The sequence below is a fragment of the Diadema setosum genome, unplaced genomic scaffold (genome assembly GCF_964275005.1).
Source record: "Diadema setosum unplaced genomic scaffold, eeDiaSeto1 scaffold_37, whole genome shotgun sequence".
Taxonomy (NCBI): domain Eukaryota; kingdom Metazoa; phylum Echinodermata; class Echinoidea; order Diadematoida; family Diadematidae; genus Diadema; species Diadema setosum.
The window spans coordinates 233,722-305,810 of record NW_027307663.1 but is presented as its reverse complement, the minus strand read 5'-3'; the positions used below and the strand labels follow the sequence as shown (position 1 = coordinate 305,810).

Below are 72,089 nucleotides of genomic sequence, written 5' to 3'. Positions count from 1 at the left end.
TACTAGTATACAACGGTGCACCTTTAGATAGTACATACATACAAATGTAGAGGAAACAAAAAAAATCACAAGTTTTCCTCAACCTTTTTCTTTACACTTTTTTCTCCGTTTATATATCCATGTGACTTCGAATGGCACGAGTCATATTCCCGGACAAGCCCCCAGAAAATGTCACATGGGCGGACTTAAATAATACTCAATCACACTCGTGCCATTCACTTTAATGTACAATTTAATATAAGCATTTGTGGAATATTTACAGGACTGAAATCGAGGAGTTGTGACCAACAAAAAATGCAAAATCAAAATTCTGAGTGAGATAAATTAAATTACAATACTCTTATATTCGACAACCATGTAAACGGGACCCTGCCTTGGTCCGGTTCCACTTGTAATTTTGGCTTGACCCTTGTCCAGAATACTTATAACAGCTTCACTATCAATTCGTTGTCCCTGACAATACCACTATCTGCTATCAAGCGCAACACTATTTGGTTCACACCACCGTAGTGCTGATCCTGAGATGACCAGCCTGCACGCACGACGGTTTACCGCGGTTAGAACACTTGTCTTCAATTACACTGCTTCCGTTTATATCCGGGTTCTGTGCTAACCCGCAATTATCATGAAGTGTATAAATACCAATATTCAAATTATGTGCACATTATATTCATCTTTTTACCAATTTAACATGACCTTCATCTCTCTACTTCAGCGACACTTCCACGTCATAACCAATCATATCTACAGGGTGTCGTGCACCCGCCAGGTTCATCGCTCACCTGCGTTGTCCACAGAGTCACCTTAATTGTCAAGCTATTCGCTTCCAGAACATAACTGATTCGTGGGTGGAGCGTCCTTGTATGCGAGGTTGCTAGTTTAGCTCCCAAGTGTCGCGAGGACCCCGCGTTCCGTATTCACTGGCGTCCAAGTTTCTCCCTAGCGAGGGGCGGACACAGTCACTCGGCTGGGAATGCGTCTGCCTGGGAGTAAACTTGACCTCGGCCTTGGCGCCATCTACAAAATTATTTAAATGCAACATATACCAATGGGGTGTGTTCTAACCACACACACACAAAGATTATCAGCTTAAAATCCTGACATCACAGTGAAAATTTGAGGACTGCATACAAAATTCACATAATGAAATGTTTCAGACATTGGGAATATAACAGTGCATAGCTTATCAAACATCACCGCATCGTTTTCAAAAACTGTACACCATTATAATATACTTTATCACTTATTCACGGGGTTCTCCGGGGCTATATGTGGTGCCCTGAAACACATTCACATCCTTGTACACGACAAAGCAGGAATCAAATCGCAATTTAACTTACCAATGACCGGTGTAATATAACCAAAATGCCTCTTCTTCTTGTCTACTGGAAGGCTGCAAAGGCAGTTGGAATACGCCTTCTGGCAGCAAACAAAATCTGAACTCTACTCAGCCAGTACACAGGCTGACGGTAAGGTGGACGGACGGCTCCTGGCCGCAAACGAAATTGGGCTTAGACACGAAATTATCTTGCCAACTGGCGCCTGGGTGTGGCAGGTTTGTTTCCTGCCATCACGGAGCTAACTCAATGTTCTCTTGGTGAAATCAAAATGGTGTCTGCCCCGAAAAGATCCAACTCTTCTGTTAAATTGCTACTCGACTACGACACTCCTTTTCGAGGCATTTGGAGTATTTGATACAACTAAAAGGACTTGAACGAAAACACCTATACCGCACTCTCCCGGAACTGGAGCTATTTCCTGTCTTTTCTTTCTACATTAATTGACATGCAAAAATAAATGAACTCCTCTCGGTCATCGATGGCGCGACTTGTAAAACATTTACATCTGTCCTAGCACTTTCTCTCTCTCACTCTCGCTTTCTCTCTCGCTCACTCACTCGCACTCTTTGTCTCGTCATCCCTACGCGTAAACATGATTGTCTAGTTGAATGACCGATAGGTGATGTACATGAAACAACCTGGAAATGCATTTTCAATGTGACACGCGGCCATTTTGGCGGCCATCTTGAATATCTCAAAAACTTCATGGATACATGAGTTGCATCATCCATATTCGGATTCAGCACCTCCCAAATAGGATTGAATTATCAATTATTTTCAATTTCACACCATTTAGAAGGAAATACGTGGGAATGTTCGATTTTGGCGGCCATTTTGGCGGCCATCTTGAATATCTCAAAACCGTCAAGGATGCAAGAGTTGCATCATCCAGATTCGGATTCAGCACCCCCGAAATAGGGTAAAACCATCAAAAAACATTGGGTGGACGGTAAAACAAGGTGAGGCCCAAAAAGTGGCTTTGGCACCCAGACTATAGGTCAGTGCTATTAAACACAAATTTCAGATTATATAATACGGTGTGAAGACAGGTGTCATTGTTGTTTTCTACGTGGGTTGACGACAACAAGAGCTAAATAGCACGCCGTCTGTAAAAAGAAAGTCAACAAGAATAACATTTCAAAGGGCTGCAGGATTGCGAAACTATTCGCTGGGATGGGATACGTGATTCTACACCTGCTCGATAAAACCTAAACCTGTTCTTACATATGCGTTCAAAGCGCATACGTAATATTGTGGCAAACAAAATAAGATTAAATCTTTGTATTCTATGTAAGACCGTACAGTTCAGAAAAATATTGGAAAAAGGCATTGATATTCGTTCACTTGGTTACCCCTTTTGATACGTCCCAGGTGAGTATCGGGGGTCTATTAAGACTCAATATATACATGCAAATTCGTTTACAACCAAATTAAGTATAAAGAGAGAGAGAGAGAGAGAGAGAGGAAAAAGGAAACAGTGGTATAGCCTCCGTACATCTTGCTGTCCCGTTGATGGTGCACTTTTAGCAAGTATCAGAGATGGGTGAAGACTCAACAAAGGAAATTGACTCGTTTATAAGGATACTATGTTTGAACAAAAGGGAAAATGAATACTATGTCATGTTAATTGTTTCAAAGCTATCAACATTACTGAAGAGTACAGCTGTCAACGGTACTAAAAAGTAGATATGTTGTAAGAATGGGGTTGGCACACTCATACGCATTAAAATAACTGCATGTATGGCGGTTGCGAGATTTCATACCACATAGAAAGTGACATAGAAAGTGACAATGCGGTACAGAGAGTGAATCTAGTAACACTAAGTATAGTAGGTGTGAGATAAGATTGTCTCGTATTATACTGTGCTAGAACAAAAGGAAAAAATGAAACTGTATAGGCCCTAGTGTTAATTTTTTTTTTCAAAGCTATATGTCAACATTACTGTGCAGTAATCAGAACCGTTCTAAAAAATAGATATATTGTCAGGATAAATATGGTTGGCACACTCTCTCACACAAGTATAACTGCCTGTATAGCGGTTTGGGATTTGTTACCACATAAAAATGGCAATGCAGTATACAGTGAATCTGATGCACCAACTCGTAAAATTACACCTGCCCTTATAATTTCTTACGAATGAAAATTGATTATTAACTGTTATTTCATTTCTGTATGATGTCAGTACACAAAACCAGAAAAGAGAGAGAGAGAAAAAAAAATCCACTTTATCTGGATTATACAGGAACGCAAGTCAGCTCATATCAGCATGTAGGCCTATTCAAAAGTAGACATTTTGTATATAGTCATTGCTTTGCCTAATCAATTTCTTACTTGTAAGTAGTCTACTGTGGTGTTTCCTGCCAGGCGTTCCATGCCGACGGTGGGCCGTTGGGGCTGCTGATGTTTCTGGTCTGCAAAATAACTCGCGTGCCACTAACTATTATCCTGGTTGCCAAGTTGCCGCGCTCTTTCCTTAGGTTGTAGGCAATGCTAGCAAGCCTGCCACGTTCCCGCTTCATGGCTGGCGGGAGGTCAGTACGGATAGTGATGGTGGGGTCCGTGGCGCGCGAAGTGGAAGCTGCTTGGCGTGGACGTTGTTGGAAAGCGCGTAGAATCCTGTCGCGATCCTGCATACGGCCAAAACGAACAATAATGGGGTCGGACTTGTTGTCAGCTCCGGTGTTCCCAGCAGGGGCCCTCCTGGGAAGCCTGTGGGCATTGATGAGGGGTATGGTGCGCATAGCTTCTTCCACCGGAATTTTTAGTAGCGTAGCAAAAGTAGAGAAGCACTCACCGTAGACATCCTCCCGTGTGGAATTGGGTTTCCCGTAGATTAGGAGATTCAGTTTACGTTCGTGAATTTCAAAAAGTGTGAGCTTCTCATCCAGTTCGTCTTTAACTTTCTCCAGTTTTTTTTTTTATCACGTCAGGGATTCGGTTGCTTTCAATGTCTCCAATCCGATTTGAGGCATCAGTAGCAAAGTTTTCCAGCTCGTTAACAGTTTTTTTGATACCAGACATTTCGGATTTCAGAGAGTAAACGTCAGATAGGAGAGTGTCCAACTTCGAGATGGCGCCGCGGGCGTGTCCGAGACTGAAGACGCATGGTCGAGTTCCGGGTATGGGGCGGCTTCGCTGTCACTGAATGTGTCAACTGAAGTGTCACTCAAGAGGGCATTTCGCCCTACAGATTTACCCGTTTTATTTCCAATTTTTGCGCGAGTATTCATGCTGATAACTGGTCCTTTTCTGAATGATGATATTTGCAGGTTAATTATAATACAGTTCGTTGATACAGCACCTCATGAAATGGTAGCGAAAAAAGGTAGTTTGGAGAAAGTTCCGGGAGCTCACATTGGCTGCGTCCGTCTAGTCCGACATGCTGTCTTCGTACTTTTAAGAGCTGATTTTCAGCCGAAAGTCGGCTGACAAGCAAAAAACAAACAAAAACAAGATCAAAAGGACTTCAAATTTTTGCTGCCACTTCCCTCCCACTTTATATTTCATGCAAAAGAGTTGGACATTCGATCCACGTAAAAAAAAAAAAAAAAAAAAAAAAGCTGCGCCGGTGCGGTTATGGGCTTGTAATCGTGGTAATGGTGACTATCGCCGATCAACCCCCCCCCCATTACGGATTTACGACGTTGATGTTAGCTGCAGATTTTGACAAAAAAAAAAAAAAACTTTTATGAAACTTAAATTACCCATTACCCATTATATGACTTCGAAATGAGATTTCGTGATAACTATCACCCCATCTAAGTTACGGGCTGTTTTTGATGAAGTATACAAGTGCTACAGACCGGACCGATATGGACATAACATCAGTAATGATCGACCTTACTTAACATATAATGCTTTAAACCAATATATACATATATAAAAAAAAAACAACTCAGTATTTATCATCATTCAGTTTAAGGCCACTGGATGTAAGCCAGATTCTTCAGGTCTTTAATACCAAGTTTTGCAATGGCCGATGACAGTGAAGACAAAGCAGGTTTGAAAGAAAATGAAGTTGTGTATCATAATGAATAACACTGATAACCAATACAATGTTTGCGCAATACTTTACCGATTAATATATTAGATAAACAGACCCCCCCCAAAAAAAAAAAACAACAACAAACAAACAAACAAACAAACAAACAAACAAAAACAAACAAAAAACGGGCCTCCAACAGAACCCTGAGGTAACCAATAACAAACAACCAATAACCAATAACCAATCCTGACATAATTCTTCTCTGCAGCAACTCAATAATCATCATTTTCAGTGCGTGAAACACACGTAAGTGCGTACGTATAGGACCTAGACACAATGTAGATGTAGGCTTACATAAAAGTAGGATTCATTACAGATGTATACAATAATGATATACTAGTACATGAATGTCTTATATCGCATGAAATGCACACAAAATGTCGGGGAACATGGCTACAGCTGCTAACGTCTTTCACGGCGAGGGAGGTATTTAACCACGGGATATAGGCCCTAGTTATCCAGGATTTTTTTTTTTCCGGCGGGGGGGGGGGGGGGTAGATGTCCAGGGGGTAGTTTTCCGGGTGGTAGTTATCCGGGTGGTAGTTATCCGGGTAGTAGTTATCCGGGGGCTAGTTTTCCGGGTGGTAGTTATCCGGGGGTAGTTAACCGGTGGGTAGTTATCCGATGGGTAGTTGTCCTATCAAGGGGGTATTGCCCTGGGGGTGATTGCCCTAAGAGGGTAGTTGTCCAGGTGGTAGTTGCCCTAGGGGGGAATATCCTTGGGGGTAATTATCCTTGTGGTAGTTATCCGGAGGGTAGTTGCCCAGGGGGTAAGAGCCCGGATACGGTTTCTGAGGTACAAGTGGAAGAGACTGTTATGAATATCAAAAGCAGTATGTGCTTGACTGGAATGACGGCCTACGTGCATCTATTCATATATTTTTATTCTGAAGTTTGAAGTTGAAGTTTGAAGTTTGAATATATTTTTATTCTATTTCATTATGTTTATTTTCACAGGGTAGCCCTTTCAGTTAAGAAAAAAAAATGATTAACAAAGGGGTCCTGCAGAGAAACAATGCACGTTGATAGTTGTTTATAACAATAATCTATTTTAATGAGCAGAAACTGTTGGAAATGTTCATGGTAAAGTCACTAAATGTTACTTGTTCACCATCTTGGGATTAACCATTTCCTCTAAGATTTCATAATGCGGATGAGTCGCTTGGTGAGTTGCGTGCATAGGCAAGGTCAGGGCCATACAGTATACACTGATGAGCCAGTTTCACTTTGCCATTAGATTTTAGTTTGGCGAAAAGCGCTCTCAAACTGTTCTATATATGTTATGTTATTTTATCTAACTATGTATGTATAGTGGAAGACGAATGTTTTATGCTAGACAGAGGGTAAAAATTCATCTTTTGAAAAAAGAATAACCATTTGAAATTTCATTTGTACTTGCAATCCCTTTTTAAATTCGTTACTTGTTAACTTGCGACTTGCTATGCTTGGTATACACGCAGATTCATCCGGGCCTATGAGTCCACTTACTCTTACTGGTGTTATGCTTCTCGGAGCAACTCTCACAGTAATAGCTGTTTGCATTCTTGTAAAGTGTGCTATGGCTTTTACAAAGCAGCATAGAGGTTAGTGGCCTGTAAAAGCTTTCTTGCCTTCTCACATCATACCTTAACTCATACCATAACTAACCATGTTTACACTTCTTCAGACGTGTCAGGACGACAAATGGCAGTGAATGAATGAAAATGAAAGTGAAAAAAAAATAATGGTAAACTAAATGAGTTGCGAAAGACCAATATCACTTTAGGTTTTCTAAATATAGCATTATTAGTACTTTAAATGATAGTATGAAAATAATTAATATCAATTGTTATTATTATTACTATTATATGACGTTCGTGTTGTATTTTCTGTGAGACTGCAAATATCCAGCACCATTTTATTTCGTTTTTTCCTTACAATCTCCAAAATAGAATCTTAGTATTTCTAACCCATCTTTTTTTCCTGTCTCCTTTGCAAAATCGTTATTGGTTGAGATTACGATTCAGTTTCTACCTTTTTTGTGTGAAATACTTAGAATCCATTTAATGAAATGTTAAAGAACACACAATAGGGCTACTAAGAGGAATTCAAAGTTTATTTGATAAAAATCGGTTAGAAAGGGCTGAGATATCTAAAAACAAAGTGACACCAGGTGATCCCAATAAAAGGGTTGTCCCACATTTTTGTTTTGAATATCTCTGCCATTTTAAAACCAATTTTCATCAAATGAACTTTGAGTTATTCTAGGAACTATATGCTCTTTCATTTCAGAAGATGTTCTCATAAAAAAAAAAACTCACCGTGAAAAAAAAAAATTATGTCAGAAACCTGACGCCCGATCTCAACCGAAACTATACCAACCCTTTTAAACGGGCCGTCTGTGTAATTTTTGACCGTCCATTATTATATTTCGGTCAATTGCAGTGAAACCGGGTATTGTTATTGAAGAACAAAAGACACATGAGAAGAATCAACAAAAACTATTTGACAGAGATACGTTTTCACTTTTTTATTTTCTGACAAGTTATCAAAACAAAGACTTCAGTCTCTCTCTCTCTCTCTCTCTATCTCTTTGTAACAAAGGAAGAATATAGACGAATCATTACGACAAAGTATTACTATTAACAAATTAAAATGGGAGTACCCTCTCCACCTACACAGGTATTTTCAACCTCTGAGAGACGAAAACCACTGAAAGCTTTGTTGAAATTTTATTAAAGTTGTTTTATTAATAAATGTCATGTCAAATAGCATGTAACTAATCTCCTCAGTAGTAAATATAGTGGATAACCAAAATATTGTTTATTTATTATGAATGCAAATTCCCAATTAAGGTCTGGAGCAAAGAATTCATATCTCTGCCACAGCCACATCCATAGGGAGGGCTTTACCACCTATTCCGATATCTAGGGGAGATCTCATGTCAAATGCGTCATCTGAACGACTACAACGTAATGCCCGGTCTCCTCATTTTGAGATGACACCTTTCTCACACCCAATGGTCAGGGCTTCGGGGCACATGGAAGATATGTGTTGGACTGCATCGGCCTCAGAGGTACAAAGCTCTCCGTATGTTAGATGCATAGTTGAACCAATAACGTTCCATGATTTGTTTTATTATCTCTTATCATTACACAGCCCTTTATTTTGATTTGAACCGAACAGATTCCTATTCTAACACCTCAGCCTATATCAAAACAAGAAGATTAAGCGTAGTAAAACTGACAAAATGTCCCTAAACCTATGTTTTCGTTAATACTAACATGAAAAAGTGTTCGATATTAAATCAGGAACTTTGTGGCCTTTTCCACACACACACACACACACACAAAATCAAAATATAGGTTTATAATACTCTAAAGGTTGGTAATTCCTATTAGAATTAAGGTTCGTTATTCCACCGGTTCGTAAATCTGAAAATGAAACACAAGTCCGTGGGGTTCGTTATTTCGAAAGCGTAGGCAAGTTGCGTGCTTCCGAAAATTCCGAAATTCGAATCTAATTTCGTTTTCAGGTTATAGAACCTTAAGAATAAAGATTCTTCTTTTCCATTTCGGATTAACGAAATTTCGGAAGAACAAATTGTACATTACCCTGAAGCATAGAACACTATATACCCACAAAAAAAAAATTAATAACAATAACAGTCTGCGTCACTTGACTTTAATGCAGTTACCCTGTAGTCATTTTTTTAACATAAAAAATAGTCTTCAGTAATATATTGTTTAGTGAATATGCATGTAAGACATACCTTCACATGAGAAAACACATAATATTGTGTACAACAGAACTGAAATAAAACCACTGCAACACAGTCTATCGAGGGGGTATAAGCGTTATTGACCTTTGTTCTTCATTGAAGGTTTCTGTGAACTCAAGTGCTGAGTATGCCGTTGTGGACAAGAGGAAAAAAAGAGCTGAAAAGAGAAGCAAAGTGTTACAAGAAAGTAAGTCCTAAAGTTTATTTTCTCAAGAACCCTTTGCGTTCAACTGAGACAACGCATGCGTGAGTTGAGAAAACAAGTTTTGTAACAATACGTGTAGTAATCGTGTTACTTTTTGGAAATCTTTAAGTGTTGAAAGAGACGTGTCATCAGTCGAAAATTGCATATGGGTGTGCATTAAAGTTGGCTTCCTTTCATCTTCTTTCATAATGAAGCGCTTACTTCCAAAGGGCGCTTTATCCATAATTTTTCAATGGATTTAGCGCCTTTTGGAAACAAGGTCTTCACTATATATGTAATCGTATACATGCATGTTTTATAATTTATGTATGTATTAATATACATATAGATATATGTTAACCCCTGTTTTCTGGCCAGTTTACTAATTCAGAATCACTGCAAATAAATGTGATGAAAGATGAGATACATACGCACGTGATGTTGACTTTAATATGGAATCACACAGATTCACTATGTTCTATATGAGTAATGATTTTCCCTGTTGTCCTATGCTATAGCAATGGAATAATGTATGGGAGAGAAACTCAAGTGTTTCAACTATACCCAAAAGCTCATAACCAGCGTCTTATCATTATGGGAGTGAGAGTACCCCTACACTCAATCCTCAGGAATGTGCGAGGTCAGAAGGAATAGAGGGTCTTTTGTTTTATGGTCAGTCAAGATCATGTCGAATTCGGTAGTGAGCCTGTATTGGGGAGAAACTTTTACTCTCTCAGTGAGAGCTTATTAAGATACCGGCCAGACAAGACGCACAAAATTGGTCCTGTGGCTGCTCTCGTACAGCCTACTGTCATACCCAATACAGATAATCTAACATGATTCCTCATTATATGATTGTTATAACGTTCACATAATTATTTTCATAATTATGTTGTATGCGTTTAAGAATATTTCATATTATGTTTCTGTGCTCTTCTCTTCTTATTCTCCGCTAGTATCTCTCTCGCATACTGTCTAATTCCTCTTCCTTCTTCTTCTTCTTCTTCTTCTTCTCCTTCTCATCTCCTCGATCCTTCGTACTCCTCTGTGTCACTCAAATTGAAGAGTATATGACTTAGATGTTTTGTGTTAGTTTAAAGTTGTTCAAAGTTTGTACTCGTACGTATTCTGGAGTATTACGAATACTTTAATTGGATAATTGAAGATGATGATTGATGCACATTATGACTATGCAATGAACGTTCGGAATGGCTTAGCTGCACATATGATTATTGTCTGGTTTATAATTGTGAGTTTGCTATTTGGCATGAGTGAATATTGCTATTTGTCTCTTTTAACAAAGCAGAAAGCTAGGAGGGTTTACTCGAATTGAATCTTGGGTAATATTATCCCTGTACACATGACAACTTAAGACTATGTGCTAGCGCCAATATGGGTGGATCTGCAAGCCTGTATCCTGAACATTCCTTATTGCACAGTCACCATTTATTGTATACATGTCGTTGTGTTCATTTGGTAAATCGCTGAGCTCATTGGAGGAAGACTGGAATACAAAAACATAGTGTTGTCGCCTTCGAAATGAATGTCACGATTCAATGTTAGTGGAAGTTGTTAAAGGAAATTATAGACTGAATTAAATACTGTATTGTATTACTGTTTATTTCTGTAAAGTATTAAGGCCCAACCTTTATGAGTTTGTTATCATAGACAGCGATTTAGTATAATATAAATCATATCACTGTCTTACAATTTGTATAACAGATTGACGCTTTCATAAGTCAGAACAATTAGCTTCTCATCCATTTGATAGAGGTTTAATCGTGAAGGGACACAACTTCGATTATTCATAACTACTTATTAAATACATTTCATATTTCATTGTAATCAAGCTCATTTTTATATAAAACTGAGTTTAGTCCAAGATTAGGATTAAAGGCATAATTTACCATTTGCAGATGAAAGCATTAGTGCTTTAAAATAGTTCTAAAATGGGAGTTAGGGATAGAAACAGCCACTGTCGAAATTTGAATCCGTATAATCGATGTTAAGTGTTGTTAAATACACAAAATGTGAACAATTGTTATAATAAAAATGTTTCCAGACTAAACCGTGTACAGTTACGGTTTATTGAGAAAAACCCTGATATCTCCTTATATTTTAGGTTTTATGGCAAATATTTCATATGGTAGGATGTGTTATGATACAACAGACCTACACATATGCATCAAATGCAATATCTTGAACATTTTGTAAATCACTGCTCCCAAAGGTAAACTGGACCTGTAATTGATGGATAATGGAATTAGTTCCAACTGCACGGTAAGAGATTAGGAGTACACTCATAATCAATTTAATGTCGAAAAAGAAAGATGAATTCATATGAAATGTAGCACAAAATATCTTAGAGACAAGCAGCGATCTTATGTATTCAATCCATTTCTCCACATGGCATGAATGTTTGTGTGATTAGTTTTCGATGATCATATAATTCTATCCTTGATAAGCCGTTTATATAGATATAATTGTAATACAATCGTATTCATTCTTTTTTCATTTCACTCAGATATGTTGTACATTGGTACAAGTAGGATCATTAAAATTATTGCATTTCAGTGTTGAAATTATGGAATATTATAAGCATTAATGATAAGCAAATTTTGGCAATTAACCTTCACTGTGTTGAACACTTTTAATTAGGTTAAGCTGTTGACTTGTTAGTAAATAATGGGAGAACTTATTTTGACACCGGCCAGATAAGACGAACAAAATTGGTCCTGTGGCTGCTCTCATACAGCCGACTGTTATACCCCTATACAGACGATCCTGCCCCTTAACATCACCCCCCCCCCCTTCCAGCTGGTAGTGGACCCCATTTACTGCAACGACAAGCTGAAGGCACACTCTCCGCCTGAGGGAAAGAACGCTCCCTAGAAAAGACCCACCAATAATCTACATAATCAACCTTTCATTGATTATAATTAATCAACCCCTTGATTTACTTGTTGACAAAATTGTTAATGTAGGATACACCATGACCTGTTATTGAAACGCTGTTTATTGATATGTTGTTACTTCTTGTTAAGCACTTGTATATTGTGTTGACTGCATCTTATTGCATTGTAATGTATTGTTGCTTATATTGTAACAACGTCTACTAGTATTTGAAGGTTTCGTTGATTGACTCTAAACCTAGTAGAGTCGGTCACATTCATATTAATTTCTGCTCGTTAACTTAATTAATTGTATGGAGTAAATCTCCCATTTATAAACTAAACCCGCACTTAAGTAAAACCTGTGACACAATATTATGTATATATATATATATATATATATATATATATGTGTGTGTGTGTGTGTGTGTGTGTGTGTGTGTGTGTGCGTGTGTGTGTGTTGTGGAGGAATTTAAGAGCGCAAACAGAGAAGCTTAAAGGGATCGTACAGTTCTGATTTGAATGACAATCACCAACACAGCAGCAAAAGACACATAAACAAAATAGAGGGGAATTTCAATGGACTCACGAAATGTAATTATTCAATAAATTCTGTCTTAATTAGACATATCCGAAAACGAGAGTTGTGAATTGGTGTTCTTGTGGTGAAGAACTGGGAAACAAGTGCATATACGGGAAGTGATCTGAGAGATCTGAGACAACAATACCAGGTGTAACATCAAGAGATAAATTATTGATAAACATATAATCGACGAGAGAAGGAGTAGCATCAGATATACGAGTAGGTTTTCTTAAAAGGGGAATAAAAGATTTGATTGAACTCGTTTGATAGAAAACAAAAATCAAATGAGTAAGCAAAGAGATGCACCAGAGCTCTGAATTTCCAGCAGGGAAATGCAGAAATCTCCTGCATTTGGGGGTTGGTATCCCCTTCCACATTGTCCCTGCACATTTCCCCAAATGCATATTTTATTCTTACTGGGTTTTTTTTTTTTTTCATCGAAACAAACACTAATACTTCACGAAATGTATACACCAGCAGTCTGAAATAATAAATAAAAAACTCCCTTGTGTGCATAACGATATCAAATACCCTTCCGCACATCTTCTTGAACATCTACTTGTGTGTTTGTCTTTTTATTGGAATTATCGAACTATACGGTTAGTCTCAGCAAAAGTGTTATGAGATATCTCAATTTCAGGACAAAAAATGAAAAATCATCCTCGTATTGGAGGAGTGTGGGAGGGGTATATCCTCACCCCCCCCCCACACACACACACACACTCACCGCTATTTCCCAGAATACTGATTCATATTTTTTTTTCTTACTCGTCTGTTTGTTCAACTACTCCTTGATATGCTTCCTTAAGTTGGTTGGAGAGACCCAAGGGTCATAGTGATATTGACTGCTTTTTTTCCAAGCCGTCAACTTTAATAGGAAAGCTCACTAGGGAAAGCCTTACATTTACGTTCTAGTATCTGGCTTTTATTTGTTTATATGTTATCACTTGTTTTGTCTTGGAAATGCCGGATAGATAACAACAATAATAACAATAGTAGTAATAATAATAATAACAATAGTAGTAATAATGATAGTAACAATAGTAGTAGTAATAATGATAATAAAAATAAAAATGATGATAATAGAAACAAAAAGATAATATCTCATCAAAAGTGTGCACCATTTCCCCGACTTTGAAGTTTGAAATTGCAAAATCTCCCTTTTGCGGGATGGGGCCTATTCCCTTCAAACACCCGCTCCCAGCCTAAATTCATAGATTCGAAGATTTACCTTAACGGATGAACCATGTCTCTCAATTTCAAGTCTGAAAATGCACAAATCTCCCTCGTGGGGAGGGGATATGTCACACTCTCCCCTGCTCATTTTCCTGAATATCCATTTCACTTGCTTTGAAAATCGAACGTTTCACCAAAGGGTGTACCAGACCTCTGAATTTCAGGTCTAAAAATGCAAAAATCACCCTCAAACATTCCTCACGTTTCCCTTGATACTAGTTTACATTTTTCATGATTTTTTGATAGAAAAAAAGATTGTCATTGCATCAAAACTCTGCACAATTTCAAATTTTCGAATTTCAGGTCTGAAAATGCAAAATCTTTCTCAAGTGGGAAGAGGTCTACCCCCTCTCACACCTCCCAGCACATTTCCCTGAATATGAATGGTTGCTTCCTTTTTGACAGAAGCAAAATTCCAACATTTCACCAAAATGTATGCACCGACTATCCGAATTACAGGTCTAAAATTGCAAAATGCCACTTATCATACCTCCCCCTCAGTCCCTCCGTTCCCTCGCACACGATTATTTTCCAAGATTTGCCCCCCCCCCCCCTTCATTAAAACGGATCGAAGACCCTGGGGATCATTGTTTTGATATCAAAATCAAGAAAACTGAGAAATCCAATAAATGCAGTGCGTATCAAAAAAAAAAAAAAAAAAGCTTATCCAACTCTGGAGGGCTGTATTTCATTATTATCAGCTATGGCGAGTTCAATGTTACTTGTGAGGTACGAGGGACTCTTCTCTTCCCATTGGTACCTAATATCTTGACAAATGTCACGCATGACTGAGCACATGAAATCTAAAGACAACGATGACAAATCGCACTTTTTCCAAGTTTGAGTGTCCTATGAAGGAACACTGAATGTCTCACTGAATGGATGATAGATGTCAATGAAAGTGTACAAATTATTAGGCAATGCGCGTTGTGTTTAGGTTTGTGTTCACGGTTTCTTCCAACATTTTATGCCAAATGATGGTCCATATTACCCCTGCAACATGGTCACATGTCCGATAACTTTGTCACTCCGACAATGCCAACCCACACACTCAGTCCATTTTCTCTGTTCATATCCAACACATACCTCGTAGCGACAAATCATATTAGGAATATGAGGAGAAAATGGGTAATGGGTTAACCTTTGTGGGAGTGACCAAGTTTGCTATGTTTAATGTTTTGGACCATAAAAGGTTCGAAGAGACTCTTAACGCAGGCCTGAAGTCATGCAGGCTGTCCTGTTAATTTGGCCACTTTTATTAACAGATCTCATCCATCCAGTGCCATAACTCTGTAACATCTCAGCAAAAAAGACATTCGAATCTCCCATCCTTTCTCCTTTGCAACGCGAGGTCTCTCGATAACAAATTAGATGAAATGTAGATAGTTCTGAGGGAAAACGAAACCGCTATAGCAGCAGTAACAGAAACATGGTTCAAATCCAATATGCCAACGCATGTCGCAGAAATAGCTAATTACACCCTGTTCACAAAGTCGCGACAGCATAGACAATTTGGTGGTGTTGCGCTTTATGTGCTGGAAACATGTAACCCAAAACAAATGAAAATTGAAGTACCCACAGAACTGGAGGTTCTTTGGGTGAAAATGCGACCTCAACGGCTTCCGCGAGCAATTTCGCAACTGATTGTAGCAGTAGTATACCATCCGCCAGACGGCGTACTTACAGACAAACTCATTGATCATTTACAAGACACCATGGACCAGTTTTAAGCCATCACCCAGATGCTGGCATAGCGATTATGGGAGCCTTCAATAAACTTGATTTAACTACCTTGCTTGCTAACGCAAACTTCACGCAAGTCGTCAAGACGCCAACGAGAGATAATAGGATCTTAGACAAGATAGTGACAAACTTCCCTAATTTCTAAAAACGAATAACAAGACCACTTAGAGATTCAGACTTGAGGCGATTCGGGTCTTGGATCACAAGCTATGATTGGAGTTCTGTGATGGACAGCATCTCGTCAGACGAGCAGACGAAATATTTTTATGTTACTCTAAACTCCCAGATTGACCGATTTCTGCCAACAAAATTGACCAGAATACACTGTCGTGACAAGCAATGGGTTACCCCTGCCTTCAAATCTATGATCAAGGAAAGACAAGCTGCTTTCAATATGTGGTGACAAGAAACTTGCCAGGAAACTTGCTAATCGTGTTCAAAAAGAGATACGTAACGCCAAGCACAGTTATTACAACGACAGAGTGAAAAAACATAAAAGGCCAATCCTGCTGAATGGTATAAACAAATAAAGATTATGACCAACATGAGAAATGTCAACTCACACATAACTGTTCCTGGAATTGATCCTATAGAGATGACACCGCCGTCATAGCGAACATGATCAATGCCTTCTTCACCTCGGTTGGTGAAGATGTACCTTCTTTGGATACTAAAAACTTACCTGCATACTTACCTGATCCTTCTCCTCCTCCCCGTGTTGAACCATGGGACGTCTATCAGCAACTTAGGAAGGTGAAGGTTGGGAAAGCTGTTGGTCCCGACATGATACCTTGCCGAATCATTAGAAAATTTGCACTTGAACTTAGTATCCCATTGGCCCATATCTACTGTTCTTCACTTGCTGAAGGTGCCGTCCCGACGATGTGGAAGAGAGCGGTGGTTGTCCCTGTCCCTAGAACCACTCCTGCGAGCATTGATAAACTCCGTCCAGTCTCTCTGACAGATACTTTTGCCAAGGTATTTGAGGGTTTCGTCTCGAAGTGGCTGATGAAGTCCATTGGATCGCAGCTTGACAACAAACAGTTTGGTAATGTAAAAGGACTATCCACTACGCATTACCTAGTTGACTTATTGCATCACCTTTATCAGCACGCAGAGACCAGCAAAGCTGTATCTACACTTGTTATGACCGATTTCCACAAGGCTTTCGATCGAATTAACCATAATATTGCCATCGAAAAGATGATCTCTCTTGGAGTGAAACCTACACTGATTCGATGGATAGCTCATTTTCTTACTGACAGGAGCCAATGCGTGCGCTACCGTGGTGCCACATCCGAGTGGGCGACTCTAAAGGCTGGAGTACCTCAGGGGACCAAACTGGGACCAATTGTGTTCTTAATCGTCATCAGTGATGCGCTACGTGATAGTGATATAGCATATTGGAAGTATGTCGATGACCTCTCCATTGTTGACTCAAGATTCGCTGGAGAGCAGCCCCTTTTATTGGAAACGACTCTTCAGCGTTGAGCCGAATGGTCGACGTCTAATGGAATGTCTATTAACCCTGCCAAATGTGAGAGTATGTAAGTCTGTTTCATGAAAAATCCCCCCAACCCATGGCCATTGGAAATTGATCAAGAACCCCTAATACAATCCACGTCTGTGAAATTGCTGGGAGTCCACATTCGTCATGATCTAAAGTGGAATGATCATGTCGATTTTATGATTAAGCGAGCCAACGGACGGATATATCTCATTAGGATTGTGAAAGGTTACAGATTGGCAATTGAGGATCTTTGCACAATTTACATTGGTTTCATCAGACCCCTTGTGGAATATGCCTGCCCGGTGTGGAATGGTGGCTTAACTAAAGAACAAGTGTACTGTTTAGAACGGGTGCAGAAAAGAAGTCTGAAAATAATATTAGGAACGAAAATCAATCATATGACACAGCTCTGACTCTCTTGAACTTGTCATCCTTGGCTGACAGAAGGAAACAATATTATGCCTGACTTTTGCTGAGAAAATGGTTTCAAATGATAAGGTTTCCTACCTCATACCTCCATGTAAGAACATCAGAAATCTACGCAAATCAAATGTCAGAGAACAATTAAGATGCAAAACTAAGCGATTCCGCAACAGTTCAGTACCGTATTTCATTGATTTGTTGAATTCATTTTAATCTGGTTGATAATTGTGTAATGTGTATGGTAACAGATTGGTTGTATGTTACATAATTTACATGTTGTTGCTCGGTTGCACTATATATGAAACATTATCTCTATAGACCTTCTTACCTATCTCACTCTCCCCTCTCTCTCCCTCTCGTTCTCGCTTCTTGCTTCCTTATCTCTCTCCTTCTCTCTCCCCTCTTCAAACTACCCTTATGTAAAATAGTGCAAAGCTTTGTAATCGCCATCCAAATACGGTTCCCAGTTCGATGTTCAGAGTCTATTGGTTATCATTTGAGATTTGAGAAAATATTTGAGAAAATAGTTTCAACTGATAAGTTTTCTATCTCATACCCCCATTATGTAAGAACATTAAACATTACGCAAATCAAATGTCAGAGAACAATTTAGCTGCAAAACTACAGCGATTCCGCAGTAGTTCAGTATGGTATGTCATTTATTTGTTGAATTCATTTTAATCAGGTTGATAATATGATATTATTCGTATGGTATTGTAAAAATTAAGTTGCAGATTGGTTGTATGTTATACAATTTGCATTCTATCATTATTCGGTTGCATTATCTATAAGGCATTGTATGAATGAGCTTTTATACCTATCTCGCTCTCTCCTATCTCGCTCTCTCCTCTCTCTCTCTCTCTCTCTCGTTCTCGCTTCTTTCTTCCTGTCTCTCTCTCACTCTCCCTCTCTTCAAACTTCTTTTATGCGAAACAGTACAACGTGTTGAAGTCACCATTCTGTTCAGAGTTTACTGGTTATCATTTAAGATTCATTTGCAGTATTCATATCTTTAGATCGAAAGAGTTTCCCAAGCCACATGTCTGTTTGATACGGTTTCATGGGGCGCCCTCCCCGTCCATCAGTGGTCATAATATGTAATTAGAATTAAGCAAGCCACACTTCTGTAATACTCCTGTTGTGCAATAACTGTTCCTGAATGTTATGATATTGCAATATTTCCTGTTTTTTTTTATATTTCTTTTCTTCTGATCGACATATTTTGTGCGTATTTTACATCTGCATTCATAAAATCGACATTTTATATTTATTATACGATTTACATTGTCAATATTATATATATATATTTTTTTTCTGATGGTGCAATTTTTGTAACACACATATTATTTTTTATAACAATGATAATGAGTTGAATTGAGATTCTGTATGATATTGATTGAGCTTATGTAATCAGATCATTATCGGAAAATAATTTTGTTATGAGAATAATTGAAATGTGAAATATAAATGAATGTTGTTTTGTTTGTATGTTTATTGCATATGCGTGGGTAGCCCCCCCCCCCCTTATATCTATAAGGTATTTCGGTTTTTGTACAATTTTGATCATTAATGATATACTATTGTTAAAAAGATAGTAATGTCAAAAGATTATACGGACTGAAATAATGATTTGAATAGAAATGTAAGATGAAAAAGAAATAAATTCCTTATTTCATATCTCTCTGTACATCTCATTCCAAGTATTCTCTTCTGTCTCTTTCTATCTCTCTTTCTATCCTTCCTACCCCTTCTGTGTTTCTCTCTATCTCTATCCGCCTCTATACGCAAGTGCAGGATGTCATCACTGCCGTCTTATTTTTTTTTTCAGTATATGTATAAACAAAATTTGAAAGTTTTTGGAGGAGAATAATGATTTGTGTATATTTGATATATTGTAGTCTATAAGTTTGTGTATTGAAATATGATGGTGACATGAAGATTATGTTAAATTTTTCTTACAGATTTTTAATATGTGCGTACAAGTGTATTTGATTAATTTTGATATTTTGATATTTAGAATGATTGTATGACTATGTATGTTACTTTAAAATGAAATGATATTGTACAAATTCAGCCATCTCCATTGCTGCAAATGAATTTTTAAATAAACCATAACCATTACCATTATAGGCATGCATTGTTCCTTCGTGTGACACTCAAACTAGGAAAAAAAGGCAATTTGCCAGTATTATCTTAAAAGTTCATGTACTCAGCCATGCATGATATTTGTCAAGATAATTAGGTACCAATGGAAAGAGGAAGAGTTCTTCTTTCCTCACAATTAACGTTGTGCTCTCCATAGCTGATAATTAAGAAATGATCACTCTCCAAAGTTGGATCACATTTTTTTTTTGCACTGTGTAAGGAAATGTCTACTACATATTATATACATATAAATAAATTGAATTACCATTTGTTTCATTATATTGAATAAACATTCAATCATTCAAATTGCCTTCAATATCTTCTGTCAAGCAAAAGAAAATACAAAACATAAGAAAAACAAAAACGAACTAAAAAGGTTTTTATATTTTTGAGGTGCGATTTTAAGCCGAATATTGGCTGAAAAGTAATAACAAGAACTAAAAACGCTCCTCCGACCCTGGTTAATGTATTGATCTTGAATAAGGAATACGTATACAGTCCCTAGAAACACCCCCCCCCCCCCTCCAATGGCTGAGGCTCTGTCTTGTTGACACTTGATACTGTAGGCCCTAAGTGTAAATGCTGCTGATACGTTCAATAAATGTGAAGTTGAAATCAATCATTTCATATGGACTTACTGTTTTTAATTCCGAGAAAGGTTTCACGTCCGAGCGTGGATGCTTCATCAGCTCGTCTGATTATGGCGGGAATGAGGTGTAGATGCCAATAACGTCCTTATTTTTTGGAGTCAGTCGTCGAGGTCATTTTTCCTGAAGACAGAGCTGTACACTCGGGAGAGGCTCACACACTCAAACAGAAACTGGTCCATCCAAAAGACAAGGTACCAAAGGAAAAGAGAAGTATAATGTTGTCTTTGCGTCACACAGTGTCAAGGAGAGGGTTGCAAAGAGAACTACTTTGGTGAAACCAAGCAGCCGCTACATAAACGCTTATATCCACATCGAATACCAGGTACATTGGGCAACAATAATAGGCCGTTTTATCCCATCTGAAGACTTTCAAACACAACTTCAATAACAGAGATGTGCATACTACTCGGTGGTTCAAGAAGGGGGATCTTTAGGAAGCGGTCTACGTGAACTCCGAAAACCCCTCCCTTAATAAGGGTGGGGGACTGCAACACAACCTCTCCCTGGTGTACAGCTCTGTCATCGGGAGAACAACTGACTCCGAATAATATATTAACGTCGTTAGCCTTATTCCCGCCATCAAATCAGACGAGTTGATAAAGCGTGCAGGACCGGACGTGAAACCGTTCTCGGAATAAAATGCAGTAAGTTCAGATGCACCTTTATTGTCAGATTTGAAGCAGTTGGATCTTGATGTAGGTCACAGAAGCCAGTGGACGATTGACATGTCGACACATGTCGACACACTTGGTACTTCTGTAGGCATAATTTATTTCTGCTGGCATTAATACCAGGAAGTTTTGAAACAAAATTAAGACCAGATAAATAGTTACAAGCTTTGAAAATAATTGCAGGTAATTTGTACACCGAGATAGTGAGTAATATGTAAACCGTGTACAAGGGGCGATGGCAGTAGTGGAACCCCGCAAGGTAAATCGAATGGAACTAGTGGGTTTGTCCTAAAGACATGTTTAGGTAATATTTTCAATTGCCGGGTTAGGTGTCAAGGAAATTGTTAACGAAAACAGGAAATCTTAATTCAAGATTTCATCATATGCTGGTAAACCGGCAGCCCAGAGGTTTTCAGACGAACGAGGTACTAATATCTGAGTAGTTGGGCTTACGGAGGGAAAACTATCATGTGCAGATAAATTGAACATGTGCCTCGTCGCTTCATAAATCTGCTGCATGTGGACTCCAGGTCCCTCTATAAAAGTGACCCCAAAATGGCCTTAGATTAAACATTCTAGGTACCACATCAAACCAAGTGCATGGAAACTCAAGAGGTCACCCCACTGAGTACCGAATGGCGCCTGCCAGAAAAAAAAAAAATCTCTGCTGCAAAGGGCCCGCCAGATGCTCCTAAAGGGCCCTAGTTTGCAGGCCTTGGTCGTAAAGGAGTCTGTTTAAAGACTACTACATGCACCATTTGCATTTTAGCCTATGGGACACAGTGCTAGTTGTGCATGAAGTAGTCTTGGCGCAGACTTCTTTATGACCAACAAGGGTTTGTGCCTCCAGTCTATCTTTTAAAAGGAGCTAAAAAATGGACCTTGATCAAACTTGGGAGTATACCACCTGAAACCGATGCCAAGTAATTAAATTCACTCTACAGAGTACTGTACATGTACTACGGAAGCTTAAAAGTGCCAACCAGATGACGAGATAAGAAGACGAGAAGACAGGTTAGATACCGAGAAGCCGAGTTATTGCAACTTGGCAAGTCGACTTGTTTAGGTCAAGAAGACAAGAAGCCGAGTTGTTGAGTCGATTTGTATTGGACGAGAAGACGAGATGATGAGTTGTCGAAACTCGGCAAGTCGAGTTGCTTTGGACAAAAATATAAGATGACGGGTTGTTGGAACTCGGCAAGTCGACTTGCTTGGAATAAGAAAACAAGATGACAAGTTGTTGGAACTCGGTAAGTTGACTTGTTTGAGACAAAAAGACATGATAAAGAGTTGTTGAAACTCGGCAAGTCGACTCTTTTGGGACGAAAAGAAATGATAACGAGTTGTTGAAACTCGGAAAGTCGACTTGCTGTGGACAAGAAGTCCAGATGACAAGTTGTTGAAACTCGGCAACTCGACTTGCTTGGGAGAAGAAGTCAAGGTGACAAGTTATTGAAACTCGGCAAGTCGACTCGTTTTGGACAAGAAGGCATGATAACGAGTTGTTGAAACTCGGAAAGTCGACTTGCTTTGGACAAGAAGTCAAGATGACAAGTTGTTGAAACTCGGCAAGTCGACTCGTTTGGAACAAGAAGGCATGATAACGAGTTGTTCAAACACGGAAAGTCGACTTGCTTTGGGCAAGAAATCAAGATGACAAGTTGTTGAAACTCGGAAAGTCGACTTGCTTGGGACAAGAAGTCAAGATGACAAGTTGTTGAAACTCGGCAAGTCGACTTGTTTGGGCCAAGAAGCTATGATAACGAGTTGTTGAAACTCGGCAAGTCGACTTGCTTGGGACAAGAAGTCAAGATGACAAGTTATTTAAACTCGGCAAGTCGACTCGTTTGGGACAAGAAGTCAAGATGACAAGTTGTTGAAACTCGGCAAGTCGACTTGTTTGGGCCAAGAAGATATGATAACGAGTTGTTGAAACTCGGCAAGTCGACTTGCTTGGGACAAGAAGTCAAGATGACAAGTTATTGAAACTCGGCAAGTCGACTTGTTTGGGACACAAAGACATGATAACGAGTTGTTGAAACTCAGCAAGTCGACTAGTTTTGGACAAACAGACATGAAAATGAGTTGTTGAAACTCGGGAAGTCGACTTGTTTGGGAAAAGAAGACATGATAGCGAGTTGTTGAAACTAGGAATGTCGACTTGCTTGGGACAAGACGTCAAATGACAAGTTGTTGAAACTCGGCAATTCGACTCGTTTTGGACAAGAAGACATGATAACGAGTTGTTGAAACTCGACAAGTCGACTTGTTTTGGACGAGAAGACAAAATGCCGAGTTGTCAAAACACGACAAGTCGACTTGTTTTGGAAAAGAAGACAAATTGGTTAGTTAGTGGAACAAAAAAAAAAAGTCGACTTGTTGCGGACAAAAAGACAAGTCAACGAGTGGTTAGAATTTGTTTAGGACAAGAAATCAAGGTGACAAGTTGTTTTTCGACATTTGGGGTCTAGGAACACTACCCCCTGGAAAACTACCCTCCGGATAACTGCCACCTGGATAATTATCCCTTAGGACAATTCCCCCTAGGGCAATTACCCGCCGAACAACTAACCCCCACAGGGCAATTACCCTCCATTACCCCATAGGACAACTGCCCCCTGAGCAACTACCCTCCTTGTGCAATCACCCCTCTGGGCGATTCCCCCTTAGGACAACTACCCCATGGATAACCACCCCCAGGATGCATACCCTTGAATAACTACCCCCAGATAACTATCCCCCGGATATCTACCTCTTGGATTAGGATAACTACCCCGCGGATATCTACTCCCTTGATAACTACCACCCGGACGGCTACCCCCTGAATAACTACCCCCGGATAACTACCCCCAGATAACTACCCCCGGACATCTACCCTCTGGATAATTACCCCATAATTACTACCCCCTGGATCTGGATAACTACCCCCGGATAACTACCCCCGGATAATTACCCCCGGGATAACTACTCCTGGATAACTATCCCACAGAATTACTACTCCCAGATAGCACTATCAAATAAAACATCATCACGACAACGACAACAAAAAAGCAGTGAATTCAAAGACAAAATACAACTGAAACAATCACTGAATATTTCCGATGCCCCACCCTGACCCGATGGTGTTTAATAGCTCATCCAGCAAAACTGGTAATTGGATTTATGTTCTTTCAGAAAAAAAAAAAAAAAAAAAAAAAAAAACTTGTCATGATAGTACCACCCAACGGCAACACATTGCCCTACGATGATCAAAGATATGTTCAGTTTATTTAGAAATGATTGTCCTCACCAAAATCTCAATGCATAAACCTCACCAATGGAGCAAAACACTGGTTTTTTTTTCTGAAAATACTGTTTCCGTGACAACACAGTGTCTAACACCGACAAATGACGAAAGTTGCACTACAATCGGGATAACTACTTCCCGCATTAGTACCCCTGGTATAACAACTACTACCCGATAAATACCCTGGGGAACTACCACTGCAATCTTCCACTTTCCCAGCGCAGTTACCCTCCAGGGCAATCGCAGGGCTAGCCCCGAACAACTTACCTCCAGGGCTATTCCCTATAGGGCAACTCATGGGCGTCACCAGGGGGGTGCGCTGAGTGCGAATGCACCCCCTTCAGAACCTAAAAAAAAAAAACAAAGCAAAAAAAAAAAAAAAAAACAATGCTTCAGTCTGCGAGCGACATCAACGCCGGACGTTAAATAATTGCTTTTTGTTTTTATTTTTTTTTCTTATTTAATTCTTTCTTATTTTGCACCTGGAGGAAAAAACAAAACAAAACACAAAACAAAAAAAAAAACAAAAAAATAAAAACAATCGCACCCCGGATCTGGCAGCACTGATGCTATACATACAGTGTTTACTACCTATCGACCGTACTGTACATGCGTAAGGTATATTTCATTCATTGTGCAACGGATTACCAATTCAGAAAAAGCAAAAGCTCCATTGCATGGGAGGGAGATACCCCGCCCACCCCTCCCTCGTTATAGGTCTCCAATCAGTGGCTTAACTGGAGTGGGGGAGGGCACGTGCCCCCCCCCCCCCAAAAAAAAAAAAAAAAAAATCCGCTGGTAAAAAAAAAAATATATATATATATCAAAATGGTAATTCAAGGGTTAGTAAACTGCTTTTGAAATTGACATGAAAGGGTAAGCAAGAAATTATTTCTCTTTCTCTAAGATTTCTTTTAACCATAATTAAAGAGGCCTCAATAGTGTAAAACATTGTTCAAAAAGCCCGGAGCCGACAAAAGATTGTGATTCAGCGTGATTCCTGGTTGGCATTCTGAATGATAGGCAGGATGGAGCAGTGTACTCAGAACATCCGAACGGCAAAGAGTCGCTGTAATGTTGCGCAATGTGATGTAGAATGTACACCTCGGTACCTTACACTTCGTTATATCAAAGCTAGCAAGATCACTGATTGTTGCTTTACATACTATAGTCTATATTAAAATGCCTTGCATTGCCAATAATAAGACTTGACGGGCTATTTCCCAACTTTTCCATGTATGAAACACACACACACACACACACACACACACACAAACAATTAGGGGATGCTCTAAAGTGCAGATTTTGGACATCCCTCCCCCGCTTGGTCACTTCGACGCCCCCTCGCTGGTCATACCTCCCCCAATCATGAACATAAACCGACATCCTTGACTACCAGTGGCGCACCGCCCCCCCCCTTAATTTCCAAAGCGAAAACAACATATCTATAGCTAAAAACGGCAGTTTTTGGACTGTAAAATGTCAGAATTTTCACTCTCACTCGCTCCGCTCGCTCGTATTTAATCGCTCTGCCATTCTCCTGATGTTGCTGCCAGTATTAAATTGCCAGCAGTTGCACCCGGCGCGCCCCTCCCCCTCCTTAATTTCCAAAGCGAAAAGGATAGCTACAAACGGCAGTTTTTAGACTGTAAAATGCCAAAATTTTCAAGCTCGCTCGTATTTTAATCAATTCAATTCAATTCAAACTTTATTTCATTTTTTCGAAAAGAACATAAACATTTAACTTCCTTTGGTAACATGGAATAAGGTTGCATAATCAAAACAAAGTAAATTGAGAAAACAATAATTGTGGAACCTTGGGGTAACAGAAACGTTGTAAGGAAAATTGATTGACTGAAGTAATACAGACGATATAATCGTTATGCCATTCTCCTGATGTTGCTGCCAGTAATTGGCAGCAGTTGCGCCCTGTGCTCCACCCTTAATTTCCAAAACGAAGAAATATAGCTACAAACGGAAGTTTGTTTTTTTTTTTGACAGTAAATTGTCAAATTTTGCAAGGTCGCTCGCTCCGCTAGCTCGCATTTAATCGTTATCCCATTCTCCTGATGTTGCTGCCAGTAATTGCCAGCAGTTGTGCCCGGTGCGCCCTGCTTAATTTCCAAAGCGAACAAATATAGCTACAAACGGTAATTTTTTGACTGTAAAATGTCAACATTTTCAAGCTCGCTCGCATTTAATGCCCTTGCCATTCTCCTGATGTTACTGCCAGTAATTGCCAGCAGTTGCGCCCGGTGCCCCCTCTTAATTCTCAAAGCGAAAAGATGCGTAGCTAAAAACGGCATTTTCGAGCTCGCTCGCTTCTCTCGCTTGCATTTAAATCGTTGTGCCGTTCTCCTGACGTTGCTGCCAGTAATTGCCAGCAGTTGCACCCGGTGCGCCCCCCCCCTTAATTTCGAAAAAAAAAATATATAGATACAAACGGCAGTTTTTTGTCTGTGTCAAAATTTTCAAGCTCTGTGCCCTGTGCGCCCCCCCCCCTTAAGTTTCAAAGCGAAGAAATATAGGTACAAACGGAAGTTTTCGGACTGTAAATTTGTCAAAATTTTCAAGCTCTCTCACTCCGCTTGCTCGCATTTAATCGTTATGCCATTATCCTCATGTTGATGCCAGTAATTGCCAGCAGTTGCGCCCGGTGCGCCCCCCTTCATTTCCAAATCGAAATATCTACATATCTACAAACCGCAGTTTGGGATTGTAAAATAAACCATTATCAAAATTTTCAAGCTCGCTCGCTCCGCTTGCTCGCATTTAATTGTTATGCAATTCTCTTATTTTTTTCTTTTTCCAATAAGTCCCTCCGTGGGAGGGGTATCCCCCTCCTACACCCTCTCCCGCTCGGTTGCTTCGCTCCCTCGCCGAGGATCTCACATCGTCACATAATTTACCCCCGTAATAATCCTTCATAGTATTTCTATTTTCACTATGCTCTATAAACGCGACTTTTACACTCTTGTTTTTACAAAAAGTTACTACCGTGGGAGGGGGTATCCCCCTCCCACACCCTCCGCACTGAAGGAGCGAAATGGATCATCGTCGAGGATCTCACACCGTCACATAATGTACCCCCGTATAGTCCCTTCATAGCGAAAGATTCGTGTATGTATACAATCACATGTAGGTACATACATAGAGTACGTGTAAATGTACATGATGACACAGGAGCCAATAAATCAAATTAAAAAAAAAACAATCTCACAGTTTACATTTACTGTCAAAACGCACCCCCTTGAAAAAAAAAGCTGGTGACGCCCCTGCAACTACACCCCTCCCCCGACAACATCCCCCGTCCCCGGATAAATACCACCAGGACAATTTTCGTTTCCATGACATTTGCTCCGGCGACATTATGCTCCGACGTACTTGCTCCGAAAAATGCGACAAATGCTCCGCGACATTTGCTCCGCCGACAAATGCTCCGGCGACATTTGCTCCGCCGACAAATGGTCCGGCGATATTTGCTCCAGCGACATTTGCTCCGGCGACGTTTGCTCCTACGACCAATGCTCCGGCGACAATTGCTCCAGCGACGCTTGCTCCGGCGACATCTGCTCCTATACGACAAATGCTCCTAAGGTGCGACAATTGCTCCGGTGACATTTGCTCCGGCGATATTTGCTCCTACGACATTTGCTCCGACGTCATATGATGCAAAGGTCTGAAAGTACACACAGGTACGACATTTGCTCCGGCGACAATTGCTCCTACGACATTTGCTCCGACGTCATATGATGCAAAGGTCTGAAGATACTCACAGGTACGACCTTTGCTCTTCCGACGTTTGCTCCTACGACAAATGTTCCGGCGACATTTGCTCCAGCGACGTTTGCTCCGGCGACATTTGCTCCGATAACAATTGTTCGAAGGACATTTGATGCAAAGGTCTGAAGGTACAGACAGGTACGACATTTGCTCCGGAGACAATGCTCCGGCGACAGTTGCTCCAGCGACAAATGAAAGTTAAGAACATCAAACGCGACACCGTCAGCGTTGGAATGAAAATTAGATTGAAATTGAAATACATTAATTTTAAGCGCCCCGTCCAGCAGGGGCGAAAATTTCGCAATTTTCAGTTATATTATTAACAAGTTTTAGACAAGAAATGTGCCTTATTGTTTAATTTTGTCTTTAATTAATTGATTTATTAATTATTTCTTAACCTTCCGGGGGCACATTCGTTCCCCCCGAAGAAAAATTCTTGGGGGGTGGGGAGGGCAAGGGCCCACTCTGTCTCCCGCTCCGGCGCCCATGTGTTCAATTCAATTCAATTCAATTGAGTTTATTGATCTGATTCAAACAAAAAGGATTACAATAAATTTTCGACAAAATAGTATATGACTTGCACAATTGAGGAAATAACGAAATAATATGACTTTCACAATTTTCAAAATAACAATCTAATATGACTTTTACAACTGACAAAATAACAAATACATGAATAGCAAAATCAGAAAATACGTATCTATGAAACATTCCCATTAACATAATTCAGCGAACTGTAACATTGCTAAATCAATTATAGTGTTATCAAAGTAATAAGTGGGGTATCATGATGCACACAGAGAAATTAGGGTTCTATTAGGGTTCTTATTTGCACCCTACGAGCAAATCTAACTAAGTGGCACCTTATAGGGTTCGGGATGGTTGTAGAGGTGCAAATCCGAACCCTAAAGGGAGCCAAGTCTTAAGGGTTCGAATTTGGAACCATTCCATAGTCTTTCCCGAAAGCTGACATGTGGGTGTTGAATGGTGTTTGCTTAAAATGCCACACTATTTTTGGATATTATCGTATATTTTTATTTGAAAATATAACTATACGTTGTTAAAGAGTAACAGTGTCATCAGTAATACTGTACTAAAAAAATTACTACTTGAATTAAACATTTGTTTTTTCTTCTCGCACCGGGATCAAGAATATCATTTCAATGACGTTATCATAGAGAGAAAGCAAACGAGTCCAACCAAGTACACGTATTATGCGTGCACGCGTGGACCGTTGAGCACTTGGTCAATGGCAAAGCTAAAATCGCATGCGCACGCCACGCCGTAGGTCGCGCGGTATACGTACGTGCATACTACTGACGTTCCTCGTTTGGAATGGACAGACGACCGTGAGGTTGGGATGATGAATTAATCTTTTTGATGAGCCAAACGTTGTGAGTAGATAATTCTGGATCTGGATCTGGATGTGTACAGTGCAGGACCGTTGTGGTATAGTGCACCGGAGAGAGAGAGGGCTGATGAAGATTACTGGTACTGAAGAAACTGGTCCCCGACTGCAGCCTTGAAGATTGCTACTGTTTGGGAAGTTGCTATGGTGTCTGGGAGATGATTCCAGTCCACCATTGTCTTAACAAAAAAAGAGTTCTTATACTGATCTGTATTTGAACTTTCAACAACAAAACACTTACTATGATTTGTGACTTGCCTTTCTACTAGGTTGTCTGCCTCAAACCCAGTAAATTTCTTTGCTTTGATTTGTCTTTTTGGTCGTATAGGTCTGAGAAAATCATTTACAGGGAGGGCTGGTACCAACCCCCCGACCACTTTGAAGTAGGAAGATAGCCTTGCACATCTCCGCCTCGATGCTAATGTGTGAAGGTCAAGATTGGTCAGCATCTGCGTCATACTTCCCGGGTCTCTCGACTGGTAGTCTCCAGTGATGAAACGGGCTCCTCTTCGTTGGATTTTTTCGAGGGAGTCTATATCCTTCATTAAATATGGATCCTATACTATGGCGCCGTATTCCATGATGGATCTGACGAGTGCTGTGTAAGCTGTTCTCTTGCAGTTCTTTGGACAGAACCAGAGAAGTGCAAGTACTGCATTTGCTTTGCGAGCTGTCTTGGCAACATGTGGGCTCCAACTCAGCTTCTCATTTAGAGTAACTCCGAGGTAAGGGTGTTCAGATACCTGCTTTAGGATCTGATCCTGTAGCCTGTAAAAGTGGGTGGACTTTGAGTTGATGCTCAGTATCTTACATTTACTGGTGTTGAATGTCATGCCCCATGTTTCAGCCCACTTCCCCAGGTTGATGAGGTCGTTTTGGAGTATCTGGTGATCTCTTTGCGATCCGATCTTCCTATATAGTAGGCAGTCATCAGCAAATAAGCGTACTTGTGATTTGACGCAGGATGGAAGGTCATTTACGTGACAGAGAAAAAGCAATGGGCCGAGGACTGTGCCTTGTGGGACGCCAGATGTAACAGGCACTGCCGCAGACTGGTGTCCATCCACTACTACAGACATTTCCCGGGTAGTGAGGAATGTTTGCAGCCAAGTATGTAGGGGGCCTTTGATCCCATATTCAGTAAGTTTGTGTAGTAGCTTGTTGTGTGGGACTGTATCGAAGGCCTTCGAAAAATCAAGTATGGCAACATCTACTTGCTTCCTTTTGTTGTATGCTGTCATAAAATCATGGACAGTAGTTAACAGTTGAGTTTCGGTAGAGTGACCTGATCTGAACCCATGATTTAGAGATGTTAAGATATTGTGTGTCTCCAAATGGTCCATCATATGCTTGCAAATGATGTGCTCGAGGAGTTTGCAGATTACTGACGTGAGTGAGACTGGTCTGTAGTTTTCTGCCAGGTGTATGTCTCCATTTTTGTAGACAGGTGTGATATTTGCCTTTACCCAGTCAGGGGGTAAGGTGCCTTTTAATACAGACAGTTGGAATATCTCGGTCAATCCCGGAGCTAGGTCTTTGGAGCATTCTTTTAGGATGATGTTTGGGATGTTATCTGGGCCGACTGCTTTAGAGATGTTGATATCAGCTAAAAGCTTTTCAACTCCTTCCACAGTAACAGTTAGAGGTTCGATTTGGTGTTTGCAGCTCTTGGTAGTGGGTAGGTCACTACTTGCTTTCTTGAAGACTGACTCAAACTGCTTCACAAGAATCTGGGCTTTATCCTTGCTGTCATGTAGGAGTTTCCCATCTTTTTTGAGTGGTGGAAGTCCTGTCCTGTCCTGCCGCTTGGCTTTGACGTATCTCCAGAAGGGCTTGGAGTTGTTGTTGTCAAGCCCTGTGATAATGGAAGTGTTGACATATTCCTCTTCTGCTATGCGAAATGCTCTCTTGCATTTCCGTTGAAAGTCTTTGAATTTACCCCAGTCGTTGCTTCTCTTTGCCTGCTTATACAGTCGGGCCTTTCGACGTACCATACGTTTCAGTTTGTGGTTGAACCAAGGGAGGGACTTTCTCCTCTTTGTTGTTCTTGAGGGGACACTTTCATCAATGATGTGAGAGAGTGAAGTTTTGAAGGTGGTCCATAATGCGCATATATCATCCCCCTGTTTCTTTCTTTCTAGTATGATGGTGGAGAGGTGAGAAGCTTCCGAATGAATTTTCTTCCAGTCTGCTTTGGAGAAGACATAGAGACGTCTGGCATTTTGTGTGGTGAGTTGAGGCACGATACAGAATAATTGTACTGTAATTCCGTTGAAAATATTTCACAGTAATCGATGATATGTGTGAATTATGCTCATAGAATGCTGAGTGGTGAAAACTGATGCGAAAGAGTTGTATCGAGGTACATGTGTACTAACATGTCAGAAGTGCGATCATACATACAGTAAAGCATAGCGAATAAGTCAATGGAAGTGCACGTTAATACGGAAAGCCTCAACCAACGTCCAAGGTACTAACTACGACCAACAGCCCCATATGCATAGCGTAATTACGCTATGCGTATGGGGCTGCTGGACGCAGTTACCAAGGTACGTACGTAAATAGGTGACCGGATATAGTCGCATCATTTTCGATAATGGGAATTATTACGTTTGAGCCGAGTTGAGGCTCAGTTGGATATTGGTTTCTGTGAAGTTGACAGAAAGAACGATGTAGGCATGTATAGTGTGCCTAATGAAGAAAAATAGTGTTCCTGGTTCATTTAGAAGAATTTAAGACATGCATGAAGATTGAAGTCGGAAAATTTAGGTTGGCCTTGACTCCTTGTTGTCTATCAACGAAAATAGAATGTGTGTTTATAAATTAGCAATGCCATAGTCACAGAGCATAAGCAATGATACACGATATGTGAATTTAGATAATATCCACTGGAGAAGTTGCATGTGCTAGACATGACATAAAATAAGTCACACAAACAAGGTATGTAAACGGTAAATCACTTCATAAGTACAAATACTTGATCCCATACTTTAGCAGGTAGATATTCCAATATTGATTGTATGTTGAACTTTGTTTTATTCAATTACAGGTTGAACCTTGCTGATCCATGCTGATGCATGGTGTTAGCTTGGTCTCATACTGGGCCAAAGGGACCTGTGTTTGATTGATTATTTATCATCGAGTTCACTATGCATGAAGTTCAATAATGGTCTTCAGGATGAGTGATGCAGGTCAACCTCGAGAGACTGGTGAGCCATATAGGATGCCAGAGCTGGAGATGGAAGATGTTCAGGATGTCAATCCTGGTTCCTCGTTGAGTCAGTGTGGAAGCCATGCCAGTTGTTCTGAGAGTGATGGCCAGAAGGGCATACTATTTGGCAGCTGAAGCAGTTGCTATAGAAATGCATCAAAAACTAGAGCTCGAGGAGTTTCGACTTTATGCAGCGTAAGATGAGATTAGCTATGAAGACCATGCTGCAGGTTGCTGAAGCAGAGGAGCAGATATACCTTGACTACGAGAACAAGAAGTTGGGAGTCGGCTTTCCTGTGAAAGCAGCGGATGAAACCTTGCTGTACCCAACTGAATGCGCCAACCAACCAGTACACACGAGTGCACCGATTTCCCTGACTAGAGAAGTAGCAAAAGATTTATTTTCAAATTTTCTTTGACTTTTAGCAGATATAGTGCAAAAGCCAATAAGATCATCAGCATCATCTAGAATCCCTGAACCAGGTTTGATGAAAGCCCATCAATTTTTCTGTAGATACATCCGTAAAGACCGGGAGACAGACAGGCAACCTGAAAACATATGCCTCCGGCACCATTCAGGGCGGAGGCATAATAATGAGACTCCTATATGTCATGTATGTTTAAACCATATAAAATTTGAGACGGGCCACATTGAATCCCCCCCCCCCCCCCCCATTAGAATTGCTAAACACCACGGCTCTAGAAACATCTTTCCATTTTAATCCAGAAAGTAATCACCTCCCTGTTTTTAGCCGAGGGTGAGAATAAAGCCACTCCATGAAATGAAGATTAGCATTTTTTGTTTTTGCAAAATATATGTGAAAATGTCTAATTTCATAGATAACAGTAACTATTTATTCTGTCTTCTAAACTGTTGTCAGGTTATTCCCTTTCTTAGAATGCACTGGCCTTGAATATTAACAAGAATACTCTAAAGAAATATATAATAGAAAAATACAAGAGAACGAACTTGCAAATTACAAATTTAAACACAGTCTAAAGAGAACTTGACTTCTATTCACTTTTATCTTTTTTTTTTGGGGGGGGGGGAGGGTGGATTATGGATGAAAATATGAATCTGCTAATGGATATGAAATACTCAAAGTATGCTTTCCATTATATTTCATACTAGATGGGGATAGTTTGTATTGTTCATATTTTAGTTATTTCTTCAACATCGATAGCCTCAGTGCTTCAACAACACATGCACACTTTGAATTGATTGTTTAAGTAGGGAACAAAAAAAAAAATATAAGTCGCCTGCTGTTTTTGTAGTAGACAGCCGCACAATGTATGTCAATTTTGGGCAATCTCTGGCAATGCAATGTCATAAGTGGAGTAGCTTTGTGACACTTGACAAAAGCATGATTTTCTCACAAACTCTTTATGTATATAAGGATTGAAAAATAGAGTTTGTTCCAAACCTGAGAAAGCTCAACATATCATATCTACTTTTTTTTTGCATATAAAAGAACACTGGACTTCACTCTTTAAGAAGGCAGAAACTATTATCATTGCCCTTACATACGTCAGTGACTTGTCAAGGAAATGTGCATGTTTTTCCTAAAAGAAAAAAAAATGTGAAATTCTCTTTAGGTTTTCCTTGAATTGTTCTACGCATCTGACATAAACTCTTCTCACTCTGCTGCGACTGCACAAATGATTTAAAGATTATTAATTTTGAACTGAATGTCCGCTTTTTAATTTTTTTCTGATGTGTTCTAATAGTATAAGCCAGTTCGGGGTACCAGTTTGAGCATGTGCAGAAAAAGGTCATTTGTACCGAGAGACAGGTTGGTTTTTTTAATTTCACTGAGATAAGCATCTGTAATGCTAGGATTATTCATGGAATCCTTATAAATGGTGCCTGCCAGTACATCCACTTGACAGCAAGCCTGGTGTTTGGCAATGTTAACACACAAAAAAAGTTTGTTAACATATTCAAGACAGCACTTAATAAAATAGATGATTCCCTAAGTGTTGATTGACGAACCATACTGGTCACTTCATCTACACTGGTTAGGTTCATTCTTTGTTTGAATATGAGTTCTATAAATGGCTATGGTGGACAAGCTGCTGCATTATGTCACTTTGCATTGAGTGAAGTGCCTAACCAACTGAGAAAAATGAAAGGTCATTTGTACCTATGTGCACATGAGCTATCTCCGGACTGGCTTATTGCTGCGCATTCACTCAATCCACATGTAGGTCTATATGAAGGTGGACTTGCCCTCTAACTCTGATTATAATTTCAAGCTTTCTTTTAGTAGGTTGTATAAAGTGCTGATATATTTGTGTAAGGTTTGGTGAAAATTAAGTGTTAAAATCAAATGATTGGAAGAGTTGTGAGACTGTAACATCAACACTTGAGGTATTTCTCATGCATGATCATAAATCTCTGTAAAATATTGATGGTAATAGTAATAATGATAATAATGATGATGATAATAATAATAGGAATAATAATGATGATAATAGTAATAATAATATATTTTGCTCCTGAAAGTATGCTTGTGATGGTGCCAATACCAATACCTGCTTTATAAATGTGAAAAATCGACTGCTCTTTACAATATTTTGAATGTTGGGGCTAAACTGCATACATTGTGTAATTATATTTATGGTCTATCTGAGTACAATGTGCTTCTTGTTTCCATCGCTTAAAAAAAACAAACAATGTATCAAAAAAAATTGTTTTTAAACTTGTCTCACTGAAGACATATTCCTTCCTCTTTATGTCCAGTTTGTCATACCACTGATTGGTTAACCTTATTTTCCCTTTCTGAGGTAACATTAATTTTTCTGTGGAATTGTTAATGTTAATTGGATGCAATGAAAAGTGTTTTCAGATGTGCTATTCTGCCCGAGATTTATAACTGGGACATATCTTTAGCTGTGTGCATAAAAAAGTAACCAAATTTAGATGTGCATTCTTCATTTTTTGATTCTTTTTTTTTCACCTTTCTTATTATTGGTGTAATTGTATATGAAAAACAAAATGTGAAGTATACTAATTGTATAATGGGACACATTCGCAAGCTCTCAAGCTTGGAATTGGATGGAATATGTCAGTACAAGTAGTGAGTTTCAAATATATATGACAGAACTTTGAGATACCCTTCATTGTTTTGGCAATAACTTGTGTACGAGAAATCAGAGTTGACATATCGCTGTTAATGTCTAAGAGCGTCATAAAGGTGCTTTTGATTACCGTAAGATGTACCGGTAAATTCAAGGTACATATCTATGATCCATTCTAGAAGTAGAAGGACAATGTGAAAGATATTTGTCACATAGTTTACTATTACTCTGCACAAGCTTCAGGGATTTTTTGTATAAAAAGAATTAGTACTTTTTGTCAATGTGGTAACTTCCTTTAAAAGAAAAAAAAAGTAATCATTTGATGGAAAGAACGAATATTTTTCTTCTTATTCAATGAACTGACCAAATTTCATACATTTTTGATTTACATTGCCCTTTTTATGACAAAATATGCATCTTGTTTGAGAATTTGTAGAAATACAATGTATATTTGATGTTCATTTTAAAGTAAACCATGAAAAAGAAAACCGCTGTTAACTTGTCCCTCTTCCATGAGACATATAATAAAATGTTAATAATTTATATGTAAGTATGCACTGTATTCATCATGTTTATGTTCTATTTGTTGTTGAATTGAAGTCTCTGACTTTAGTTTTCGAAAGATTGTGGATTTAATTGACTGAGAAACTGTGTGTATATCTATGCATGCTATTTTGCTTCATGTCTGGAGTGTTACCTTAGGTAATTGTTTGTGAAGTCAGTGAATGCATCCAGTATATAATTATTTTGGTTTTAAAAAAAGGTTATAATTTTCACCATATGGGGTGCAGAAAGGTAACCCTATATAGAGACGTGTGCAAATTGTATTGCATCCTATAATGCGGTGACTTTATCACCCCATAGGGTGCAAAATTACAACGATAACAGTATGAACCATAATGGGTGCAGGTATGAGGTGCAGAAGGGGAACCCTGTATAGAGGTCCATATTTGCACCTTATAGGGTGTTGAATATAGGGTGCTAAATAAGAACCCCAAAAATAGAACCCTAAATGGAGCCGCTGGTGTTACAACGATATGAACCAGAAAGGGTGCAAATTTGCACCTGAAATTTTGTTCACCCTATGGGGTGCAGAAAGGGAACCCAATGGAGGGGTGCAAATATGCACCATATCTGGTGTTAAATATAGGGTGCTAAATAAGCACCCCCAAAAATAGAACCCTAAATGGAGCCGCTGGTGTTACAACGATATGAACCCTATTGGGTGCAAAAGGGAACCCAATGGAGGGGTGCAAATATGCACATATATGGTGCTAAATATAGGGTGCTAAATAAGCACCCCCCAAAATAGAACCCTAAATGGAGCCGCTGGTGTTACAACGATATGCACCCTCTAGGGTGCAAATTAGAACCGTAATTTCTCTGTGTGTACCAAAATAAAATCATAGATTTCTTCTGGCCATGTTTTAACACCCCCCCCCCCAGAAACCCAATAACAAATCCATTATCCACGAAGTCTTTTTCGCACTAGGAAATAATGTAAATTTTAGACCCACATATAGGTTTATAATCAGGGGGCAATCTTTTTTTTTTTTTAATCCATAAAATACCTGTCTATTATAACACAAATGTCAACAAAATTTGTCAAGGCTTATTTGTATGTGAGAAAGCGATAGAAAGAACAATATTTTAATTTGACTGTGTCCCTTACCTACGGTCAATTGACGTGCTTTCTCTTTTCGGGCACAAAATTAGACGGAAGAGATTGAGTGAAACTCTTTTTATACGATGTTTATACTATGTGGACCTTTGAAATTTCGGTATTCCAGCAGCTTAATGCTACGATGTTACGTTGTTACAAAAGACAATACTTTGGGGAGTGCCAACTTTTCTGATTCCTCGAGAGCTTGTATATTTTGTAGAAGTTTTGTAGAAAATTTTGCAAAGATAGTTTGTTTGTTTGTTTTGAATTTTACAGGTCTTTTTCAAGATTCAGCATTATTTTTTTTTTTTGTAAAAACTGCATTTACCATTCGACGTGGTCTAAAAAGTTTTCTGTGTTTCCGCTATTCGTATTATAGTTTTGTGTTACCCAAAAACGTTATTGTTTTGATTCTGTAATTGCTTTCCTGATTCTGATCAATAAAAAAGAAATAGTTTATTTCATCGCAACTTTTTACTCCGCTTCAGACTCGAAAGTATAAATCCAGCATGCTTTCTTTCTAGAAATTGCTACAAAATAACTACATACCTAACAGACTTAGGCCGTATGCAGTATTTTACCCTGTGTATGTGTTTTATTTATTTTATTTATTTATTTCACATCTTTAAGAATGGTAGCCCGAGTCAGCATTAGCTGGTTTTCATCGGGTCCCTTTAAAACACAATACATAAAAACAGTGCAGAATCACAGTATACTAACAATACATTTCAAAACATTTAAATACAAATCGAAGGACAAAGCATGATGATACTAGTATGGTAGTTAAAAAAATGAAAGACTAAAACGATCCCTAGGTTAAACGAAGGGGAAAAAAACATACATCGAAATTACATTTAAATTGTTACCTCGAATACATTCAGTTGATACAATAAGAATAGGTTTTAAGAATTGAAAGACATATCCTTAAAACAATCCAGTGTACAATGGTAACTTGAGATATTGCATATAAAATCATATATAATGATATACATACTCATATTTCATAATAAACCGTTTTATAAAAATGGCATAAGTACATGGATTAAAGAAATCATAATTAATAGAAACAGCAATGGATAAAATGGACTTTGCAATAGGTGACATAATTGATGTCAATATAACAACTTCAAGTAGTAGTATTGTTTTCTTGTAGGAAAAAAAGGAATTCTTGCATTTGGTCATTTATTCCTGTGAATTGGGGAAAAATGAACAATAACATTTATTACACAAATTAAACCTCTGGTATAATTTATCCTGTGTGGGTATTGATTATTGAGAAGGGGTCCTCCTGGTATGAAAAACATATATGTATATCATAATTTACTTTTAAACAATACTGAATTGGGGAACAGCGTGTCTCTATGGGCAGATTATTCTAATCGGATATTGCTGAGCATATGAATGATCGCTTGTAAAATTCAGTATTACATCTAGGAGGCTCAAGCTTGAGTTGATGTGAATTACTAGTCAGTACGTGTTATGCGTTGCGCTACGTCATCGTGCAAAAGAAATTTGTTTTGTGTGTGGGGGGAATGCGGGTGTGTGGGGGTGTTGGTGTGTGTCAAGGAGGGGGATTATCTACAATAATTCGATATACGTGCGCTATACATCGCATAGTCTTTTCCAAACCGTTACGAATAATATCCTGAAACAAAAGCTTGACAAGCACACAGTTTGAATATCCAACGACGAGCAATAATGGGGGAAATGTGACAAAATTGAATTATCACGTTACGCAGCTTATAACAATGCAATATACATGATTATGAGTAAAGGAGTACTGGAGTATACAAAATACGAAGATTACATTCCTGCAATACCAATTATTAATGTCAAGAAAATACGATCTAACATTTTTCTTGAAACATTGACCTTCAATCTATTGTGTCATTTTCAGGAAAGTTCCAGAGACTTGGATCAGTATGTGAAAGCGTAATTTCAGTTAATGATATTGTGAGAAGAAGAAAATATGGGTTTCCTTGTTTAATTGTGTATTTTGTTATTTCGTTTCATTCGTTCGTTATCTTTATTAAGGATTCTCCATTTGATTTTTCAAAATTAATTTAAAAAGAGTCAATATGCAATAATTTATAAATAAAATAAACAAAGAAACAAAAACATGTATAATTCTTAGGAGAAGTCCAGGAAGATGTTTTTTTTTTTTCCGCCGGAGAAATTGTGACTGAGGGCATTTTTCACCCTTGAAATTGTCTCATCTTCTAAACAAATTTCGTCTGATGTAATTTCACCGGATCAATTATCGAACCATTGGAATGAATTGCCGTCGGAGGACCGTCCGAGCAAATGTCTCTGGAGCATTCGTCGCCGGAGCAAATGTCTTAACTTTGTATAGCAAATGTCTTAACTTTGTAGAGCAATCGTCGCCGGAGCAAATGTCCACGGAGCAATTGTCGCACATTAGGAGCAATTGTCGTAGGAGCAATTATCGTCGGAGCAAATGTCGTCGGAGCATTCTTGACGCCAGAGCAATTGTCGTAGGAGCAATTGTCACAGGAGCAATTGTCGCCAGAGCAAATATCGCTGGAGCATTTGTCGGCGGAGCAAATGTCACCGAAGCATTTCTGTTTATTCTGTTTATACCGTAGTAGTCCGGCAGCCAAAAGCCATTTTTTTTTTTGGCCGAAGTACTTTTTTTTTCTGTTACAGTTTTTTTTTTCCCCCTCTGATGATTATTCATCTTTGGGGTCTTTTCAAAGGTATTCAGGTGGTTGTGGAGCTCTCACCCTTGGGCAATTTTGATTATTCAAAATGGCGTCCAACATGGCCGCCACACAGCCCTCAATAGGAAAATTTAAGTAATCATGTGTTTTAAATGCTACTATATCGACGTTTGGATTGGAGCATTTGTCCAAAGGTCCAATAACTCGAACAAGATATTTTTTGATATTTGTTGCAGGACAGTTGCCACGGTAAACATTGAATTAGCTTAAAATCCCTAAAATGCACAATATAAATACAAAATTATAAAGAATCGGGATTGTGTGTGAGGTGAGGGACATGTTGACCAGAATGTTTGGCAAAAATTCATAGAAACTATTCTACTTAAAGGACCTGAGTAGATGGTTGCTATGGATATTTGCTCTTTGGCTAGTTGCAGACATGATATTTTACATACGAATGTATATATAATCCTGGGATGTTTCAGAATGTATAACCTGTACATATATAGGAAGCTTATCAATCTGTAAAAGAAACTGACTACATCGTTGCCTTCCGAATTTGCCTTTTTCTTGGTGTTTTTATATATGTTACCATGAGAGTATCATCTGAAGAGATAATTGCCTACGATGTCTTTAAGCATCATAAAATTATATACACTAAAGAAAATCCTATGATATCAAGTAGAGGAGATGCAGGAGAGTTGAGCCACTTTTTCCATTTTTGGATATGTTTCCTAATCAATTCTTGCTCACAACAAGTGTTTGTTACTAAATTGAAGAACAACTATAAACCTGTCTTGTAGCTATGAAAATTTCTTCTACTGTTCTAGGAAATTGCCTAATAAAAAAAAAGACCTTTCTTTAGAAAAATAAATGTCAACACTCTGCAGAGCAATTAAGGAGAGTTAAGCCATGAGTTGGGCCACCTTTAGAAGACATGTGCTACTTGTTTGAGAGTTAAACCACGATGTCAAACCATAAAGATTAGATTACAAAATCGGCTTACAAGTAGCCAGTAGCCAGAAATAAAGAAATAAAGCTTAACAAAATCGGTTTTATCCTAAATTCAAGCATAGAAAGATATGAAAATTTAAGAAGTTCAAACACTCATAATGGACTTTATTCTTATGTTAAAACATCCCTCATAAGAACCACTCATATCGGGGCTGGCGCTATGTTTTTTAAAAGTGAGGCGGCCCAGTTTATATTTCTGGTGCCACTTCTGGGTTTTACTGACAGGCAAAAAAAAAAAAAAAAAAAAAGAAAAGGAGGGGGAAGAGGGCTTAACTATTATTTTCTGATATTACTTCCGGGGGTAATAGGCTGAATCAGCTGACAAGAAAAAAAAAAAAGGTGAGGGGGCCTATCCCACTTTTCTTGTGCCTATTAAGTATAAAAAAGTGTAGGGATCCTGGTGGTAAGACCCTATATATTCCTATGTATTATGCCCCCCCCCCAAAAAAAAAAATGACATTTTGCAATGGAACTTCTTCAAGTTTGAGGGAGAAAGGTTTGCGGTGACACCGTGGGTATGTAGTCCTTAACCGCATCGTTGCTTGGCAGAAGAGACTAGAAAGACGAGAATTGAAGAGAGAAGCGACATACGGGGATAGTAAGGAGGGCAAAAGTGAAGAGCGGGGGATAGGTAGAGAAGGGAACAGAGAGAGTGGTAAGGAAGAACAGAGTGAGAATCAAGTAAGATATTTAAGATTCTTTAAGTTTGTTCATCCCCTCCCTATGTCTTAGATACTATAGTCCCTCGCATAATGAAGCAAAGTAAAAATAAGCTACTCATCAGAACTGGAACCTGAATCTTAAAAAACTTACATGACCTAAATTAGAAACCTACATGTACTACAGAAATGAAACAAGAAAAGTAAAGTCATAATATGTTGGGGGTTTTTTACAGAAAATTATAACAAACACATATTTTCTTTTTCAGAGTGTTTGTGCCTTCTACACTTGTATAATATCAACTTCGGTTAAATTAATATGCATGACTCATGAATAAAAACTACAGGTAAGTATAGTCAGATAATTAACAGGAAATCATGAAACAAAATGGATTATTTCATTCTCAAGGACTCTAGTTTATTACGAACAATGTATGTATTGATGTCAATGTCATGAATGTGAAAGTTATTTCATTATAGCCTTCACCTTGTACCACATAGGAAGTCTCATTTTTAAAATGTTGTTTTCACATAACAATTAATGAACGATTTTAAAGGACATTTATGCAGGCTGTAATATTGCAATGTATGTTCCAATAATTTGACAAAACCATGAAAATATTTCACATTGTATGATTTTATTTCTGTATTACAACTTGGAAACAAATGAAACCATGCACATCCCAGCTAACAGTCGGTTTATCCATCCAATAACTATTACACAAAGATGTTAGTCTCTTGCCATCTAATTTTAATAGTGTCAAGCAATTTTGTTGCAATGTATATGTATGCATGTTATGGGACTGTCCTTGAAAGTGACATTGAGCAGTTACCATGGGAACCAGGACATATTATCAACTTCATAATTATAACAGAGGGAGGTACCGGTATGTGTAACCAATATAGGCATATGTGGAGCAAAGACCTGAAATATGTTATTTCACATTTTCACATCATTGCTATACTGCAATTCAATCCTTCGGCATTTATTCACAATTAAATTCAAGTTTAGGTTGCTATGGCAAATATAGATATAAATTAAGGCTAGATTAATGGTAACTTCATTAAGACTTTCTTTGTAAGAGGTATACAGGCAATTGATATTTCGTGCACGTCGCACAAATAACAGGCATTTTTGTGTATTTTGCATACTTTGCTAACTTTTTTGAGGTTTGTTCCTATTATTTGATGGTTACCATGGCAACCAGATTTTATTCGACTAAAGACATTATACTAATATTACTGGCCGTTTAGATAAGTGTTCTAATTGAAGTACTAGTGTTTTAGTGACATTTTTCTGACTTTTAGGCTTCATGGCGGCCATTTTGGACGCCACTTTGAATAATTAAAATTGGCCAAGGGTGAGAGCTCCACACCCACCTGAATATCATTGTAGAGACCCCAAAGATGAATAATCAACAAAGAAAAAATATATATATATATCAGAGAAAAAGTACTTAGCCCCCTCGGCTGCCGGACTATAGCATTCATTTCAGTATTGCCCTGCTGCATCATTTTGCAGTAACCACTACATTATAGGTAACACAGAACATTATTTCCATTTAAAATTGCCCTTTTCTAAAATTAGGCCCCAAACAATCACCTCTCCTCCAATTAATTTGCCACAAGAAAATTACCACTCCCATTTAAATTTTCTAACATCGTTTGTTATTTCTGTCGGAAAAACTCATATTCTGTGAACAGCGAAAAATAACGGGTATCAACGAAGTCTTCGAAATCACAGTGATCAGTTATTCGTTTCTTTGTAATGATCTCGGTATTCCCGAGCCGCATCAGAGCCGATAATACATTAACCATCTGTTTTTTTTTTTTGTCTTGTCCCTTTGCTTACGTGCTTGTTTGCTTGCTTATTTTGCGGTCGTGCTGGTCATCCAAGGCTAACGCTCAGAGATCCCCATTTCTGCATTCTGTCTAGGAATATAATCGTGAAAAGCTAGCTTGCTTCACATATGATAATGATGATAATGTGAATAATGATGATATTAATAATGATAATGATGATGATGATGATGATAATAATAATAATAATATAAGGAAATAAATAAATAAATACTCATAATGGTGCCTATACTTGCACAGGGCGCAGGTCTACTTTTTTCGATGGCGTTTTAAGAAATAATAATGAATCTAAATATCATACATGTTCAAACAAGAAAACACAGAAGAAAATGACAAGCAACAAACAACCACATACCAGATAAAGATTGCAATCGTTCCGAACATTACATATTGCAGTTATAGTCCTCATTGTGAGGGGAATAGATACGTTTTAAGTTTGGATTTCAACATTTTATAGATGACAGTAATAGAGTAGGTATACGGGGAAAAGGGTATGAACCGAATGATGTACTAATAAGTTTTTGTGACATCTTTTTTGGAATATTACACAATAGCGAATTCGAAAAACCCAACCGAGAAGAAGGCAAAGAATGATCAAGCATAACAGCAATGGGCGTAAATTCCCCCTGTAATGGAGGCGGGGGGTGGGGGGTGGTCTGTACATAATTTTATTACCTAAAAGAAATGTTACCATTTTATTGAATTTATTTGGGCACTATTCAGGGCCGCGCCACATTTTTGAAAGGTTGGGGGGGGGGGGGAGTCAAAATTACCTTTCATTGAAGAAGAAAGCAAATCAAAAGACAAGAAAAACAACAACAAAATAGTCTTCATACTGACAAGCAAAAACAAACAAACAAACAAAAAAACCAAGAACAAAAAGACTTCATATTTTTGCTGCCACTTCCCTCCCACTTTATAATTCATGCAAAAGAATGGGACATTCGCTCCCTGTAAAGTGTGTGTGTGTGGGGGGGGGGGGGGTCACCAAGCTTCTCCCCCTCCAAAAAAACAAACAAACAAAAAACAAAAAACTAAAGGGTGCGCCGGTCCGGTTATTGGCTTGTAACCGTGGTAATGGTGACTATCGCCGATCATCCCCCCCCCCCCCGTCGACTTTTTTGTTCCACTAACTAACCAATTTGTCTTCTTGTCTTGTCAAGTCGACTTGCCGAGTTTCAACAACTTGTCATTTGACGTCTTGTCCCAAGCAAGTCGACATTCCGAGTTTCAACAACTCGTTATCATGTCTTCTTTTCCCAAACAAGTCGACTTCCCGAGTTTCAACAACTCATTTTCATGTCTGTTTGTCCAAAACTAGTCGACTTGCTGAGTTTCAACAACTCGTTATCACGTCTTTGTGTCCCAAACAAGTCGACTTGCCGAGTTTCAATAACTTGTCATCTTGACTTCTTGTCCCAAACAAGTCGACTTGCCGAGTTTCAACAACTTGTCATCTTGACTTCTTGTCCCAAACGAGTCGACTTGCCGAGTTTCAATAACTTGTCATCTTGACTTCTTGTCCCAAGCAAGTCGACTTGCCGAGTTTCAACAACTTGTCATCTTGACTTCTTGTCCCAAGCAAGTCGACTTTCCGAGTTTCAAAAACTTGTCATCTTGACTTCTTGTCCCAAACGAGTCGACTTGCCGAGTTTTAATAACTTGTCATCTTGACTTCTTGTCCCAAGCAAGTCGACTTTCCGTGTTTGAACAACTCGTTATCATGCCTTCTTGTCCCAAACGAGTCGACTTGCCGAGTTTCAACAACTTGTCATCTTGACTTCTTGTCCCAAGCAAGTCGACTTGCCGAGTTTCAACAACTTGTCATCTTGTCTTCTTGAACCAAGCAAGTCGACTTGCCGAGTTCCAACAACCCGTCATCTCGACTTCTTATCCCAAGCAAGTCGACTTTCCGAGTTTCAACAACTCACTATCATGTCTTTTCGTCCCAAACGAGTCGACTTGCTGAGTTTCAACTACTCGTCATCATGTCTTCTTGTCCCAAACAAGTCGACTTCTCGAGTTTCAACAACTCGTATTCATGTCTTTTTGTCCCAAGCGAGTCGACTTACCGAGTTTCAACAACTTATCATCTTGTCTTCTTGATCCAAGCAAGTCGACTTGCCGAGTTGCAATAACTCGGCTTCTCGGTATTTAACCTGTCTTCTCGTCTTCTTATATCGTCATCTGGTTGGCACTTTTAAGCTTCCGTACTGTACGGCCCCTGCAAGGCAAAATTCCTGCTGCAAAAGGCCCGCCAGACGGCCCTTACTCGTGGCCCAGAGGACCATTATTAGGTTCAATGCAATGCAACTCAATTCATTTCAATGGAAATTAAAGTGAAAATTGGCCATTTAATTCAGCTGCTCATTTCATTTCATTTCATTTATTAGGTTTCCACACAAATCATACAGTGTAGTGTTTACAACATCCATCAATGACAATGTAAAGTGACACATAAATTATAAGTTCAGTATATACAAAAAGCATTTACATAAAGCATTTACATAGCACAAAATCAATCACGGGGCCATTATTGGAAAATTGGGCAGGATTATATCAAAAAGTATCATACAACGTCCGACCTAAGACTAACGTCTAAGATTATCTTGTTAAGTTAAGAATATAGTCCCTACCAGACAACAGAATTTAAATTTGGGCCTCGATCCGACAAATGTTCCATGGATAATGCAAGTTTTTCAATACTTGTAATACAAAAGACAAAGAATTCAGTAAAACAGCAGCAACAACGTCGCTCTCTCCTTCCCTTTCTCTCTTTCTCTCGAATCACCCTCCCTATCAAAATAAATCTTTCTATTCCATACCTTTTCGACCCTTTCACTTTGTTCTCTTCTAACCATCAGAGCTGACCATGTTTTATAAAACTGTAATGCCAACTGCATTATGAACACAAGCTACAAGGCTATCTATTCTTTCTATGCACCTTCCAGCAATACCAGGCCCCATCTTTCAATGGATCTTTTCAAAGTCATGCACATGATTATGCACTCATAGTTCAGTTGTCATACCGGACAAGAATTTGACAACTCCTTTTGATGATGTTCGGTTGAGAGTTCAGATTGTTAATTTTCGTTCAGACATGTAAAAGGGACTACACATCACAAGTAGGCTACTGCTATTGGGCACTTGTTAGGAGTACAAAATTTCTTCCGTGTATCATGGATGTACAAGGTGTATTTAACGATGTCAGATATCACATCCAGTATCGCTGATTAAAATCTAACTACAACCAAGGTAAAGTATCTGTCGGTTTCCATAATGTCTACCATGAATGATTTTTGATCATTTTCTAGATTTGAATACGCCTTGTCCATTTTACTGCATTTTTATTGTTCTTAAACAAAGTAAAAACTTTTGATTTTGAGATATAAGATACAATAATCATAAAAAATATATAGACGATCGAATCGTTGTATTCAAATCTTAGACAATTCAGGTACTCTTGCATTATTGTGCACATGCAATGATGAAATAAGATAAAATGTTATTGCTACCTTACATTGCTTTATGGAAGGAATGAGCCATGCATAGAGTTTTACGATATCAAGGGTGGGGGAGGGGGAGGGTTCCAGACTTCTGGCACATTCCTGCCCATTGGTGGTGACGACTCCACTGAAAGAAATCGAGGCTCTTACATAATGAAGAAAAAGTGTAAAGATTTTGATGAAGAATAAGATTATTGTATCAGACAAATGTTGATTCAGATAGTGTTTATGAATGTTATCGCAAGAGATAAAAGAGTTAAATGAAGAAGAGCAAAAACAATGTGAAATATCAATGAATATGAAAGAAATTACATAGGCTGTTTTTCTATGAAAAGGAACAAAGCGCCCGCTATGGTTTTATCAAGTATTTTGGAATGACATATGTGAACTTCTATAATGAACGCTCTTTTAATCATTATTGAAAAGGTCAATGATCGGATGCTCAACGCAGAGGGCTTATCAATTTGATCTTTAAAAAGAGAAATAGTAATTGATAGTAAAGCTGGCGACCTAGTATTGTACTCTCCTCAACTGTGAGTATAAAATTATGACAACAGTTTTGGCCGCAAGGTAAAAAAAAGTGTTATGAAATGTCATCATCTAAACACAAGTTGCGGGTATATAAAGGGACGATTAGGGAGTTTTAATGTTAGAATTTTACAAAATATAATGATTTACATGTCTGTTTAAGCTGGAGAAGTTGTAATTATGACGGTTAACGTTTCTAAGTCTTTCGATGTTATTGATAAATTGTTCATTAAGGAATGTTCAGAAAAGTTGAATTTTGGAGCGGAGTTTAGACATTAGGCAGCAGTGATTTATAAAAAAAACCAGTAAGTTCTGTTATTGTAATTGGTTTAATAACAGAACAATATGAAAAACAGTGAAGAATCTGTCAAAGTTGCCCGTTATCAGCTCTTTTGTTCGTGATTACGGTTGAGTTTCTTGCTCATGAGACGAGTGTCACGAGTGGAGTGACAGACGCTCTCCTCCACTGAGGTCAATTTGCATAGAATTTGTAAATAAGCACTTAAGCATGCAAATTGATGCAAATTGTTTAGTATTTCAATAGAAGAAATTCCAGACCGCTCTCGGTAGAGCCACGGTAGTGCTATGTGTGGCAAGGAGCGGCAGTATGACATCAGGCCGTGAAGGGGACATCACGCTGTGGAGCTGTCTCCGTGACACAGCGTATGTGAATGGCCACTCGGTAACGGTGACAGGGGCCGCCACCCCAGTCAGTATTAACTAGAGATACCCACAGATAGTGGTAAGTGCATTAATTCTGAAATGTTTATGTATTTAATTGGCATAATTCGTTTGTGTAATGGATATCCGAATTGAGAGTGGATTGTGATAAAGGTTTCAGTTAATATGTGATGTATAGATATAATGGTTATTGTTAAATGCTTCAATTAATATGTGATATAGAATATATAATGGTTGTTATGTGTAGTTGCATGATGTTCGATGTTCGATGACTTGGTGGTGGTGTGGTGTGGATGTGTGTTGTATCCTGCTTACAAAAACGGCTTAAAATTTTTTTTTAGGCTTTCAATACAACCTTCAATTTAGACATCAGGCATTGCATATTCACCTTGCAGATATTTTTAAATGAGTTTTTGGAGTGATCTCTCAGTGCAAGGAGCAACAGAGAGGGGATTTTCTTCATGTCTACTGCAACTTCACCAACCAACAAGGAAGTTCAGTCCCATGTGTAGGATACCATGTGTGTGTCATCTTTTTCCAAGCAGATGAAAATGGCGGGAAACTCCTCAGCACTCATCATGAAACTGTAAGCTACAACTTACCTTTCTGTCTCATTACTGATGAAGCGTGTTATTAGTGGAACAGCCCAGGCAATACATGGAAGCCTGGCTTATTGTCAGTACCGACTTTTTACTTGTCTGTTTAGACAATTCTTGTGAATTTTGGTGCCTTTTATTTTTACTCTGACAAACCAGCCTTGACAACCACATGTCAGCTCTACTCTGGCAAGCAAGTTTGAGCCCCATAGACATGACTTACATATACCTGTAGTTACAGTTTAGTAGTGTCATCTTTTATCAGGTGATTCCATGATCCTTTCTTGAATACCTCACCGACTACCTCCCTCCATCAAGTGTATGTTACGTGGCTGCAATAATGATGGCCTTCATCGACAGATGTTGCTTGTTATTGATGCTATCAACATGTCTGAACTTCGTCCTTACATGTCAGCAATACCAGCGCAAACATGCAAACGGGTACATGTACAGTTCCTCATGGAAAAATATTCAAACCCCAGCATGGAGTATCAGCAGAGTTTCTGTTCAAAACAAGTGAACTCTTTTCTTCATGATGTTAAAGGAAATGTGTTCAGTCATCTGCTGAAGCAACGATCTGAGATATGCTTGTCATCCCAAGGTGCGCATGGTAAAGATCATGCTCTGCTGTACCTTAGCCTTCTTGTTCTGGCTCTTTCTTCAGATGTAGAACTCAATCCTGGCCCCAAGGCAAATATCCATGTCAGATATGTGAACGAGCCGTCACTTGGAAACAACGAGGGGTTGCCTGTGATTGTTGCCAGCAGTGGTACCATGTAGACTGTATGCACATGGCTACTCCCATTTACGAAGCCCTTGCTAACTCCAGTGTTTCCTGGCAATGTGTAGCATGTGGTATGCCCCAGTTTTCAACAAGCCTCTTTGACTCACACATTACAAATACGTGGAACAGTTTTGAAAGTTTACACAGCATCTCTGAAGACAACTCAAATGAACCTGGCAGCCCTGGTCCTCCTAGAGCCAGTTCTTCACCTCTTCCACAAAGGCGTGCTGTGAAGAAGACTAATCTCTCAACCAGTGTAAAAATAGTTACAGTGAATTTCCAAAGTGTCAACAATAAGAAAGAGGAAATTGCAAATTTGATAGATTCAACAGCACCAGGAATCATCATCGGAACAGAAACCTGGCTCAACGACAGCATTCATACCTCCGAAATACTTCCCAGTACATATGACGTCTTCCGCAAGGATCGTGCTGATGGTTACGGAGGTGTACTTATAGCCATTAACAAGAGATACACTTGTGAGCACATACCAAGCAGATCGGAGTGTGAAGCTTTATTCACTGAGCTACCTCTCAGAGGAAACAAGACCCTCATAGTTGGAGCACTGTATCGACCTCCATCAAGCTCTCTTCAGTACACTGACGATCTCTGCAATGAAATTGAAAACCTTTGCAACAAGCATAAGAATGCTGTTTTTTGGCTCGGAGGTGACTTGAATCTCCCTGACATCAAATGGGACACCCAAGCAGTAGAGGGAAACCAATATATTCATGCTATCAGTAATCGCTTCCTTGAAATGATTGGCAACTGCGGTCTTCAGCAGATGGTCACTTTCCCAACCAGACACAACAAGACTCTTGATCTGTTCCTCTCAAACAGACCATCACTTGTGAATAGATGTACTGCCCACCCAGGAATCAGTGATCATGACATTGTTGTTGTAGACTCTGATGTCTCTCCAAAGAGAAGGAAACCTGTCAAGAGAAAATTACATCTCTGGAAAAATGCTGATCTCCGCAACATGAAAAATGACTGCGTCGTCTTTCAGAAGAACTTCATTGAGAATTTTTCTTTAACCAGTCCTGTTCCAGAGATGTGGTCCGAGATTAAACAGTTCCTTCTACAGCTTCTTGACAAACATGTCCCATCCAAGATGACATCCACCAGATTTAACCAACCCTCGATCACCACTTCTGTGAAGCGGCTCACCAGAAGGAAGAAACGCAGCTTCGTACGTGCAAGAAAATCCCAAAAGCAGGACTTTCTGGAATACCTGAACTTAAAGAAACAAACCAGGATTGCCTGTAAGGAAGCATACAACAACTACCTTACTGACATTGTAAGTCCAGAATCCAAAAGTAATCCAAAGCGATTCTGGAGCTTCATCAATAGCAAACGTTGCGAACGTACTGGAGTAGCTCCTTTAAAATCTCCTTAAGGGATAACATACACAGATGGACATACCAAAGCTGAGATCCTGAATGACCAGTTCATTTCAGTGTTCAATAAGAATGAAAACCTACACAACATCAAGGACAAAGGCATCAGCCCTCATACTGCCATGGAAAATATCACTATCTCAGCAGCTGGTGTCCTTAAGCTCCTCTCTGGTCTACAGACTCACAAAGCCACAGGACCGGATGGACTACCAGCTAGACTGCTGAAAGAGCTTGCTTTGGAGCTGACTCCCATCTTCACAATCTTCTTCCAAGCATCACTGAACCAAGGTGAAATCCCAGAGGACTGGAGGAAAGCAAATGTGGCTCCTGTCTTTAAAAAAGGAGAAAGGAACAAGGCTGAGAACTATCGGCCGATCTCTCTGACCTCCATCTCATGCAAAGTGTTGGAACACATTGTCAGCAGTAGCATAATGAATCACCTTGAAGAGAAAAACATCTTATCAAACGCACAACATGGCTTCCGAAAAAAACGCTCCTGTGAGTCACAACTCATCTTGGCTATTCAAGATCTTGCTAAAGGGATTGATGACAAACAGCAACACGATGTATTACTGCTGGATTTCTCCAAGGCGTTTGATGTGGTCCCACACTCAAGACTTCTGTACAAACTGCACTTCTATGGCATTCAGGATAAAACCCATGACTGGATCTCTGCCTTCCTCCGCAATCGCACCCAACAAGTCACCCTGGAAGGAGTTTCATCAACCACAGGCCATGTAACTTCAGGCGTTCCACAAGGTAGTGTCCTCGGACCCTTGCTATTTCTTCTATATGTCAATGACCTACCAGAATGCATATCTCCAGATACCACTGTACGCTTATTTGCAGATGACTGCATGTTGTACCGTAACATCAAGTCTGAGGCAGACACAGTCAAGTTACAACAGGATCTTGACTCATTACAGCAATGGGAGGAAGACTGGCTCATGCAATTCAACCCCAAGAAATGCCAAACTCTTCATGTAACCAAAAAGAGACGTCCGATAATCAAGTCCTATAACATCCATGGTCAGATCCTCGATCAAGCTGATACTGCAAAGTATCTTGGTGTCCATCTCACTCAAAACTTGAACTGGAACCATCACATCAATGTCATAACAAAGAAAGCAAACTCAACCAGCGCTTTCTTACAACGCAACATCAGGTCATGTCCAAGAAACACAAAGGAGTTGTGCTACAAAGCACTGGTACGCCCCATAATGGAATATGCATGCACCGTTTGGGACCCGTTCACTCAAGACAATATACACAAGCTCGAGATGGTGCAACGTCGCTATGCTCGCTTCATCTGCAATGACTACAGACGAACAAGCAGTGTTGCAGCCATGCTCCACCAGTTACATTGGCCTACACTTCAAGAGCGCAGGGCTCAATTCAAGGTAGTAATGCTGTACCGCATCAAGTACTCACTCATTGACATACCCCCAGATATCATACACCCTTCTTCATCAACATCACTCCGCGGACACTCTCACAAGCTCTTTATTCCATATGCACGAACTGTTAGCTACCAAAGGACATTCTTCCCAGACACAACCAGACTATGGAATGCTCTGCCCCAGGATACCTTCAACTGCACCACTTTAGCTCAGTTTAAGCAAAGGGTGCAAGATATTCAACTCCGCTAGAAGGGAATGGGATGTTTTTAGCTGCACTCTAGAAAATGTAGTCATTTTAACCTGCACTGTACATAAACACCTCCACACCATGCCTGCCAACAGTACGACAATACACCAAAGGTGGACTGTACTGAACAGGAAGAAGAAGAAGAAGAGCCTGAATATATTTGTATAATGAGGTAATTCGAACGTCAATCAGGATGTGAATGTAACATGAATGTGCTTCATTGCTCTGGCTTGAAGTAATGTGATTATTTTAATATTTGAAGGGTTTCCGGGTTTCCCGAAGGGTCAAGGACCCACTGGTACTGCAAGAGGCAGGCACATAAAAGTCGTTGACTGTCGACCAGCTCCGAGGCAGTAAGGGAGCATAGACTGTCGACTGAACTTCGTTCCTGGATGCTGAGGAGACATCGCGAAGACGTCCGTCGGGAGAGCGACCACGCGAACGGGAATCGCGAAGAGTTGCTACGACAGACCACGCGACAGTCCATACCAGCACCAGCGTAACGGGGCCCCGTCGTCGACCGACATCGTCATCGACCTGCATTGTCATCGTCATACATCGTCGTCATAAGCCATCGTCACGCAACGTACACCCGTGACAGCCATTCGAGGTGAAATGAATCCAATTTGAGTTAAACATAATAAAGTCCTAAGAGCCAGAAAGCCACTGAGCAGGAATGATTTATGTTCGTTTTTCCCTTTTTATAATTTGCTGTAAAACCAATAGTCAGTTATAGACAATTAAAATATTTGAGTTAACTGAATGCACATTGTCTCCTCCGTTTCGTCTTGTATGAGTTACAGCCTGCCAACAGTTCTCAGAGGTTATGAAAATTTCTTTGTTCCGTTTATTTCCATATAAAAGGATGGAAATCGGGCAAATTCTGTGACAATTGGGGGCTCATCCGCTGGAGAGAACTTGGCAAGGTTTATTCATACAAGAATTTGAGACGTGATTTGTGTAACCTCATGATGTGTGTATCAGATATCACAATGGAGTTAGAGAAGTATGTACAGTTAGGTAGGACCTAAAGATTGTGGACTGCAAGGTGCAGAACTAGTGGAGTTTGCCCGCACTGAAAGAGACAAGTATCTCGAAGAAAAGAGACGAGATGAAAAGTTAGAAAGAGATGAAAGACAGGTACAGAGGGAAGAAATAACCAAGCAAAAGAGGATTGAGTTAGAGATAGCTCAATATAGGAGTGTCAATGAGAGGGAACAAATACTGTAAGGAGTAGCTTACCAAGCTTGCCGGCGTTTCGCGCTGACTCTGACGATTTGGACGCTTATCTGTTGCGTTTTGAGAGATATGCAAAACAAAGTCAGTGGCCAGAGGAATGCTGGGCTCCTGCATTGGGGAACCTTTTGACCGGGCGCGCTTTGGAAGTTTATTCTCTCTTACCGGCAAATGAAGCTGATGACTATGAGAGTCTGAAAGATACACTCTTGCGGCAGTTTGCGCTAACTGAACAAGGCTTTTGCAAACGTTTTCGAGAGGCGCGGCAGAAAATGGGCGAATCATTTGGGCAATTTGCAACGCGCATAACCAGATATGCTACTAGATGGGTAGAGATGTCGGGTACAAGTAAGTCCTATGAAGGGCTACTAGAGCTAACGGTGCGTGAACAGCTGCTCGAATGTTGTGATCGTGGATTATCTGTTTTCATTCGTGAAAGAAACCCACGATCGGTGAAGGAGATGGCAGATATCGCAGATCGGTATCGGGACGCACACGGGCATGGCGGCTCCGGTAAACGCGCACGCGACGATAATAAGTCTCGTAACCAGGGCAACGAAGCAAGCCAAGCAAAGAAAGGGGGCACTACGTCACGTGACAACCAGGGTTGCTTTGTCTGTGGTAAGCAAGGACATTTTGCTTCTAAGTGTCCAGACCGTAAAACTGACCAGTCGAAAGTAACTAGCAAGCAGTATGTGCCAAAGTCAAAACAGACGGGGGCAACATGTGTGGTAGGAGTATGCCCTACTCATACTCACGAGAGAGGGAATATTTGTGGCACACCTTCTGTTAAACTGATGTGTGGTCACGAGTTACCCCTCCTTAGCGGTGGGTGTAACGTAGGCACAGACATGCCGACATGTGATGGTATGTTGAATGGTAAAAGAGTGAAGGTGCTGAGGGACACTGGTTGCAACACCGTAGTGGTGAAACGTCAACTGATAGAGGAATCCCAGCTGACTGGTGAGATTCAAACTTGTGTGCTCATAGATGGTACTGTGAGAAAAGTGCCACTAGCAAAAGTTGAAATCGATTCACCATACTTTGTTGGAACAACACATGCTTTATGTATGACGAATCCTATCTACGATTTAATCATAGGTAATGTTAGTGGTGCTAGGCAGCCTGGCGACGAGGACATCGGATGGAGCGGAGAGGATGCTAGGGAGAAGCCTTCAGCTGAGGAGATGACGACCTCCGGTTCAGAGGCAGAGTCCGCGGAAGCAGAGTCTTCGAAAGGGACAACGCAGAACGGCATCACAACGACCTCCGACAGTCGTGATCGTTCCCACACTGACGAGAGGGTGAAGCAGTCACCGACACCCCTACCTACAACCAACGAAAGTGCAGCAGTAGAGACAAGAGGCATGAGGAAATCGAAGGAACGGCCGTGGAAGAGACTAGGATCAGCAGACCAGCCGACGATCACTGCAACCAGGGAGGAGATGATCAGAGAGCAGGCACGAGATGGTACACTGGAGAAACTTCGAAAGTTGGCGGAGAAAGGTGAGGCTAAGGCTGTAGGGAAAGGAAGTGAGGTCAGATATTTTTGTCGTGACAATCTTCTTTTCCGTGAGTACATCAGGTCTCCCTACGTCGAGAGAGGAAAGACATTCACGCAGCTAGTGGTGCCCCAGCCGTATCGCAGTGAAGTACTCCGACTAGCTCACGACTCCCCTCTAGCAGGTCACCTGCAGACGAAGAAGACGGCTGACCGGATTCTCGCCCACTTCTATTGGCCAGGGATTCAAGCCGATGTCAAGCGTTACTGTGCATCATGCGATTTATGTCAACGCACTACGCCAAAGGGTAAGATAGGGAAAGTACCCCTGACCATCCCCCCGTTGATTGATACATGTTTCCGTAGAGTGGCGGTCGATTTGATCGGACCACTTGAACCGATCACTGAAAGAGGGAATCGATATATCCTGACGATAATCGATCTTGCAACTAGATACCCAGAGGCAGTAGCGCTACCACGAATCGAAGCTGAACGGGTAGCAGAGGCGTTAGTTGAAGTATTCTCGAGGTTAGGTATTCCTAATGAGATACTCTCTGATAACGGCACTCAATTCGTTTCAGGTGTGATGAAAGAGGCAGCTCAACTCCTGGGAGTGAAGCAATTTCACACGACACCATACCACCCGATGGCGAACGGCGCCTGCGAGAGATTCAACGGCACTCTGAAGCAGATGCTGAGGAGAATGTGCCAGGAGCGACCTAGCGACTGGGACCGCTTCCTGCCAGCTCTTCTCTTTGCATATCGAGAAGTGCCTCACGAAAGCCTTGGCTTTTCTCCTTTCGAACTCATGTACGGCCGAGTGGTGAGAGGACCCATGACTGTACTAAAAGAACTGTGGACCAAGGAGATCCCCGAGGAGGAAACGAAGACTACGTACCAGTACGTCATCGATCTCCAAAACCGACTCGAACAGACGTGTGAACTCGCCAAAGAGGAGCTGTCCAAAGCATCAAGGAAGTACAAGAAACACTTCGACGTGAAGACGAAGGAGAGACGCTTCGAGTGCGGCGACAAAGTGCTACTCCTGTTACCGACGACGAGGAATAAGCTGCAAATGCAATGGCGAGGTCCATTCGAAGTCGTGCAGCGAATCGCCAGAGACGATTACCGACTGCTAGTGAACGGCAAGGAAAGGACCTACCACGCCAATCTCATGAAACGGTACATTGGGAGAGAAGAAGTGAAAGTCAACAATGTCGAGAGCGAAGACCAGGGACAACTGGAGGCGAACTACGTCAGTGTCGTGGACGACCAGGTAGATGATGACGGATCGGTGCCCCTCTCATTTCCCTGCCTCGAAGCGTCGGAAAGCGTGCATGACGTGAAGTGCGGCGACGAGCTAGACGAGGAGAAGATGAAGGAGGTAAAATCCCTCTTGCTGGAGTTCGCGGATGTCATGACCGATGTCTCAGGACGGGCCGACATCATCGAGCACGCCATCGAATACTTCTTCACGAAACGCTTCTCGAAAACTGCTAAAACGCGAGCGCGTGTACCCAATCGCTGAGCGCGAGTGTCTAGCTCTTGCGTGGGCGGTCAGAAAGTTCTCGTACTTTTTGTATGGCCGAGCATTCCAGCTGCAAACTGACCACTACCCGCTTGCTCATTTAACACACGCGCGAATGCAAAACCCAAGAGTCATGCGCTGGGCGCTTGCACTGCAGGCATACCAGTATCGTGTACAGGTAATCAAAGGCTCAGAGAATGTTGGGGCTGATTACCTCAGCAGATGCCCTACTGAGTAGAAATAGAGGTGTAAACAGCCCATGTTATCTCTATTATATGTGGGTTACTCAGAATGTAATTTTGCAATGAATTTATCGTTATATACATTGTATGCTAGGAGGTATAGTGGAAAGCTATAGTACTACACACATTATGTACGCTGAGTATGAGGTAAGATAGGCAGTTGACTCATACATCTCTTAAATTATTTGACTGCTCTGAATCAGACACCCCGGTAAATACCGTGCATAAGAAGGTTTTGCACATTACATTTGATTTTGTAGCAACAGCTAATGCACATAATATGCGATTATCACAGGTATCATAATATTCTCCAATGTTATACTGGCCAACGAGAGGAGTCTGTTGAAATTGTGCCGAAAGTGTCAATTTTGTATTGTGCGGTGCAAAAAAGGTAATTTTATTATTGAACTGTGGCTGGTATAATAATGCAAGAGCGTTAAAAGAGATAATTATGATGAAGTTTATATGTTATCCAATTGATTGAGTAGATCAGATTGTATAGTATACTGTGGAGTTTGTTGGTTTGATAGAATACACTTATAAACTGTCTCCATGGACAGCAGCCGATATTTGGAACAGTAGTCTGTCATGTATCATGACAAGTGAAGTTATGAAGCAGTGAATTGTTATCAGGAGTATAATGCTTTTGATTTAGAAGAGTAATGGTGAGAAAGTACTTACCTGCTACAGACATTTGATTTTTATTAGAGAGACGAGGCTATTGTTTCAGAGCGACTGTCATCTTAAATGGGGGGTTATTTGTCACGAGTGGAGTGACAGACGCTCTCCTCCACTGAGGTCAATTTGCATAGAATTTGTAAATAAGCACTTAAGCATGCAAATTGATGCAAATTGTTTAGTATTTCAATAGAAGAAATTCCAGACCGCTCTCGGTAGAGCCACGGTAGTGCTATGTGTGGCAAGGAGCGGCAGTATGACATCAGGCCGTGAAGGGGACATCACGCTGTGGAGCTGTCTCCGTGACACAGCGTATGTGAATGGCCACTCGGTAACGGTGACAGGGGCCGCCACCCCAGTCAGTATTAACTAGAGATACCCACAGATAGTGGTAAGTGCATTAATTCTTTTTCAATTCAATTCGTTTATTCATCTCATTTTCGGATAAAACAATACAACAGTATTGGATTTTACAATACAGAAAAGGATAATCAATCATTTACATATAACAGTGAAAATGAAAAAAGAGAACTTGAGAAAAGCCAAAAGGCCTTGTGAAGTAAGTTCCCTTACGATTATGCACAAAATAATTGATTTTTAAGGTACAAAGTGTAGACATGGACAGAAAACCAACAAATACAACAAAACATAACATAACAAAACAAAACAAAAACATAAGACAAATGATATGATAAATTGACTATGACTATGTGTGATTTGCTAGAAGGTATATTTTCAAAAATTTCTTAAATGAAGACAGGCTATTGCGTGAACAAATATCTCTAGGAATTGAATACCAGATTAACGGAAATTGGTGACGTACGGAGTTTGAAACCAGATTTGTTTTTACTACCCACATATGAAATCTATTGCAATTTCGTGTATTGTATTTATGAATTTCATTATTAGTTGAAAACATACATGAAATATTATGAGGTAACATATCTTTGAAATAATAAAATCCCAACACAGCGGTATTATAAGTATACAAATCAAATATATTCAAAGTATTAAATTTACGAAAAAGAGGAGCCGAATGAGCAAGATAATGACTACCAGAGCATATTCGTAATGCTTTTTTCTGCAATTTATGTAAAACTTCTATCTTGGTTTTATTATATTTGCCCCATACAGGTACACAATAATTAAGATACGGAAGCATAAATGTATTATACAGCAAAAAAAGTGCAAACTCTGGAAGAATATTTTTCAATCTATATAATATACCTACACATTTAGATACCTTATTTGCTACATTCGTTATATGTACATCCCAATGCATATTACTCTGAATATAAACACCAAGAAAATTTACCGAATCAACTTTCTTTAGAGGAACAGAATTAATAGAACATATCACATCATCAAAAATATAATTATCATCACAAACAGTACGGTGAAATATAACATAATTTGTCTTAACAAGATTAACAATTAATTTATTTACTTTAAACCAATTACTAACTTTATCTAACTCCTGATTAACTTTAATCTCAATATCAATCGAAGTTGGATGAGTGTAAAACAAAGTAGTATCATCAGCATACATCACATACTTAAACATAGTAGAACTTTGAACAATATCATCAATATAAATCAAAAACAATAAAGGACCTAAAATAGAACCTTGCGGAACACCACGGGTTATTAATGAATAATTTGAGGAACAATTCTTAAATGATGTATATTGAAATCTATCAGACAAATAATTTTTAAACCAGAGTAAAGGTGTCCCACGTACCCCATAATGTTCTAACTTGCATAAAAGAATAGTATGATCAACAACATCAAAAGCTTTTGACAAATCCATAAATATTCCAATAGCATATTTGTTAAGGGTTAGAGCAGAAATAATCTTACCTTGTAAATCTATAACAGCATGAGTGGTTGAATTATTTCGTCTGAAGCCATATTGACAATTAGAAAGTATATCAAATTTTATTAGAAAAGAATACAGACGGTTATATATACACTTTTCAAGTAGTTTTGATATGACAGGGAGAACTGATATAGGTCTATAGTTTTGTAATAAATGCGGGTCATCTTTCTTGTATATTGGAATAATTTTTGCAATTTTCAATTTTGTTGGGACATCACCACAACTTAAAGACAAATTAAATATATAAACAAGAGGTTTAACAATGGAAAATATTATTTGTTTCAAAATATTACAACTTAGATTGTCAAAACCACAAGAATACGTTGTTTTTAAAGCATTACAAATTTCCAAGAGTTCACTCCCTGTGGTAGGGTTAAAAAATAAAGAATGGAAAAAAATCACATTGGAGATAATCTTTAAAATGCATATCAGAACTAGGTTTTGATAAAGATAATAATGTTTCATTACAAATATTTGTGAAATATGATTTAAAATTGTTTGCAATCATTTGAGAACCTGTTATTTTTTCGTCATTTCTTAGAAAAAATGTAGGCATTTCATTTGGTGATTTATTAAGCAGTGAATTTATAACAGACCAAGTTTTATTCACATTATTTCTATTTTCATTTAATTTACTACAATAAAATTTTTTCTTGGCGTGTCGTAATAAATTATTTACTTTATTCCTATAGTCTTTATATTTCTTTTCATTTGTCAAAGATCTATTACATAAAAATTTCTTATATAATTTATGCTTCTTATTTATACACCGAAGATGAAAAGGAGTTATCCACGGTTTGCGAATCTTTTTCTTTTTTACTTTCATTAAGGGAAATATAGCATCATATAAAAAATTCAATTTCGCAATGAATATATCATATGCTGCAGTTGCATTGGAAGTATCATATACTGCTGACCAATCTGCACTAATCAGTTTCTCATTCAATAAACAAATTCCTTCATCTGTTATTTCACGGGAATAATTCTGATTAATGTTTTTGTTTTTCCTTATCTTATTCAACATTAGAAATATAGGTAAATGGTCTGTAATATCATTACTAAATGTACCACAACATAATTGACAATTCAAAACATTTGTGAAAAAAATTATCCAAAAGAGTTGCACTGTTTAAAGTAACGCGAGTTGCACTCTTTATAAGGGGTTCAAACCCAAATGAAAAATTAGCAATTAAAAACTTATAAGCACCTTGATTTTCTAAATATTTAAGGAGGTCTACGTTAAAATCACCTGTTATAAATATATTTCTATGTTCCTTCGTTACAGTACATAGGGCTTCAGAATAGAATTCTATGAAATTGTCAACATTTGAGTCCGGTTTTCTATAAATGACACCAACAGTGTACTTGGAGTTATCATGTACAAAATCAATAAACAAATACTCACAAATACCTTTATCAATTTCACTTGAAAGCAAAATATCTGATCGAATATGAAAAAAAAAAAATCATTCTTTATAAAGAGACCAACACCTCCTCCACGACCAAAAACTCTACCTGAATGAATGAAAGTATAACCGGGTAAATTAAATGGAATCACAGGGTCTTTACATATCCACGTTTCTGATATTGCAATTATACTAAAAGAGTGCTTCAGTGAGGACAAAAATATGGATATATCTTTAAAATTCTTCAGGAGACTACGGGCATTAAAATGAATCATACTAAGTTCTGAGATATATTTGCACTGCACATTAAATTCATCAGAGGTAAAACAATTAAATGAACTGTGGGTATTAAACAAGTGAAAATCAGGATCGATGCTAGTGAATGGATTATTCATGTCGCACAAGATTGAGTTGGTATATCTCCAATGAGCGGAAATAAACATACGACAGCATTGTTGTTCTGGCAATAAGCTGAAAAAGCATAGTATTGATACACTTTACGTTATATACCGATTCAAGAATCATAACACAAACAACACATCCACCATCCTCAACGTGAACAAACATGGAAGAAAACACACACATAAAAAAGGGAAATCATACAAAAGAAATCTTACAGAAAAAAAAACAGGAGAGCGAGTGAAACGTGCAAAGAGAGATGTTGGAGTCAGTACACATTTTGAAATTATTAACTCTGTAATCCATATCCATTTAAATTTTCAAAAGTAATACCTATATGTTATTATAAAAGAGCTTTTATCTTGTGTAGATATACATCATGTGTGTTCAGTTTCAACAGGCTGACTGGTCTTCAGTTCAAGAGACAGGTAAGTATAGCAGGTAAGTTATAGGTAGCTTAAGTCTTCAGTGCAGTTGATGATTTTCTTCCTTGTTTTCTGGCCATTCCCATGCAGTATGACGAAGATGCGTCCATCCACAGACCATGCAGCCTGAACTTTCACATGTTGCTGTGCCGCCTTCAGGAGTTTGCTGTTGTACTCGGTGAGGTCTTCCTGTATTCCCATGCCGGTATTCTTCAGCGACTTCATTTTTGTGATCAGCATCTGACGATACCTGTAGCTCGTGAGCTTCACGATGACAGGCCGTGGAGGAGCGGGTCCACCCGAGTCCTTGGGATTCCTCTGCTTTCCGATCCGGTGGCTGCGATCTATGTGATGTGGTTGGAGATCAACATTGAGTTTTTCCCTCGCCATCTGACACACTAGGGAGTCAGTGTCTTCGTGCGGGCTCTCCTTGATTCCATAGACCCTCACGCAGTTCCGACGGGAGTACTGCTCCTGCTTGTTGAGATCAAAGGAGAGTTTCCTGGTGTTGTTAGTGCTGGACTGCAGTTGAGTCTCAAGCTTTTTTACCTGCTGTTGGGCAGCATCGAGCTCGCACTGGATGTCATGAATGACGCCATCTTGTTTTTCAATGTTTGACCTCAATTCAGCTAGTCTGGTATCAATAGCATTTGACACCAAGCCAGCAACAGCATTCAGGAACTCGTCATCCTCAAGTAATTCCCTGATCAGCTTTTTGTTCGACCTGGCAGTCATTTTCAGTGGTCTCCGTAAGCAGTCCAGAAAAGTCTATTTTGTTTGGAGTTTAGCGACCTAGCCCAGCTCCAGGCTAAAACTCAGAGTGAATGGGGATTACCTGTTTAGTGACAAACTGCAAACAAAGGGCTACTTAGGCTATTGACCCGATGTCGTGTGCAGGCTAACAATGTATAACACGTAGGCAAAGCAACCAGTTTCACAGTCAAGTCCAGAGGTACACAGAAAAAAAGTGTTTGGGACTGAGCTATCCTCGGGCTACCAGAGATATACTCACAGTTCAGATTTCAGCATCACAAATTCAGGTACTATAAACACACAAACTGGTGTACATGACTCCCAAGTAGATCCTTGTTGTGTTATCCCATGATAACTGTAGTCAAGTGTTCACAAGAGACAGTAAATGTCAGCGAATTGGAGTCAAATTACACAATTTATACCACCTTCGTGTTGCTCTCCCTCATAAGATTTAGCATATCTTATGATATATCTGAAATGTTTATGTATGTAATTGGCATAATTCGTTTGTGTAATGGATATCCGAATTGAGAGTGGATTGTGATAAAGGTTTCAGTTAATATGTGATGTATAGATATAATGGTTATTGTTAAATACTTCAATTAATATGTGATATAGAATATATAAGGGTTGTTATGTGTAGTTGCATGAGCCTGAATATATTTGTATAATGAGGTAATTCGAACGTCAATCAGGATGTGAATGTAACATGAATGTGCTTCAGTGCTCTGGCTTGAAGTAATGTGATTATTTTAATATTTGAAGGGTTTCCGGGTTTCCCGAAGGGTCAAGGACCCACTGGTACTGCAAGAGGCAGGCACATAAAAGTCGTTGACTGTCGACCAGCTCCGAGGCAGTAAGGGAGCATAGACTGTCGACTGAACTTCGTTCCTGGATGCTGAGGAGACATCGCGAAGACGTCCGTCGGGAGAGCGACCACGCGAACGGGAATCGCGAAGAGTTGCTACGACAGACCACGCGACAGTCCATACCAGCACCAGCGTAACGGGGCCCCGTCGTCGACCGACATCGTCATCGACCTGCATTGTCATCGTCATACATCGTCGTCATAAGCCATCGTCACGCAACGTACACCCGTGACAGCCATTCGAGGTGAAATGAATCCAATTTGAGTTAAACATAATAAAGTCCTAAGAGCCAGAAAGCCACTGAGCAGGAATAATTTATGTTCGTTTTTCCCTTTTTATAATTTGCTGTAAAACCAATAGTCAGTTATAGACAATTAAAATATTTGAGTTAACTGAATGCACATTGTCTCCTCCGTTTCGTCTTGTATGAGTTACAGCCTGCCAACAGTTCTCAGAGGTTATGAAAATTTCTTTGTTCCGTTTATTTCCATATAAAAGGATGGAAATCGGGCAAATTCTGTGACAACGAGTAAACACGATGATATAAGAGGAGTGTGTTTTAGGGATTGTAACTGTCAGTATGAGTTGAAGTTATTACATTATGCCGATGAACGATGAAAATAAATCACACAAACGAACGACCTTTCTTTTTTTGTTCGAGGTCTAACGTTCCTAAAAGCTATTTTAAAAGAATTAGATGTGCATCAAGTTTGGCCGGAAAAGTGGCAGGACCGAAAATAAATAAATAAAAAAAAAAAACTTTTGTTATGGGTTGGTCAGAGAGAAAATCGATAGAATCTGTCAGGTGTATGACTAACATGGACAGAAAGAAGATACGATACCTTGGGGTTTTTATTTCACGAAGTGGGAAGATCCCATGTAAAGCAAACTGGCAGAATAAGCTGGAAAATGCAACGCCCCCAAGATAACTGCAAGAAAAGAAGCTTGACTCTCTTTTGGAGAGTGATATTATTGAAAATTCTGGTAGTTAGTCAACTAGTGCATTTGCTTTTGAATCATTTCCTTTTATGATTATGGGGTTAGATATGATCACTTTCACAGATTTTAATGGCACAGAAAAGAAACAAAAGAACAAAGTAAGAAGGCGTGCAGGTGATGTCATCTAAGATTATTCAAATAGTGGATCAAAATGGTGGATGTGGAAAAGCTGGAGTTAAGTTTTAGGTTAAGGTGGATAGGAGGACGGTTGATAATACGACATGTGGAAACCCTTGCTCATTATTGGTTCAAACGTTTTGGAGGTTTAGATGTGTTATTGAATAGCGACTTCCAGCAGTAAAATCTTACATCTATTTTCGGTAAAAACATGTCTCCGTTTTATATTACAATGATGTGCGCCTGGTCATTGATGGACAAAGGGTTATTGGGAAAGAAGACCTCTGTAGAAAAGAATGTTTTATGCCACAACCAAAATATCGTTTTCAAAAAGAATCCTCTGTTTTACAAAGAATGGTGTGAGAGTTATTATCTGATTAGAAGACATCTAATTGGGAATGAAACACACAACGGTGGAAGAACTCTTTTCAACTCACTTCAATTTCAATTCAATTCAATTCAATTCGATTTTATTGTCCGTTTCTGGAAATTTGTTTTGTTTGCATGCATACTAGTTACATCGATTATCTGCATACATATACAAAGTACACGTATAACATAGAGACATAGACATGATAGGCATACAAGAGTTATACAGCAATACAATATCAATGTTGTTGTCAAAAATACCAAACATCAAAGGAAATATTAATCTGTATATTAGTCAACGTTGTCTTAGATGTGATGTGCATATAACCATGATAACATGTACAGGTGTGTTAATGTGTGTCAAAGTAATAACTATACCGTGTCGTAAACAATGCGAGTGAATATAATTTTATGTCTAAATAAATGACTGTATAAATATCTTGAAGGTTATTTGCGTGCGTGTGTGTGTATGTGTGTATGTCTGAGAACTTACAAAAACGTGGGTCTATGTATTTTTGCAAAAATTTATATCACCACGGTAGTAATTATTCTTATCCTGAATTGATATTTTCGCTCGACTTTAACCTTCTACCTATTATTATCAAAATTTAGAAATAGTAAAATAAGGGATTTTTTTTTATTATTCGAAACTGCTAGAGGCTGTACCGAAAATCTGGTTGACACAAATATCTACCGACAGATAGCAGAATATTTTATCAATTTGTACCCCACATTTAAAAATTTGGAAAAAAAAAATGTTAAAAAATTATTTGAAGTAACATCAAGTTATTTCTTGTAATCATTGATCAAACAAGAAGGAGTATATAACAGGTTTTTCTGGGAAAGTGTATCGGGAATGAAGACAATTTGGAATGATTGCTCTGTACGTAACAGTCAGTCCGCAGCACCCGATAATTCGCTCGTATTTATTCAACTCGTATGCAAGCCCGCTCTAGGCTTGCATACGTAATGAGCTGCGTAAGGGGATTTTGTCCTTGGGCTTTCGGCAACAAAAATACACCTTATGTTCACAAATTTGATATCAAATTCAAGGAAAATATGTAAACTATCGTCACATGTTATTGTAAATGAAAAATATCATAGCGTAATTTGAGCTTGAAAAAATGATGAAAAAAGTAATTCGTGCAGTACACGTTCAAGACGTTCAAAAAATACCAAACTCACCTTGCGTCTCAATGAAAATGCTTTATTTGGTAGTCCGTCTCCAAATCTTTGTATCCATGTAAATATCTTGACAATTTGTTGTTTAATCCGGTCAGGAACCAGTAAAATAGACATCGATGTCAGTGCTGATCAGCTTGAAACCGTGCAATCTCAAGAGTAAGCTCTCTCATTGGACAGCGCTTGCATTCAGCGCTTGCATTACGTTATTACGCTGCTACATAACGGTTTCATGCCACTTGCGGTTTCTTGGCACGGGTATAGTTCAAGCCAAGTTCAAGTGCTGGATGCAAGCACTGTCCAATGAGAGGAGCTCTCTCGCGCCACTATACACTTTGTGTGGAGCATACTTCCGGCTTAGGAGTGAACTTTACAGACATTTCAAAACGGAAAAACTAGTATAAATCATGCTTGCATCTCCTTGACTCCAATATATGATGAGCATCTAAGTTTCCTCTCTACGAAAAAGCCAAAATCAGAAACAACAGTTTCTTAATCCGGTCAGGAACCAAAAAAGAACTTTAGACGACAAAATCTTCCGTGAAAAGCAGGTAAAATTTTCGCAAATTCAACTGATTATATAGTCATGATAAGATCCGATGTTATACGCAAATTTAGTATCAAAATAAAGATCAAAGTCTGGAGAACAATTTACCGTGACTTGTAGCCATGACGAATGTATGTACAAGTCGCTACACTGTGAAAACCATAGCCCTATCAAAGTCTCGCAAAATCTCGCACGACGAGACACCTTTCGAACGATAAGATCGTCAACGAGAGTGCTGAATAAATCTTGCCGGATCGGCTCATTAGCATACGTGCTGTGAACTGACTGGTAATTTGGTTAAAACAAATAAAGACAGAATAAACTGACCAGAAAGAATTTATAAATTATTAGTGGAAAAGTGAGCAAAGAAAATGGGATTCCATCGGGAGTCGAACCCGAGACCTCCGGATTGCTAGACCGGTGGCGAAATTATTTTTCCCACATAAGTTCCGGACCCCAAGTCTACATGATATGAATATTCATGACTTATGTCTTCGGAATAAGAGTACGCATGCGCGTGCATGCCACTGTTATTTTTAGTATTGACAATTCATAAGACATTGACCTACGAGAGAGAAGGAGAAAATGCTGGCTGACATTAAGACTGTTGCTAGTAGTTACAAGAAATTGTTGAGAAGAAAGAAGAAGGCATAGGCCTATAGTAAATCACTGCATGATCATCTTCGTATACTTAAAAAGGATAGCCCGCAGGAGTACTGGAAGTTACTGAATGGCCGTAAGCGTGACTCCTGTGCGGCAAAGGTCCCTTTGGTTGATTTTGTGCGTCATTTTAGTAAACTGAATTCGGTTCGAAATTTAATTTCAATTCCAGAGTATGATTTGGATGGATCAACAGGTAATAATGAGTTACATGCACCAATTGTAATTGATGAAGTCATTAAGATGGTTCAGAAGTTAAGGAATAATAAGGCATGTGGTATTGATTTGATTAGGAATGAATTTTTAAAACATTGTTCAAGTCCTGTTTTGGATTGTATTACAATGTACTTTAATATAATTTTGGAAAGTGGTTTAGTTCCAAAAGACTGGTGTCTCGGTACTATAGTACCAATTTTTAAGAAAAGGGGAAGGGATATAGACCCAGATAATTATCGTGGAATAACACTTTTAAGCTGTTTGGGGAAGTTATTCACTTCTATTTTGAATCATAGGATAACAACTTACCTTAATAATCAAGGTATGCTTGGAGAAGAATAAGCTGGCTTTCGTTTTGAAAACTTTAATTGATATTTATTTGTCTAAACGCAAACGAATTTATTGTGCATTCATTGACTTTAAGAAAGCCTTTGATATGGTTGATAGGGTATCACTTTGGCATGAAATGTTGAGGTCTGGGGTGGATGGTAAGGTGTTTACAGTTATAGAGAATATGTATGCTCAAGCCAAATCTTGTGTATTAGTAGATGGTCAACATTCTGAGGCTTTTCAGTGTAATGTTGGTGTACGGCAGGGTGAAAATTTATCGTCTCTGCTTTTTGCATTATATCTCAATGATTTTGAATCGTTCTTGAGTTGCCGTTTCAAGGGACTACAGTTTTTGTTTGAAAAAGTTTGTGTTGATATTTTAGACAAAGAAGTCAATGAGGATCTTTTTATACATTTATATACATTGTTGTATGCAGACGACACTCTTATTTTAGCCGACAGTGCAGAAGAGCTTCAGTTGGCTTTGAATGCATTGCATCGATATTGTATAGATTGGAAGTTAAGTGTCAATACTACAAAAACTAAAGTCCTGATTTTCTCAAGAGGCAAAGTACGTAACTTTCCATTGTTCAGTTTTGGTGAAGACAAACTTGATGTAGTCGATGATTTTGTTTATTTAGGTATTCAATAAATTACAATGGAAGTTTTAAGAAGGCTATTTCTAAACAGGTGACACAGGCAAGGAAAGCACTTTTTTCTATGTCACTAAAGGTTCAGAAACTCAAGCTTCCTGTGGATATTCAAAGCGAACTGTTTGATCAGTTAGTGTTACCAATACTATTGTATGGTTGTGAAGTTTGGGGTTTTGAGGATTTGAGTCAAATCGAAATTTTTCATAGGAAATTCTTGAAATCGTTGTTATGTGTAAATAAATTTACACCAGATTGTATGGTATATGCAGAAACCGGGAGAACACGACTGGCTAATACTGTTAAATATCGTATGATAGCTTCTGGCTGAGGATCATAAAGGGTTCTTCTGCTAAATATTCATTCAGGTTTTATACACTCCAAAGATTAATAAGTCAACAGGACACGACCTTTGTATTTAAGTAGATATCTCATATTGAGGAAATTTTAAACAATGCTGGTCTTGGTGTTGTATGGCTAAGAAAAGGGGAAGGATTTAGTAATAACTGGATATTAGCACCTTGAAGCTGAGATAAGTGATATGTCTAAACAGGATTTGATGGCAAATGTTTGGTCAAATAGAGTATGTTTAAATTATAGGATTTTTAAGACGAATAGTCTCTTTGAAAGGTATTTAGTCCAGTTGAGTAAGAGGGATAGAATTTCAATGAGCCGTTTTGGATGTAGGTCAAATCAGTCGCCAGTTAATAATAGAAGATTTGTACAGTCATTTGATGAAAGGGATGTTCAATGCCCTTGTTGTGATAGACATGAAACGGGTGATGAATTTCACTATGTTTTCGTTTGCCCCTTCTTTGAAAAGGAAAGAAAGTTATATTTAAGCAATCATTATTTGGTTAAACGTCCTTGCTCATTACACATGTCCAGACTATTTTCATGCTTGCATTTAGGACAGCTTAAAAGATTAGTATTATTTGTGAGGCTGATCATGTCATATTTTGCAAGTTTGCAGAAGCCTGAACAAGTTGAGTGTACTGTAGTCAAGAAAGAAAATATTGTAACTCGTAGTGGTAGAAAAACTAAGCATCCAGTGATACACGATCTCTAGTACATATTTTGTTGTTGTATGTCACGATTGTTTGGTCGTATGGTTCATACGATTAGTTAACCTTGCTTGCCAATTTGTATATCACTGTATTTATGTTTAGTAGGTATAGACTATTTTCCAATAATTGGAAAGGTTTTAGAGAAAATTGTAAATGATAGACTGGTTGATTTTTATGAGTCCAATGATAATTTTTATAAACACCAGTATGGCTTTCGTAAAAGATACAGTACGAAATTGTCTTTAATTGATCTTGTAAATACACTAATGACATCACTTGCTGAAGGAAATGTAACACTTGGTATCTTTATAGATTTTAAAAAGGCTTTTGATACGATAAATCATGATATTCTTCTATGTAAACTGGCTCATTATGGTATTCGTGGAATTCCACTTCAATGGTTTGCTGATTATCTGTCCAACAGATCTCAGCTGCTATCTTATAGAGGAATGGTCTCGACACCGAAGACTGTAACTTGTGGTGTCCCGCAAGGGTCAGTTTTGGGGCCTACACTCTTTTTGATATTTATAAATGATTTGCCACGCTCTTGCTCTTTCTTTGAATTCAGATTGTTTGCCGACGATTCAAATATTTTTCATACTTATGCTGCTCGACAAAAAGAAATAGATGTGAATGAAGTAAATGAATACCTGCACAGAGTTCAAACATGGTGTAATGCCAATAAAATTACAATCAATTTAAAGAAAACAAATTATATGGTAATCAGAAGAAAACGCCAGTTAGTTGCGATGAGGGGTGCAATAAAACTATCTGACACAGACATTGATGAAGTGAGTGTTGCATCCTTTATCGGAACTCAGATTGATTGTCATCTCACTTGGAAACCTCACATTCAATTGGTAAATAAATGTGTTCGAAGGAAAGTAGGTGTATTGTATAAATTAAGACAGTATGTTCCGCAGCGCATTCTTGTGCTTTTGTATAAATCTTTTATACAACCACACTGAGGTATGGGCCAGTACTTATAAATCTCATTTAAATTGTATACATATTTCTCAAAAAATGGCTCTGAGAGCTATAACATTTTCGACTTTACGAACACATTCAGAACCATTGTTCTAACGATTCAAACTTCTAGATGTTGTTAGGTTACATAAGTTCTCAGTTTTAACATTTATGTACGATCTGTGCAATGGAACTATTCCGCACCCTTTGTATGACTATTGCCAAATTGTGCAACATACTTACAGGACAAGAACAAATGAAAAAAGAATGTTGTACTTACCAAAATTTAGAACCACACAGGGACAATTTGCGATTTCTTACTTAGGTCCAAAACTTTGGAACACATTGCCACGAGAAATGCGTGAACAAAGCAAAAGATCCACATTTCGTAAATGCCTTGCAGATTTCCTTCTCTAATAGATATTATATACTGTATCAAGTATAATTAGTTTTCTATGTTATAAAATATATGATGTACATTGTATTTAAATATCAACTGCCGTTTCAACCAACCATGTAATAATTTCTCGTTTGCGTTTAGCTTTTAGTATGAAGATCAAGGTGACCAATCTCGACTAGCACGTTTGCTAACTTTTGGTTTCCTTGTTAACAACAACAACTTTGTAGAATTACTGCTACATGTATCACATTTAAATCTCAAATGTTTTCATTTAATCATGTTATTGTAAAGGAGTAGATAAGTATTTTTTCCATACATGTATGTAAATACAATTGTATAATAATTGAAATGTACATGTTCAAATATTGTTGCTAATAAAAACTTCAAACTTCAAACTTCATATACATCATTGTAATATATCACAAACATGTATTCTTTTTATATTGTAATGACCATGTCTTGTATTTATGTGTTGTACTCTCATACCCCGCAATGGGGTCGGAAGAGTCGAATAAAATCTAAAATCTAAAATCTTGACGTTTTGGTGATGGTGGTGGTAGCAGTGATGATGCGCATGACATTGATATCAATTATATGGATTGATTATATTAATATTGTGCTCATTTTAACCCATCTATGGGCCTCTATGTAATCTGTAATTTCGTGCCTGTCTAAGTAAGTTGGCAGTGAACTTGGGCGC

At 38.9% G+C, this 72,089-nt stretch overlaps 3 protein-coding genes and 1 pseudogene across 3 annotated transcripts in view; 3 read left to right on the top strand and 1 right to left on the bottom strand.

The window, feature by feature from the left end:
• The window catches only part of LOC140245820 (uncharacterized), a 1,612-nt gene extending 796 nt beyond the window's left edge, over nt 1–816 (bottom strand). Inside the window, exon 1 of the mRNA XM_072325324.1 lies at nt 1–816. This exon is cut by the window's left edge and continues 796 nt beyond it. The gene's annotated coding sequence lies outside the window, so the exon portion shown is untranslated.
• A 49,114-nt stretch (nt 817–49,930) lies between these two features.
• On the top strand, nt 49,931–51,322 carry LOC140245819 (uncharacterized). Its single transcript, XM_072325323.1, has one exon. It carries the CDS (start codon nt 49,931–49,933, stop codon nt 51,320–51,322), a length of 1,392 nt encoding a protein of 463 aa, XP_072181424.1.
• A 2,040-nt stretch (nt 51,323–53,362) lies between these two features.
• LOC140245818 (uncharacterized) lies at nt 53,363–57,235 on the top strand. Its single transcript, XM_072325322.1, has 2 exons — nt 53,363–53,469; nt 54,208–57,235. The coding sequence occupies exons 1-2, from the start codon at nt 53,363–53,365 to the stop codon at nt 57,233–57,235; spliced, it is 3,135 nt and encodes a 1,044-aa protein (XP_072181423.1).
• An 11,177-nt stretch (nt 57,236–68,412) lies between these two features.
• LOC140245821 (uncharacterized) lies at nt 68,413–70,025 on the top strand (annotated as a pseudogene).
• Nucleotides 70,026–72,089: the final 2,064 nt, after the last annotated feature.

Bases quoted from the DNA above. Each gene is read 5' to 3' on its own strand.
- LOC140245819 (XM_072325323.1), top strand. From the start codon at position 49,931: ATGGCTACTCCCATTTACGAAGCCCTTGCTAACTCCAGTGTTTCCTGG.
- LOC140245818 (XM_072325322.1), top strand. From the start codon at position 53,363: ATGCTGAGGAGACATCGCGAAGACGTCCGTCGGGAGAGCGACCACGCG. The intron at 53,470-54,207 runs GTAACGGGGCCC...TGTAAGGAGTAG, and splicing joins CAGTCCATACCAGCACCAGC to CTTACCAAGCTTGCCGGCGT.